Source organism: Scardinius erythrophthalmus (genome assembly GCF_964197995.2).
Source record: "Scardinius erythrophthalmus genome assembly, chromosome: 14".
In the NCBI taxonomy this organism is placed as follows: Eukaryota; Metazoa; Chordata; class Actinopteri; order Cypriniformes; family Leuciscidae; genus Scardinius; species Scardinius erythrophthalmus.
Window position 1 is genome coordinate 16,604,161 of NC_138234.1, and position 72,089 is coordinate 16,676,249.

At 37.8% G+C, this 72,089-nt stretch overlaps 2 protein-coding genes across 2 annotated transcripts; one reads left to right on the forward strand and one right to left on the reverse strand.

Moving 5' to 3' along the window:
• Window positions 1–1,120: 1,120 nt before the first annotated feature.
• LOC308701567 (protein NLRC3-like) lies at window positions 1,121–23,445 on the forward strand (the record flags this gene model as incomplete). The annotated part of the gene is made up of 5 exons (XM_081383923.1): window positions 1,121–1,169; window positions 17,261–19,040; window positions 20,274–20,621; window positions 21,341–21,496; window positions 23,336–23,445. 5 exons carry the CDS (start codon window positions 1,121–1,123, stop codon window positions 23,355–23,357), a joined length of 2,355 nt encoding a protein of 784 aa, XP_081240049.1. The 3' UTR covers window positions 23,358–23,445.
• Window positions 23,446–28,359: 4,914 nt separating this feature from the next.
• On the reverse strand, window positions 28,360–42,984 carry LOC308702539 (uncharacterized protein). Its single transcript, XM_081385465.1, has 5 exons — window positions 42,950–42,984; window positions 40,729–40,926; window positions 39,198–40,497; window positions 38,151–38,233; window positions 28,360–30,814 (listed from the first exon to the last, which is right to left on the reverse strand). The coding sequence occupies exons 2-5, from the start codon at window positions 40,832–40,834 to the stop codon at window positions 28,890–28,892; spliced, it is 3,414 nt and encodes a 1,137-aa protein (XP_081241591.1). The 5' UTR covers window positions 40,835–40,926; window positions 42,950–42,984; the 3' UTR covers window positions 28,360–28,889.
• Between the last annotated feature and the right edge of the window lie 29,105 nt (window positions 42,985–72,089).

Below are 72,089 nucleotides of genomic sequence, written 5' to 3' on the forward strand. Positions count from 1 at the left end.
CATGGGCAGGATTCCACCATACCTGGTACCCCTGAGTCTGGTCCAGACCGTGCTGGCTTCCGCCATTACCACACCTGCCGATCCTATACAAACCCATCTTGCCTACTCCTTAGGAAGTGCCATCCCCCTGTACGTGGACCCGGCGCAGCGAGAAGTGGGTTTCCTCCTAAACTTACCCATTATCGAGTCAAGCCGAATCTACCGACTTAAAGACGTGGTGAACATTGGATTTTGGCAGGGAAATACCCAATTTAAGGTACGGACCCCAGAGGTGGTAGCGTACCACGACAGCGACCCACAGCTGTACCTAGCCCCTAACTTGCACATGTGCACCCTCACAAAAGACATACACTACCTCTGCCCTAGCAAACCTTTCCTCCGGGATAACACCGATGGGATCTGCGGTCTCCAACAGCTGGCTAGCGACGCCCGTTGTCCGGCTGACGCGAAATCTCGCAACCAAGTCACCGAGACGCAAGCTGAAATTGTAGGGAACCGATGGCTCGTGAACACTCCAGTACGCTCAGCGACACTGACCTACGATCAACACGACACTGCTACACGTGTCAACCTGCTGAACCAAAGCATGTGGATTCAAGTCCCACGAGGAGCCATCCTCCACCTGGATGACCTCGCCTTGTACCATCTCCCAAGTGAAGAGTACCAAGCCGAACTAGAGATTCCATCTTTCTTTAGGGACCGCAACTTCACACTAGATCCAGAACTGGAAAGTTGGATCGCGAAAGAGGGGTCGCAACTCATCGACATAGCCCCACTGGACTCAGCCCTTCAGGCCTTGTCTCGACAACCTATTCTGAAAACTTCACCTGTGGTCCAAACATGGACAGCAGCCGACACCGCCCTATGCATTACCAGCATCCTCGGACATGCCCTAGCTCTGGGCTTGGCCTATATCCTGTACCGAAGGATCAACGCCATCCGAACCTCCACAGCCAAACTCACAGAAGCAGTCTCCGTCAGCTTCAGGAGAAACCCTCGGAAGGACAACGCCGCACCAGAGAATACTGAGGACCTCATCGGATTCAACCTGCAGTCTGAACAACCCCTCTTTACTGCCTCCTCCTAGCCATGCACCTGCCATCTGACCTTTGTTACCGTGATGACTCGACTAGACCCATACACGTCCGTCAACTCATCAAAGGGGGAATGTAACACAAAGGAGACAGCCCGCGCATGTAATTAAAAATTGCTCAAACTCCTCGTGACCAAACCCCATTTGTCGTTGTCTGACTTGATTAGATTAACGCAAATTCTAATACACAAAACACCTCTATTGTCTCACAATGCCGCCAGGCAGGACGTGCGGACCCAAATGGCGCATGCATCGATTGCCCTCCTTGGAATCACGAGTCTGCCATCTTTACACCCCCTGGAGATCGTTGAGACACTGATTAACAGCTCAGCACAACAGAGCATTATCTACCGGACTAATTCAATCAACACTAGTAATGCGCACACACATAGACTCTATCCCGTGCTCGAACCCTCAAGACTGTCCGCACACACACACAAGGAAACACACACAGATCCTACCATTGTATGGATCGAAATCATCCTGTGAAATGTTTAAAATGTATTCTCGTGATGTAGGCATGATCCTTTGTCCATTGAGGGCAAACACACATACATACATACATACATACTGGTCTTCCCCCTCAGGAAAGAAAGGAGGGGGGGGGGAGCAGACGCAGTTCACGCACCGGACACACAAGCTGTGAACTTTCAGTACCCCTTTACACACACAGAGAAGCTCGGATGTGCGGACATTATGATCAAAAATCACCCTTTTCCAAATGTATTCTTGAAATGTATTTGTTTTATGTGATGGTCCTTATAAATCGGACCGCTATAACCTAGTTTTATGATATACTCAAAGAATGAAATGCTTGTTATAGTGAAAAATCTTATATCTTTACGACTTTAAATCATGACATAGTCGTCCACGGTATTGTTCTCTTCCAAAAATCTCAACGGTAGTGAATCTTTAACTCAAAATCTCCGAAGACGCATTCTTTTATTAATTCCGGTGTTATTAATATTGGGACCAAATTTAACTTCTCCATAACTGTTAGAAGGGGGCGTGAGCCTCCGCAAAAACGTCAGGAGGTAGTCGCCATCGCCCTCCCAGGCGATTGGGTCATACACCTCAAGAGGCGTGAGCTCAGCTCCTTCAAAATGCCGCGTAACTCTGAAAACATTGCAGTCTGCCAGAGAGAGAAGAATACCACGCTTCCTTCCTTCCTTCAAGGAAACCTTCGCTCGCTTTTATTTTCATTTTCTTCCAAGTTTATTTTCCTAACTATTTTACTCCAGTAAATAGTCTGTTTCAACCAACAACGAAACCAACTTAAAGCTAAGATCAACTTGCTAAGTTTCGCTCGTTTCAAGTTGCCATAGCAACGACAACGCCGTGACCCACTGCTCCGGTGAACACGTGACCCAGGCGCTTTGGTCTGCACCTACGCGACACACACGCACCAGGAAGGCCGACAAAGAGTAACGTAGACTTTAAATTTGTAATCTGAAGTGCTGTTTCAAATGTCTAATATTACTGTGCCTATTGGGTTTTTGTGGTGAACGATTGAACTGTTTCTTCCTATCTCACAATTCTCTCACTCATACTGACTCACACTTCTTCGCATACACATAAATACATGCCCACGTGGTTCTGGACAAAACACCAGACCACGTGCTCCAACACACCCACACACACGAAGTCATTCTTAAAATCACTCTTACTCTCTTTTGCTCATCTCTCTCTCTCTCTCTCTCTCTTATATTCTTCTTTCTTCCCCTATATTAACCTTTGATTCCTACGTTTATTTTGTTGTTTTCCTTATTGCGATCGTATATTGTTTTGTTTATGCATATTTACTCCTGTGTGATTTTAAAGTAGTTAGTTCATTTAAATAAACTTGTTAAATCATTTGAATCAAGTTTGCTTTGTTTGTTTCAAATCTGAGTCCCTGGGTAGTGCAGATCTTACCTTAAGCTCTACGGTCAATTTTACTATTGAAAGAAATCTCAAATTGTCTAAACACGAGGATAATTATTTTCTTTGTGGCCACAGGAAAAGTGTTATCTTTTGGTGTTAAAGACGCTAGATTTCCGTTCAGAAATTGTACAATTCGTGTGCTGGACGCACATTTTGTACAATAAATGAACATTCTTCAACTTATACCTAAAATTTCCCCAAATTGAAACATAGTTCTATCTGCCTATATCATTAATTACAACGAGAAATCGTGTAATTGTTGATATACGTTGAAGTTGACCTACTCCCTAGTTGGGAATTATTTAATTCATGTAAGCAACATATGCATATTCTCATTAATGCTAATTTGAGCTAATTATTTCCCCAAAATAAGTCATTGTTGTTACAGTATCTTCATGTTTTATTCTGCAGGATTCTGGATCATTCATGTTCTCACTGTTCAACTCTGTCTTCATCACTCTTATGCTGATGAAAATATTCCAGCATTTATTGGTAATGTCCTGTAGGAGGAGCTTCACTGACGGTGAAGTGCTGTGTGACAGAAACAGATCTGTGAAAATAAAAATAAATATATAAATCAGTTACTGAATAGATTTTATCCTTAATTCACAGTTTATTCATTTTAAGCATTTATGAGTTGTTCAAATATCCATCTATTAAAAAGTAAAGCTACTGAATTTTTTTTTTTTCATTTTATATCATAATAAAAAATAAACTAATAAATAAAAGTACAAATTTTTAAGAAACAAATGACAATTCGATCAATAACAACTTCATTTAACTTACCATGTACTAGGGGTTTTGTTAACTGGTTTTAAATGAAAATGAAGAATCAGTGCAGACTATAAAAAAAATATTCTCTTAAGGTATGTGTATTTTATATAGATATCAAAAGTGTTGATCATGTAGTTTGCTTAAGTATGTTGACACCAGTAATTAAAAGTAATTAATTACTTCTTCAACGGTGTCATTGGATTACTGTATTAATTATTCTCTCTAAAAAGTACTGCATTGCTTATTACTAATTACTTCCTAAATCCTATATCAACAATAAACACGAAACTGCACTTTTAATTCTTCCAAATAAATAATATACAACCGCATTGTCAGGATCTGGGTTGCTTGCTTCTCTGTTCTCTCTCACTCTCACACTACCACACACACTCTTGCCACTGACACACTCATCTCACTCACACACCAGCGCGCACACACACACTTTCATGTTTGCACTCTGTCATCATTATTCTTAAACTGACCAAGTATTTTAAAAGAGCTTACATTAAAAACATACATTTTAACATTACACATTAAATTCTAATGCTAAATCCACTATTTTCTTTCTATAGAATTGTTCTATAGTCTCTACAGTATTTAATGCAATTACATTAGAAGTAACTAATTAAATTACAGAAAAATGTATTGCAATCTGTTTACTTTTTCAAATAAAAAGTAATTTAATTATTAGTCATTTTAATCACACCCAGCACTGGTTGACAACAATGAAATGAGCTTTAAGTGGCAATTTACAGGTCATCTAAACACATCAGTATAATGAATGAGGCGGGGGGTGGAAAAAAGGAATATTGGCATGAAGAATTGGCATAGAGACTTTCCTGCAGCTGTTAATAATGAGACTCATGAAACAAACTTTACAGGATCAACAGCAGAGATCTGACCTAGTGTTGCTAAAAGAGTATAAAACTGCCCTGTATTAGTATTATTACTCACAATATGCGAAGAATAAAATTTTCACAGCTCTCAGTCAGAAGAGTTTGGCGAGCGATGACACATCTTCTTCTTACTGGTGGGTCACATACCAGCTTTTTAGGTTCATACCACCACCTCCTGTGCTTGAGAGTGAAGTGATTTCAGTATAGGTGTACATGATGAGATCTATATCCACTATTCTTGATGAATTTTTAATGGCTTTATAATCTTGCCAGATCCTTGTTTCGTACTTAATATGTTGCTGATTGTAAATTATTTACATATGTTCTAGTTCTCTCTGTAGTTCAGTCCTTTCCTGTTCATACAAAGTAACAACAACATATCAACTGTTTCCTTCACTTGGCATAGTTCACATAATCCACTGTTTTCCTATTGTGTGAAGTGTAGTATTTTGGTTTTGTATTGCCTATCCTTGTTAAAATTATCTGATCGTTTCTACTTTTTGTATCATTTTACTTTGACTCGCGCTGTTTATATTATAAAAATGTCTACATGTATTTACTGAATGAACTGCAATAGGAGTGTTCAGTTTAATTGACACATTAGCAATTTTTATCAGATTTTTCATTGCATTGTAAATCAACATGTCCTGGTACCCCAAAATGTTTTATTATTTTTCCAGCTTGTCTTAATCTATACAAAATGTTCATTATTTCTATGAAGATATCGTATCTAACTGTTTGAAATGTTTGTTGGTAAGTGATGCCATTGAATCTGAACAAATCACAACCTTATTTGGCATCACTTCTTCTACCCAACAAAGTGCCATCTGAATTTCCACCTTTTCTGTAGTGTATACTGTAGTCCCATCTGTTAACCTCCCATATTTTCCTATTTTAAATTCGGGAACATAGAATGCTGATCTATATACGAGTCTGACCTATCTCTGGGTTTCTTAAGCCATCTGTGTACATTGGAAGAAATTAATAGTAAACTGTTCTAAGATATACAATTTTATAGCTCTTCATATTAATGTCATTATGCCCTGCTATCATGAATTTGTAAAATCATCTTCAGGTTGACTGAAAAACCAAGGAGGTATTGGGGAAATTGCACCCATTGATGAAAATGATATATTATTTAGTGACATTCCTGTAGCTCATTCATTTGCTTCCCATGCAAACCCTGTTCCTGTTCATTTTAATGTCTCCCAACTACTCTCTATTATTGGTTTTGTAGGATTATCTGATTTAAGCCAAAGTAAATTGGTCCAGTAAGCAATATTTGACGTCTTACTGAGAACTGCATTGGAAGTGTTTCAACAGATGGTAGAAGTGCACATGGAGATTTTTGATTGTTTATCGCTCCCCCATTATGGCCTAATATAAATCTCATTAGATTTAGTGCTTTTCTGCATTTTTTCTTCCATCAGTGCATAACTTAATACATACCTGGTTTGCTTTGTTTTATTTTGTTGATAAATTTCCATTCCAGCAGCACTTCTTATTGGAAAATGATCGCTTCCAAATGTTGAGTGATCTAGAACTTCCCACTGACATTCTAAAGCTATAGGAACTATTTTTAGATCTAGACAAGATGAAATTGATGAATCCCTTATATTGAATATGGGTCCCTTCCCATCATTTAAACATTCTAAAGCTTGTTCCTCCATAAACTCTTCAACAACCCTCCCATTATCTGTGCATCAACTTCACCAAAGTGAATTATGTGCATTAAAATCTCCACACCATATCAAATTATCTCCAGCCTTGGTTCTACATGTAATTATTCAATTAATCTAATGTTAAATGATTGCATGGATTGTTATTATTATTATTATTAGGTTTGCAGACAAAAAAAATCCAATTAGAGGCACTTCAGAAGAGTCCACACACTCCACCAAAGACAAGAGACGTCAAAAAGCGAGATCAAATAAAATGCTTTTACTGAAAAAAGTGGCAAACATTTCGGTCGCATGTGACCTTACTCAATGGCAAGCTTACAATGTGACCGAAACGTTTGCCACTTTTTATTTTATTTTATCTCGCTTTTTGACGTCTCTTGTCTTTGGTGGAATGTGCCTCTTGAAATGCTTCTAGTCTGAAGTGTCTGAAGTGATTACAGTTTGGATTTTCATTTTGCATAGCAATATTAAAATCTAGAAACATAAAAGAACTTGGCATGTTTTCATTTATTTTTCAAGAGTCCAGATTTAGTTAAGTTTTTTAATGATATTTTGCAGCATGCTTTGTTCAAATCTTATCTTAAAGTCCGCGTGAACCGGAAGTTGCAAACGACTTTTCTCCAGTGTTGTGACGTATTTCCCAGTGAAACGGAATATTGAACAGAGGGCAGGGTTTTACTCTATCGCTCCTCCTCTCCATCTCTGCTCATAACAGACTATGCTCATAACAGACTAACGGTTTGAGGGGAGTGGTTAAGCGTTTCACAACCCAAGTCCTCAAACCTACGTCATCAGGGAAGGTCCTCCAAAGCAGAGGGGAGGGGCATTTTCAGATTTTGATTAAAGATTATGAAGCCAAAAAATTTTTTGGTGTGGATTGACTTGCATGGATGAATTGTTCACCACAAAACGATCAATTTAGGCAAACAAAGTAAATATGGTCAATTTTGATTTCATGTGGACTTTAAAGGGTTACTTCAGGATTTAGCATTAAGCTTTGTATTAGTAGAAAACCTGTAGTATTTTCGAATTACCATGCTTTCCCCCCTCATATCCCCCTGAGAGGAGAGATTTGTGTATTTTTTGTCTGGAAAAAATCCTCCGATGACGTAAAAATTGTCATTTTGCGTCATCGGAGGATTTTCTGTCCAGAGGGTAAAGACTACAGCCAGTAGATGGCGTTGTTCCGCATGTTTACAACCCGCCCATACAGGGTGGGATCTCACTCACAGAATGTACACAGTATCAGCCGTCTTTCTTTGGAAGCTAAGCTAGCATGCTCTTGTTCTGTGGAGAAAGCTGAATAATAGGAGAAAGCTGAGTAAGTAGGGGTTACCATCTTCCTTTTCCCGGACTTGTCCGGCGGGCGAGACTGTTAAAAATGTCCAGGATTCGGCTTTTGCGTTCTGCGGTCGCCATTCATTGTTTACATGCACACCTCTCCTTTCAATCTAACTGAATTAATTCCGATCGGTGAATCTGACTGTAGTGTTTACATGAACGCTAAACAAGTGATCGGTTGATGTGCGTTTTACCCTTGCTAAGAAAATTTCCGCTCCTCCGTGAGAGATGCGAGACCCGGCGCGTCTCAGTAATGACGCCACCGGCCTCGCGCCGTTCTCCCGCGGCCGTCAGCCTCGCCCTGCTCGCCACAGTAAACATGATGAATGGCGACTGTAGAACGCAAAAGCCGAATCCCGGACATTTTGGGTCTCTAAATCCCTGGCAAACTCATCACTTACTTAGGCTAGCCTTGTTGTTTTCAACTGTGCTCTCTAACCGGTAGGCGTGGCCTCCTAAGGCAGCGAAGCAAGTGCATTCTGGGAGTTGTTGTCTTTCATCCACATAAGCCAAAAATACATTTTCTGGCTTTTCTCAGTCTAGAAAGCTCCAAATTCAAAAATTTCTCCACATTTCTTCTACTTAAATGACCTATTTTAAATACACATTCATCTTCCCAGAGGTGAAGTATCCCTTTAAGCTAAACAGATGGTTATTATAGGCCTACAGTTGGGTTCACTTCTAAAATGTTTCATTTTGCATACTTGCAGCAGAGATCATATCAACAATTGGGTTCACAACACAAGTTATAATTTATCAGAGTATATTGTAAGGTAACCTCATTTTGTAAGAATTTTTCGTTTTCAGATTTATTCAGCTTTGTACCCGGTTTCAGTCTCCGAAAACGCCGGATGATCCGTCTGGACGAAACGCCAATACGATACAACATTTGTACGGATACAGCTAAACGCGTCTCCGTATGGACAGGGCATGAGAAGAGCGTTACTGGCAGACTGCCAGGGAAGGGATGTGCTGCAACAATGTTTTTTTTTTTGTTTTTTTTTGTTTTTTGTTTTTTTTCTCAACCAAACACGTCTTTCGAATTGAAATAAATAAGTTATTTTGGTGTCTTGTTCATTATGTTTATTTCCATAGCCTATAAAAGCAACACCCGCGTGCATGAGTGTGAATCTCGCGACATCCACCTTTGATCTCGTAGCCAGATTGGGCGGTTTTGAATTTGATTGTGCGGGTAAAAAAGGGTTTGGGCGGGTGGACAAAATTTGGGCTGGTTTCAGTTCGGTGGTTTTCAAACATCTACATTTTAAAGTCAAATTGGTTAAAAAAAAAAAAACTAAAGTGTGCATGTAGTCCATAAATCAGTCATCATGGCGTTACTGTACACACACGCCCATGAAGACTCAACTGGCGTTGGTGTTGCATCACCGACGAGCACGCACTTTTAGCCAATCAGCAGGCAGATGCGATTGAACTTGATAAGTTGTATACTCAAGTGATCGCTAATGCCAAAGTGATATATAGCCTGCTATACAGTAAGTTGTATCTACAGTAAGTATAGAGTGAGATAGTGAGCAACTCTAAAAACGTACACGGGAGATATCGATGGTGACTATAACGAGAGGAGAGCACAGTTGAATGACTTTAATTGAAATCAAATATGGGACGACGCCTGTCCATGGTCATGTGCACATTAGCCTTACCAGACATCTGCAACTTTGACACCATCCAGACTGCACTCTACTCGATCCTGACTGACAGCTGCTGAAAAAGGTTTGAATCAACGATAAATCCGTTTTGACTGCTAAATTCTGCGTATGTTCTGCACTTCCGTGGGTTAAAGTCATCGGCTCATTGTTTGATTGCCGTTTTGTTCTGGCAACACTGCTCGTAGTAGGTGTCTGTCTGATCCACTGCCAGAAGAGAGAACTGTCCTGCTTGCCTGCACCTTTTTCACTCCTCCCCTCACTCCAACTTTCGACTACATTTCAGGCGAGGCGCTTTTACAGTTTAGGTTAAAAGCTAAGAAACAAACACAGAAACAAATGTTTAGTGATGGAGCACGTGAACATGAAAGATATGACTGAGAAGAACTGCCCTTTATTAGGCTACAGAATAAACCGACCGACCAAGCGGCAGATATAGGCTACTCCATATTTCCGGGCATAACAGGCATGAAATGTCATTATAAATATCATTATATCCATGCTTAATTAATTAGTGATATTAAAGTGTACTTTTTGTTACAATTTATATTTTATATTATATATATTTTTCTAAATATATATTTTTGGGTAGGACAGTATCTAGACAGGAAGGAGGTGTGAGCGAGAGAGAGAGAGAGAGAGAGAGAGAGAGAGAATACTATGCTATGTATTTTGAAAGTATTTCAATGCATTGTTACAATGATCATTTCCAGCACGCAGTTAAAATATACCTAAAATATATTTTTAATAAAGTGCAAATAAATACACTTTTAAAAAATAAACAGAATTTTCACTTCAAGTATATTTTTCTAAAATGTATTTTAAATTATTATATTATTTAATATATATTAAAATTATATTTTAAAGTGTGTTAAACGTTGTATTATGAATATAAAAGCATGTTGCTAATATACTTTTAATATATTTAAAGATAGTAAAAAAAAAAATTTGTATATTTGCAATGTACTATTGAAAAAGGGAATCTATTTAAAATACATTAAAGTATACTTTTTTTTCAATAGGGTGGGGTCTAATAAAATATGTTTTCATGCTGAAATCATGTAAAAAAAAATAAAAAAAAATAACACATAGTTGCAGCACATCCCTTCCCTGGCAGTCTGCCAGTAATGCTCTTCTCATGCCCTGTCCACACAGAGACGCGTTTAGCTGTATCCGTACAAATGTTTTATCGTATCGGCGTTTTCGGAGACTGAAACCGGGTCCCAAGGTGGATAAATCTGTTTTCGTGTGTACACTGAAAAAAATAATTCATTGGATTTACTCAATTGAATAGTGGACATTGGTTGCACACAAATTGTTTGCTTTGGTAGCCACTTACACAATTGTGTTCCAACAACACAGACTATTCACGTTCAAACAACACAGACGAACACAGAATATTCATGTTCAGTCAACAACTCAATGGCAAGCTTACAATGTGACCGAAACGTTTGCCACTTTTTATTTTATTTTATCTCGCTTTTTGACATCTCTTGTCTTTGGTGGAATGTGCCTCTTGAAATGCTTCTAGTCTGAAGTGATTACAGTTTGGATTTTCAGGATTTTCATTTTGCATAGCAATATTAAAATCTAGAAACATAAAAGAACTTGGCATGTTTTCATTTATTTTTCAAGAGTCCAGATTTAGTTAAGTTTTTTAATAATATTTTGCAGCATGCTTTGTTCAAATTTATATCTTATCTTAAGTTAAAAAGATGGTTATTATATTATAGGCCTACAATTGGGTTCACTTCTAAAATATTTAATTCTGCATAATTGCAGCAGAGATTATATCTATAACAATTGGGTTCACAACACAAGTTATATCACATAGGCTACATTGTAAAAAGTGGTAACCTCATTTTGTAAGAATTTTTTACTTGAGCTAACACTTACAATGACTTTTGTTGATGTAACTTAACTGATGTAACTTATCAGATAAGTTTATTAATATTAATTAATTTTGAGTTTAGTAAAGTAATAATTATAGCCTAAAAATAATAACAGTTCATGTAAATTATTACATGAAGCACTTCTCACTTTTTAGGTTATTGTGAAACTAAATTATGACTAGTAGCCTACAGACACAGGAATTAAATTCTAAAACAGCTTGCCATAGACCAGGCGTATCTCAAGAAAGGCTCGAGAGGCTCATTTGAGATGAGTAAAATCTGCGGTTCCCGCCCAGTTGGGCGGTTTTGAATTTGATTGTGCGGGTAAAAAAGGGTTTGGGCGGGTGGACAAAATTTGGGCTGGTTTGGGGTCAGTTCGGTGGTTTTCAAACATCTACATTTTAAAGTCTTATTGGTTAAAAAAACTAAAGTGTGCATGTAGTCCATAAAAACATTACTGTACACACACGCCCATGCAGACTCAACTGGCGCTGGTGTTGCATCACCGACGAGCACGCACTTTTAGCCAATCAGCGATCAGCAGGCAGATGCGATTGAAAGTGATAAGTTGTATACTCAAGTGATCGCTAATGCCAAGGTGGATAAATCTGTTTTCGTGCATACGGCCAATCCGTACATTTTGTGAAACGATGATGTCATCACACCAAGTGTCAACTAGTCAGACACCGCTAAGTCACAGCAACAATTGCTGACTACATGCTTGTGTTTGTGCTGCAGAAGCTACTGAGCCTCTTTTATTTCTTTAATTATTATTTACTTGAATGTATTTTTATTTCATTTATTTTCTTTTTTTTACTTCTTTATTTAGGCCTATTTATATTTTCTTTCTTATGCTATGATGCTTGTCTGTTGTCTGATTAAGACATTTCGTATTTTGTAGGGATGGGCGTTTCAAGCAAAAATAATTTTCGACGACCGCTGGGAATTATTTGATTATTATTCAAAAAACGCACCCCTGCCCCTCATGATCACCGGTAAAACGGCGTTCGCTCAAATTCCACTCTGACATTAAATTTCTCTGTACTGTAGGCCTACATGTTGTAGCCATTAAAGAAAATGTATTTAGTTTCATATTTATGTGTAAATAAAATGTTATTTTTTAATGTCATCTATGTTGATTATATGAAAAGTGAACAGCATGAGTAATCATAAGAAGCGCAATATATCGGGAGACATAATTTTGACCACATTAAGTTTTGTTCTGTATAAAGCCTTTCTTTAAAGTGAATTTAGTTTTGTATAAATTGTATCTTAATTTTAATCAATGTTTCATCAACCAATTGCCTGGATTTAGCAAATATAGCAGACAATTTAATCAGGACATGGAGGCACCGGCGATATAACTTACATTGCTCGTGAACTGGAGCTCGTCTCATAAATGAACCGAAACTCGGTTGTTTGTGTTACACACACACACACACACACACACAAATATCTATAGAAAGCTTGAAATGTCTTTTAAACAAAACAATTCAAAACGAAAAGAAACAGACAATTCTCTTATGTAGGCCTAATCCGTATGAAGTGTACTTTCACAATACTGCGAAGGTGGCGAGTCAGCATCGTCAACATCTTTAGCCGAGACTGACACAGAAAACACTAGTTTATTAATAAACAATTAAAATGTATATTTGACACATTCATAATGATTAGGCTACTTTTGCCGGTTCTTTGTTGCAAGCTGTATGCGTCCGCTAACTATGAATATCGTGACTCATATTTTGTACCAGGCAATTTATGGTTGTTCATATTGTTCAATAAAGTTCTTGGTAAAACAAAGATAATAAAAAACAGCTACTGTGCCTAAATATTATTGCATACATGCGCAAGGTTTATGCCATAGACTGTAAAAAATATGGACAAAGCGTCTGTGACGTCACCCATAGACGTAAGGTGTGTTCGACATCGGCTGCGGCTGGATGTAACCGATCGGCGAGAGTAGCCGCGTGCAGGCGGGGAGGAGCTGCAAACGGAGATGTGAAGTTGGACACTTTTTGGTTCCCGTAGTGACCGCTCACGTGGTGTTTGCATACTTTACCACAGCTGAAGTGAAATAAATGCAATATTTGCCAAATAATGTTTCAGAGACATTTTCATTCAATACTTTATGTACTGCTTCACACAGCGTCTGTTTGAACAAGAATAAAGTTCAACATAAGCTACTATCAATGAAGTGGAGTCTACGTTTTTTTATCAGTTTTATTTGATAAACATGACACTAAAAAATAACATCGCAACTACATGAAAAGAGTGTTTACTGTTATAAAAAACTGATTTGTGCGCTTTAGAGGAACTAAAGGTGTTTGAATAAACACGAAACACGTGATCGTTGTCATGCAATGGATCTGGCCAATCGTGGAGCAGCTGTGTCGTCATCAGAGCTCCTGCAGCCCAGTGCAGTAATAATATCAGGGTTTTACTGGGTTTTACACGATTCTTTTTGTAGTGTGATATTGGTGGTGGTGTACTAAAATAAACATTGTCACGTGTATAGCTTTCTTCTTCTCACCGCTGATTCCTGATGGTTTAGAGGACAATTACTCGAGTCGCCCCCTGTCGTTTCAAAGAATAGTACAACGGCAAGTAAAACCCGAGGGAGGGGTTCTAGCAGACCAATCACAGCGCTTGCGTCCATGTAGAACTGAAGGCTGATTAATACTTCTGCGTCTGACCTACGCCGGAGCCTCTACGCTGTAAAGGCTGATTTATACTTCTGCGTCTGACCTAGAATTGACGCGTTGTTACATTTTTGGAGAGGTGCACGTCAGGATACGCCAAAGGGTAAGCGCGCTACACACAGCCTATGGCGTAGCTACGGCGGGAGTTCGACGTAGAACAGGGATGGGCAACTTTGCTCCTGGAGGGCCACTGTCCTACAGAGTTTAGCTTCAACCCTAATCAAACACACCTGAACAAGCTAATCAAGGTCCTCAGGATTACTAGAAAATTTTACTAGTGAACATTTTATTCATGCTGAAACGCTGAGCGCTCAGCATTTTTTACAGGTCGCCGAGAGTTGAAGAATGTTCAACTTTGGGTAAACGCAGCGCTCATCACTGTCACTTTTTACCCAACCGTCCAATCACAGTGGAGGAGGGGCGGGACTAATACCACACCGACCAACCGCCACATTCTGCTTGTACAACGTCAACCGATTACAACAACAAGCATAATAATAACAGAACAAAATTATTTAAAACAAGAGCCAGAGAAAATACATTACATTGTAACGGCATTTTAATATAGAATCAACACAGAAACAAAATATGTGTGAAATGAGATACTAGTAACACTTTAGCCGATATTCCGTATCATAACAAGCAAAGCGTCTCAACTGAAAAAAATGCTGCTGCCAAAACACTCTGAAGTGCCCACAGCTAGGCGTTTTCAGCAGAGCGCCTAGTGTTTTCAGCTGGCCAAAAACGTTTTGGTGGACACACAGCCTTAGTTTTAATTCGCTTTAGGGCTGAGAATATCCGCTCGACAGAAGCAGTAAACCGCAAAACATGACGATGTGTACCGCTGACCCATGCTCTCACACATATTTTTGAACGAAATCAATGAGATCCGAGGGACTTTTGCCTTTAAAAAGTTGAAAAACTATTAAATCTACAGGAACATATTTTAGTTCATGCGGTTCCCTACAGATGCGGTTTGCTAGCTCTGACTACCAGTAATAGTACTCGCAATCAAAGGATGTGAAAATGCTGACGTTATTGTATGCCTGCTAGTTGGCCCCGGTGCAGTCAAATCAAAATCTAATTGGCTGATTAAATCTGACTGATTATCTGATTGGTTAAAGCAACAGTTTCATTGCCATCCATTTTAAGCTACAGGCACCCGCACTATTGATTCCGTAGGCCTCAAGGCAGATTTCTTTGACCCTGGCAACACATGATGGCAGAAATATAATTGGATAAAAGCTCTAACATAAACATACACTATTGGAAGCAATATATATGTAATTTATTTATTTTTAATCAATAGGCTACTGTTATAAAATGTTATTGTTTTGTATATACATATATCCTGAATAAAAATTGAAATGTGTTTGGTCTGATTTAAACAACAAAACTGTCAATAGCTTAAATCAAGTGAAATATGATCCAAGTAAACCACCGACTCCTCTTGACATGGCCTCATCGTCTAGTTTGTCATACTGTTAGTGTTTTAATGACAAAAAAATAGGCTACTTACTTGGTGATTCCACGAGATAGTGGTAGATGTCTGAATAGTCCATATTTGGCCACTGCGTGGGGTCATTAATCCAGTTTTCGACCATTTCAAAGGGACACCTCTGTAACCCCGTATCCAGTAGCTGTTGCTCAATTGACATTTCTTATTATTAAACTGTTAAAAACAGGCCTAATATTTTTGTGATGCACTACCATTAAAAAGTTTGGGGGAAATAGGATTTGGGGAAGTAAGAATGAATACTTTTATTCGGCAAGGACACATTCAATTGATATGTGACTGTAAAGATTTTTATGATGTTATAAACAATTTCTATTTCAAGTAAATGCTGTTCTTTTGAACTTTCCATGCATTAAAGAATCCTGAAAATGTTTCCATAAAAATATTTATATTGGTGTTTTTGATCAGATAAATGCAGCTTTGGTGAGCATATGAAACTTCTTTCAAAAACATTAATAAATCTTAAAGATTCTAAACTTTTGAATTGTGTATGTATTTGCTGTCAGATGTAAACATTAATCATAAACTGTTTATTTTACCACAGTGGAACAACAGAGATTTTGGAAGACCCTTTGCAGGAAAATGAATGTGGAAAGAAAAAAGCATTAAAAATGGAAAAGAGTTGTATCAAAAGTAGGAAAAGTTTTCTCAATTACTCTCTTATTAGAAAATTACGGAAGCCCTGAACAGCAACGTAAAAAAAAAAAAAAAAAAAAAAATCTGTAAAAAAAAAAAAAAAAAAAAAGATAAAGTCGAAATATTTCGGGATAAAATTCGAAACATTACAAGAATACAGTCTTCCGTGTGTGTGTCTGTCTGTGTGTGTGTGTGTGTGTGTGTGTGTGTTTGTGTGTGTGTGTGCGTTTGTAAAGTCGAACTGCCTCGGACATGGATCCAAACAAAATAATAGCTTTTTACTTATATCTGGGCTTTCAACAAAAGGAAATTCTACAGGTGCTAATCTACCAACATGGCATTAGCTACCATTTGTTTTAGGACGTTACAAAATATAAACTCGACCCAGATGGCATTGCCTATAGACGAGCACGAAGACAGTACCGTCATGTTGGTAGATTAGCACCTGTAGAATTTCCTTTTGTTGAAAGCCCAGATAAAAGTAAAAAGCTACTATTAAATTTAGATCCATGTCAGAAGCAGTTCGACTTTACAAGCGCATTTCTTTACAAAAAAAGAATTAGCCTACAACGGAAGAATGTATTCTCATAATTTTGACTTTGACTTTATTCTCAAAATATTATTTTACATATTACAAAATATTTTTTTTTTTTTTTTTTACGTTGCGGTTCAGGGCTTCCGTAGAAAATTATCAATCATCAATAATATCAATAATAATAATTATTATCATTATTATTTTACATCACTAAGACAACCATTGATTCAAAATTCAGATCAGTATTTTCAGGATCAGGACTTCAGAATTAACCAGAGGAATGGTGGCACAATAAATGCTCCAAAAATACTAGGATGCAACATAGGTGGTGGTGTTACCATCAACCTACAAATGGTGAGTGTCTGATCATTAATACACTATAATATTGTACATTTTGTACATTGTACAGAGTTGCTCATTTAAGATGTGTATATTATAAATACTGTATATTTATGTGTATATGTTTTTTTCAGCCACAAGAGTCTCACTCTACCTCAATAAACAAAAATGGTAAGGTCCAGAAAGACATTTCAAAACTGTTGCTGCATAAAACTGTTTATTCATAAGTGCAATGCTCCTGTTAATAATATGACTTTCCAACATTTTTAGACACTCTTCAGAGCATAAAGAATAAGATGAAATCAAGAATGATGAAGGATTCTGAGAGGATTTTGGAGGGAAGTGCACAGCAGTCAGTCACTCTAAATAAGATCTACACACAACTGTTTATCATCAATGACGCGTCGGACCCAATCAATAGAGAACATGAGATCTGGCAGATCGAGACGAATGATTCAAACACATCAGCGCAGACAGTCATAAACTACAATGACATTCTTAAACCACCCTCGGATGATAATAGACCCATGAAGATTGTTTTAACGAAAGGAATCGCCGGAATCGGAAAAACGGTCACTGTGCAGAAGTTTGTCCACGACTGGGCAAGCGGAGAAGCCAATCAGGATCTAGAACTTGTTTTTCTGCTCCCGTTCCGAGAGCTGAACTTGCATGAGGGAGAAAACCAGAGTCTTTTTGACCTGCTTTGTGACTTTTACCCAGAGTTTAAAGATGCAAGACAGATCTCTGACTGGATCTGTGATATAAAAGTTCTGTTCATCTTAGATGGTCTGGATGAATATAAAAATGATTTAAGCTTTCAAACCAGCATTTTGTCAGATGTTAAAAAAAAAACCACACTGGATGTCCTTCTAGTAAACCTTCTACGTGGAAAGCTGCTCCCATCCGCACACCTGTGGATCACCAGCCGGCCTGTGGCAGCTGGACAGCTTCCATCTGAGATCTTCAGACAGGGATGCATCACACAGATCAGAGGATTCACATATGAACAAAAGGAGGAGTACTTCACGAGGCAATTTGAGGATCCAGCTCTAACCCAAAAAGTCATCTGTCACCTGAAGTCTCATAAAAGCCTGTGGATATTGTGCCACATACCTCTCTTCTGTTGGATTTCGTCGGTTGTTCTCAAAAACATCATTAAAAGTCAAAATAAAGACAGGGACATGCCCTTAAATCAGACAGAAATGTATATACATTATCTGCACAATCAGACCAGGTTAAACCTCAACAAATATCAAGGGAAAGAACTGCCACAACAAAATGCTCTCATACAGCACAAAGAATTGATTAAGAAACTGGCAGAGCTGGCATACTGGAAGCTGAAGGAACAAAATGCAATCTTCAGTAAAGAAGACTTGAGGAAATTCTATATCACTCCTGAGGAAGCTCTCCGATATCCTGGCATCATTACCTGTGTCTCTGAGGACAAGTTTGGATATAGCAGAACTAAACTTTACAGCTTTGTTCATTTCAGTGTCCAGGAATTCTTTGCAGCCTTATTTGTTTTTCATGAATTTCTATCAGGAAATCAAGACTCCCTGGGATTGATTAAAGTTAAAAAGGGGCAGAAGTCTTATTTGTCTGATTTTCTAAAAGGCGTGATCGACGTGGCCGTGCAAAGCAAAAATGAACACCTGGATCTTTTTAACTGTTTTCTCTTCGGAATTTCTTGTGACTCCAGCAGAGAAATGCTTGAAGGATTCCTGCCTCCATTGCAAGGCAGTAGTTCAGAAGATCACAAAAAAGTGACAAAGTACATTAAGTCTTTGAGGAGGAAAGATCTGACCCCTGAGAGATGCTTCGGTCTTGTTCGTTGCCTTGTGGAGCTCAAAGACATTTCTTTTTTGGAGATGAAAAATCTCGAACGCTCACGGACCAAAAAGCCCCTCACACTGTTCCAGTGCACATTTCTGGCTTTCCGATTTGTGATGTCAGATGCAGACCAAGAAGAGTTTGTCCTCAGGAAATACAACATCACTTTAGAAGGATTTCAGAGATTCTCTCCAGCCATCAAGTGCTTCAGAAAGGCTCAGTAAGTATTATGATGCTGTGAACATCTTCATAATGTATCATTAAATATTCTCAGTCAAAGTTAGGCTGGAGACACACTTGATTTAAAGCCAGATTTTGAGCCGATTTGCATATTTGAGGCTTGTCTCAAATGACTTTTTGTCTGAAAAATCCTCAATTGTGTGATGTCATTGTGATTATTTCACTACTCCTGATCACGTTGGAGCCTGCACGATCCCAACTCGTGATACCCACGATAGCCAAATAATGTCATGATTCTGCCTTCTTGTCCTTGATTTTCTCTAGTCTTGAGGCAGGATCATGACAGACCCATGTTTTGTGTGCAAGCACATGGCCTTGTGTTTGGGCCATGTGCATGTGTTGGCTCGTTCTCTTGCCCCGCCCCCTTGTTATCCTCGTTTTGTCATTATTGCTTTACCTGTGTCACCTGTTATGTTATCATTTGTCTCCCTATTTAATCCCCTTGTGTTCGCTGTCTTGTGCCGGTTCATTGTTACACATTGTCAAATATTGAGAGACTTATTGTTTGTATCTCATTCGTGTGTTGTGTGATTACTAAAGTGAATAGTCATCTTGTTATACTGTTTGTTTATAGTCTAGTCAAAGTCTTGTTAAGTTATTCGTCTATTCTCTAGTCATTGTGTTGCCCCCTTGTGGGTTTTGTTTTCCCCATTATTGTCATCAATAAACCTTGTGTGTAGTGCATTCTGTCTGCGCTTGGGTTCATCTCCGCATCCTCATGACAATTAATGGAGCAAGCTTCTCCAACAGGATGTTGCGTGCTTCTATGGCTGAAACTTGGCAGCCACAAACATGCCACGATATTGTAGTATTGAGAAAGATCACCCATATTATTTTTTTTCTCCTTTTTTTTTTCTCCCCGTAAAACAAAAATCACGCAAGGAGAACTAGCTGACCACATTGTTCGTCTTCCATTTGTTTTTCTTCTCAAGTCAAGTTTGATCTTGTGAGTCTCCATGAGATCTCATCTCACTGTGAAAATGTCGACAGGTGTGTGGTCCGGACGAATCTTCTTGTGTGTGCATTCGTAAGGATTATGCTGCTATATTCGGTTGAAACTGCCCTTATGTATGTGGTCTTCCATAGTTTTAAAATCGGTTAAGATTTGAAAATCATCTAGTGTGTCCCAGCCCTAGTGTAACTGTTTAAATGCACAATTGTAACTGTAAATTGTAAATGTAATACTGTAACCGTTTAAATTCAATACTGACAGACTCGAAGGAAGCGGCTTTACGGAGAAACACTGTGATATCCTGGTGTCTTTCCTGACCTCTCCAAACTCTCACCTGACTCATCTTGATCTGAGCCACAATAGTCTGGAACAGTCTGCAGTGAAGCAGCTTTCTAAGGCCCTCTGTGATCCCAATTGCCAGATTCAGATGCTAAACCTCAGTCACAACAACCTCCATAGTCAGGACATGGAGCTGATCAAGGATGTGCTTTCAGGATCAAATGTGAATCTGAAAATCCTGGACCTCAGCGACAATCAAGTAGAAGATCTAGGAGTGGAGATTCTCTCAGCTGGGCTGCGGAAAGCCAAGTGTCATCTTGAGGTTCTGAAGTAAGTAAAACTAACTGCAAACATCAGGGTCGAGACAGATCGTAAGGGTGGCCAAGGACCGCCCAAGAGGAAATTTGACCAACATGTAGAGCAACTAATTTTAAGCGGCGTGAAAATGTAAAGTCGATGTCAGAAGATAACAGACCGGCATACATCTAATAAATTATTCATTCAAGAACATTGTGCAAGTTTATTGCAACAATGGAGCCGCTCAATGGCATTCTTCTTCCATGAGGGGATTTGGCATCACAAAGGCTTTGCTTCCAGGCGGACCGTTAAAGAACATGACACACACGTCTCCCGGAAATCCTGTAGAATTCATCCAATCAGATAACGATTTTGAAACTCCTGAAGTGTTTCCCATTTTGTGTGCCTTATGCATCAGACGTTTAGCCAATGATCCGTGGGCGTAAAATCTGAGGCTGAGACTAAGGTTCGGCTGACAAAAACGTTTGGGAATCCTTGATGTACTCTAACTGGTAGACATTAGCCATACCAAGGTCATAGGTTTGATTCTCAGGGATCACTCGCTGATCAAAAAAGAGTGAATAGAGTGTAGAGTGAATGCAAAATCATTTACTAAATGCCTAAATATAAAAATGTAAGGAAACCATCAGAACCAAAGCTGGTTGGTCCTTGAAATAGGCAAACAAATGAATATCATGAATGTCATTCCTTGACCAGTTGATCTAAACATAAAATCGTGTTTTGCTCTATAGACTATCAGGCTGTCAAATTAAACAAGGAGTTTCTAAGTTGCTGTCGTCTTTGAAAGCCAAATCCTATTTGAGAGAGCTGGACCTGCAGTATAATGACCTTGGAAACATCATGGAACAGAAAATTCATCTACTGAAGGCTAAGCTGCCCTCACTGAGGTACTGTAGCATCTATCTTGTATGTTCATGTGGAAGTTTGGTATGAACATCCACCGGATCCGTTGATTTGTCCTAGTCATTCAGTGAATTGTTCACTGTCATATTTAGGTATACTTCCTGTAGGCTGTTTTGTTACACAAGTACAGTAAGTGATGACCAGCGAGCGTCTCTGCACAAGTAGACACAAATCAGTTTAGGAACATCAGTGGGCTTGTTTCGTTTACTTAAAGGTGCATTGTGTAATATTTAGGAGGATTTGTTGACAGAAATGCAATATCACATACATAACTATGTTTTCAGTGGTGTATAAAGACCTTCAATATGAACCGTTATGTTTTTATTACCTTAGAATTAGCCATTTCTATCTACATACACCGTGGGTTCCCTTACATTGAAATAGTCATTTTTGCGCCGCCATGTTTCTACAGAAGCCCTAAACGGACAAACTACTACAGAGCGCGTTTTGTCACTATGTTGTAAAGTGCAAAGAAGCTAACTAAAGTGAGCGAATAAAACACTGACACAATGATGAACAAGTAACAATAATATTCACAATAACATAGCATTTTACTGAATAATTAAGTAAATATAATTTATTTATCTTTGTAAAGAAACCTCATTGCTTAACTAGCTACTCTCTGCTCTCGACATCTTTTCTTGTCATCAACCGTGACTTCTGTTGGTTGCAATTCGCAACCTCACCACTAGATGTCGCTAAAATTTACACACTGCATCTTTAAAAGATTTGTTCAAAAACACTTTTTAAAGAACTTTGCATGAGACCCAAAATTAATTTAGGAATCCTTATTATATGCTGTTAATTTGACAATTATTAAATGTAAAGGTAAAAATGTTTGTGTTGTGGAATGAGAAACTATCCATTTATGTTTAAAATGTGCTTCAATTAATGTGTAAGTCTTAACATATTAACCCTACTAACCCTAACTCTGACTATAACCAGAATTTCCTCTGGAGGAGTCTGCCAAGACCAATCAGGACTGTACAAATGTGAGTTTAAACATACACATGGATGTTCATCAACACAAAGATTGTAGGTTAAAATGTATATGAATATGTAAGTGAAAGCGTATTTGTAGATGCTGTAACTGCTTCACCATTTTTAACACCTTTTCCATTTTATTTTAAAAGGTCTTGCGGTCTGAGAGATGGATTTATACAAATACTTAAGGTAACGCTTTATGTTAAGGTGACGTAGTTACACATTACTACATGTACTTACTATAGTAATAACTGTAATATGCTTAATTATAATAAACTAACCCTAACTGTAACTATAGTAAGAACATGAAGTTAATTAATATTACTCAGTACTTATTTGAGTTAGTACAATGTAAGTACGTCGCCTTAAAATAAAGTGTAACCATAGTTAATCGCCTGGTTTAGTCCCAAGTCTAGTCCCAGACTAAAATGCATTGAGTTGTTTTAACTGAAAGCAACTTGCACTGAAATACTTTAAATTATGTCAGTGCAACTGTTTTGTAAACACACCAGTACATTTTTTTTTTTTTTTTTTTCTAACTGTCTACTTAAGTGTCATAATTTAACTATGGTCTTATCCTGGCTTAATCTAAGCCTTGTCTGTGAAACCAGACTACAGTGTTTCTTTAAATTAACCTGCCTGCATTAAAATTATGAAAGAATTACTGAAATGCTGTTTAAAATAGCTTTAGATGGAATATGGCATGTTTCTACCCAAAAGTATTTGACATCATCTACACACATAGATGTGTTGCTGGAGACAAAAAAGAGAACTTACTGCTAATGGTAACTGTGGATATTTAAGCTGACGTTTTCTGATAAATCTCACTTTGTTTTTAGATGCCGTCGCGCTCACCTTTGACCCTCAGACGGCTAATGAATACCTCTATCTGAGCGAGAACAACACAGTAGCTGTTCGTAAGATGGAGAAACAACAGCTTCCTGCTAATGAAGAAAGATTTGACAAGATCAATCAGGTCCTGTGCTGCCAGCCGCTCTCAGGACGCTGCTTCTTTACGGTGGAAGTGACCGGGACAGATGTGCAGATGGGCGTGGCCTGTAAGGGAATCAAGAGAAAGGGTGCGAGTGACGCAGTACGTCTGGGACGCAATAAGATGTCGTGGAGTTTATCTTGCTTAAAAAATGGATGTGTGGCTCATAACAAAAAAACTGAATCATTAACTAAACCACTTCAAACAGAGTCAACCAGAAACCTCGGTGTGTTCGTGGACCAGAATGCTGGTTCTGTTTTCTTCTATAGGCTGAGCCCAGAGCCTGAACTCTTGTTCATGTTTGATGCATATTTTCCTGCGGACCAGGAACTTTATGCTGCATTCAGTATTGAGAAACCAGACAGCTCAGTCAGTTTAAGGAATGGTGGGGGATAGAGACATGACAAATGGGGCATGACAAACAGGAGAAAATTGTGTAATTTTTGTGCCCATTTCTATTAATTCCTTTTTTTATTGGCCATACACTCAAAACAACGACACAATTAAATGTAAGCCTTACTAAACCTTTTCACACATAAGTTTAAAAGTTTTTCAAGGTGACCGTTATTTAGATCGTATCACTTTATGGTTTCCATGGTGATGCGTCATTGCTTGTCACACCACAATAGCACTGAATGACTGATGATCTGCTTTTATTTCCTTTTTTATTTTTTATTTAAAATTTCAAAAAATGTGTTAGTAATAAACATTATGTGGTTGAAAACACTGAATAGTTGTGATATAGCCTATGACAAGCGCTGAGCACATCCGTCTCTGGCTCAGAAAAGATGTGTACTACAAAACAGGCTCAAATTACAGACACTAAATTAGTTAATCACTTAGTTGTGAACTTTCAAAGTGCATCAGATTAATGAATTTATCTTTAAAATGTACAAAATTTTCTTCTGGGGGACCATGCCCCAGGACCCCGCTAGAGGTACCGAGGTCCACCCACAAAAATACTGTGGGAAACACAGTATATAAAAGTCTTGGAAAATTCAAATCAAATTATCTTATTAAAATACCTAAAATACGTACATTATTCGTAGCCAGCAAAAATCCTGAGATTATAATTATTTTTTTATTTTGTTTGTTCTTTTTCCATGCAGTTTGCGAAGTGACAAAATGAAGCAAAGCACAACTAGCCCACACTTGTATTTTCTCAGTTAATATGTATAATATGTTAATATGTCACTTGTATGTTATCAGAGGCAAAATGCAAACACAATTGCATTATTATTTTTATCTACTTTTGAACAAAGTCTTATTTCATGCATAGTGATAATATAACTGCACTTTAATTTTTTTCTGAATGAAAGTTTTTAATGCTGTTATTTGACGTTATGTTTTTAAAATGTGATGTTAATAAAACACATTTTAACAGTTACACTTAAAGCCTAGTTTATTAACATTTTGTTGGGGTCATTGGGGACAGGTGGGGCTCGAAACCCTTCCCTACCTCCAAAGAAAAATTTGAGAAACTGGTTTAAGGCAAGCATCAGTACAACAAAATGTATAGAATGTCAGTTATTGTTTGTGCTTCAGACGTGAATGATGCCTCAAATCAGAAGTGCGCTGTTAATCTACTGTTTAAGGGTGCAGTGTGTAGATTTTAGGTGCATCTAGCAGTTCGGTTGCGATTTTGCGATGTTGCATTGTGGCGGTGCAAGTTGCCTCTAAAAACACCAACAAAGAAGAAAAACAACAGAGTTACGAAGCGCACTCTGTAGAGAAGTTTGTCTATTTAGGGCTACTGTAGAAACATGGCGGCGCAAAATGGTGACTTAAAGCTGCAGTCGGCAAGTCTGGCAGATTGAGGGGACTTAGCCAAAAAAATGTATGTTTACAACTCTCATGCCCCTCCCCCACTATCACCAAGCACCCTCCCATCGAGTTTGTGCTCGTCAGTGCGTGTGCACCTGATTTTCTGTGAACGCACCCGTCTCTTCAGCATCGAAGCATCATTTTCTTTTCCTTGGTTGTTTTGGACCTCCTAGCTTTGGTTGTTAACCGAGGAATTGGAAGCTTGTTAGTAGATTTTCTTTCCGCCATCACGCTTCGTACAATCCAACACACCTGCTAACTTCAGGCGTGTGCATGTGATATTGTAACGTGCGCGGGGGAGGGGGGATCTGTGGTGTGTGCACGAACTGTGATTGACAGTCTGATCTCACACAGCCCTGCGCTGATTGGACCAGAAGAACCGGATGGATTTTTGCAAAACAAATAACAGGCTTCAGATGGAGGTAGAAGCGCGGGTTTTTTCTAAAACCGGCTGATTTATGTTGTTCTGTCAGTGCATAGTGTCGGTTTCAGTGAATATGATCAAAAAAATCTTGCCGACGGCAGCTTTAATGTGTAAGGGGACCCGCGGTGTATGTAGATAAAACTGGTTAATTCTAAGGTAATAAAAACATAACGGTTCATTTTGTAAGGTCTTTATACACCACTGAAAACATAGTTATGTATATAATAATGCATTTCTGACAATAGATCCTCATAAATTTTACACACTGCACCTTTAAGTGATCAGACTTATGATATTCACCACCTTTTTCAGTTAAAATGTATTTAGTTGTATATATCTCAGTCACTGGTTTCATTTCATCAAAAATAAAATTGGATTCATTGGATCTAATGCACTTTCTATGTATTAGACTGATTACTTAAATCTGTTTTAATATACTGTAATCAGTCTACTCTCACTTAAAGGGACATTTCACCCAAAGATGATACGTCTGCCATCATTCACTCACCCTTATGTAGTTCCAAACCTGTGTAAGGCTGGTTTTCCTGCAAAAAGCCCAAAGTATACTTCGACAGTATGCTTTCTGCAACGGTCCGCACACTTTCCGACATAATTTTCGAGGAGGTTCTATGAACGTCTGCAGCCAAATTTCTGTGTCCATGTGGACAATGCACTGTCAGTAACCTGAGCACGAGAAAACAAAGTCCACTGGCTAGAGCGAATGCGCCAAATGCCTCTTTCCGCGCTCACGGCCAAAGCAGAATACTTTGAAAGGCTTGCGCACACGACAATGAAGTATACCCGGGCCTTTTGACAGAAGACAAGATTAAACACCCAGCAATAAAACATAAATTTGGAGAGAAGATCTCAAAGAAAGAGCACACTGCCTTGCCAAAACATCTCTCCTCACTTATCTATGAGTCCCCCTCTTCCTACTCCCTTCCTTTTCCCTAACTCAAGTCAAGTTTCCCTAACTCAATTGAGCAATTGATGTCATGTAATTTCTGAATTGGCTTCTTGTTGTTTAATTGTGTAATTGGCATGATACATTTTTACCTGAAAGTGTTATATTTCATTTCCAGGATAGGTCACACTAAAGACCAATCAGCACGTCGCCTGTGAAAGAGAAAGTAAAAACGGAGAGTGGCAGAAACCAATACGAAGGAAAGAAAAACTACAAAGAACACCCAAGCCACAGATGTCACATAATGACGTAACAATCAAATATAAATGTCTTGCTCTTACAGAAGATAGGATCGCTCTTCCGAACTTTTACTATCATTGGCCATGTTTACATGCAACCAAATAATCCGTTAGTAATCGGATTGACAGCTCGATGGCACTGAAAAGCCTTCATGTGAACACCTTAATTGAGCTCAATCCGGATTAAATTTTGTTTGGATTGAAAGGGGTGGTTCATTCCTTTTCTAATACGATCGCGAGAACACGCAAACACTTTTCGGATTCTCGTCCACTGATGACTGGTTTTGGGTGCAGGGAGGTGCAGTTTTACTGCGTAATAAATATAAGCAGCACGGCACAACGGTTCATATGAGTATTTACTTCAAATTATGACCAGAAATTGATAAATATTAAGTCTGCTGTTTAAAACAAATAAAGAACCAATGTAAGAGAATAGTTAGTATGCACAAACAGCGGGAAACTCTGTATATTCGTGCAGTGTGCGCATGTCAAAATCTATTACGATTTAAAGCTTGTGACATATAAACGCGCACATCAACCCTATCACTTGTTTAGCATTCATGTAAACACTACATTCAGATTCATCAATCGGAATGAATTCAGTCCGAATGAAACAAAAGTTGTGCATGTAAACGTAGCTATTGTCAGTTGATTTGGAATATGGGGAGAAATATGAAGACACTAAAGACAAGAGAGGGCTGCTCATTTTCCCAGAAAAGCAATTGCATGATTTGAATGAACAGCATGGTGTCAATAAACCACTGATGTGTTATTTTGGCAATGGATCTAGCATTCTGCATGCTTTAAATCAGACACAGAGACGAAGGAGTTTGGAAAGATAACATTTATTTAAATGAATTAATGACAGAGACAGAGATCATGCGTCTGCATTATCTGCGTCTGTGCAGCATCCCTCTTAATTATTAGTTTAATTACATCAAAAACAGTTACATTACCACTTTGCTGTAGCTTTTTAGCTTTTCAGTATGCTAAAGCTACTGTATTTCTTAACAAATATTACATTGATTGCAGGGCTTAAAAATAAATAAAAATAATTAAATCGGTTCACGCCAGGCAGAATCAGTATTTTAACGTTTGTGTTCCTTCTGTAACATTATCGTTCTGAAAACGGTTTGATTAGAAAAAATACTGGTCGCTGTAAAAGGGGGTTTCCCGGGTTCGTTGATTGGCTGGCAGTCTCCTCGTGTCTGGATAGATGTCTAGCCTCCTGAGACCCGAGAGTTTGCCTGGTGTGCATTTTAAAAAATTTCTAACCCTCCCAAATCAAAAATTTCAAGTGACCGATAACATCTACATTTTTCAATTGGCCCAAGTGAAATTCTTGTTGCAATAGTCTGTTAACATTGGCTCAATGAGAAATAATGCGTCAGACTAATTGAAAAATTTAGATGTTATCGGTCACTTGAAATTTTTGACTTGGGGATGTAATTTTTTTTTACAGAGTGCTATTTGGGATAAGTAGGACCTAATAAGTATAATAACTAAAATTTGTTTTTGTACAGGAAGTAGTTTTTGCAGAAAAGGTTGTCCTCATGTGAGGACAGTGGGTCTATCATAACTTTATGAAATATTATTTGCTGTTGGGGCCAGAAGGTCCTAATTAGTCAACATTCTAAATTTCAGCTTAATACAATAAGTAGTTCTCTCAAAAATGAATGTCCTCTTACGAGTACAGTGGGTCTTACTGTATGACACAAATAGACTCCATTGGTAAAAAAGTTCATTTGACACATTTTCACAGTTTATTTGAAAATGTAAACATCAGAGTGTATAGCCTACATAAAATGTAAACAGCCTGAAACAAAAAAGCTAAAGTGCAAACTGTAACAGTAACAGTCCAAAAACAGTTGGATTCACCAGAGCAGCCTTTGAACTGTGGCTTTTTTTCTAACTAGCTCCCTCTATCTTTCCAGCCTGTCTGGAATAGCCCCTATTGGCCGGTGTGAAATGCTGCAAAGCAGTTCCGTTCACTTTGCAAGCACAGATGCACATTGCATGTCATGCATCGCACACGGGATTTCCCAGTGCAGCCTTGTGCTCTGCAACGCATGGGGTTTTTCAAGGCCACCATCTCCGGGAGATGAGCAGCACTGGAACGGACTGAGATATGGGGGACTGGAGCGACCTGAGATTTTTTGCCTGGTGGTGGAAGGTGTCCGTTCTCATTCTCTTCTTCTGCGACATGAGCACCTTCATGAAGAACATCACACTTGCTGAGGAATACCTGAGCCACTACCATGCGAAACTCAAGAAACTTCAAGACAGATTTCCTTAGGGTGCCATTTTCCTGGTTATCTCTGCGATACAGCAGCCAGCTGTTGACAAGGGCAAGATCTGTGAAGTGCATCAGCATGCGAATTGTCCACTTCTTCGTCCGCACAGACATTCGGTAGTAGCTCATCATCCTATCTGACATGTCAACACCTCCCATCTTTGAGTTGTACTCGCGCACGATGCTTGGTCGTGTCACCGTCACATACTTTTTTCCCTTCTTGGACCACCGCTGGCAAGTATCTTCTGGCTGCTTTGAGTGAACAGTGGAGAGCATTACAACTGGCTTGTTGTCGTACCACTTGACCACGCATAGTTTCCCATCTGCCCTGGTTACTGAGGAGACGGCACCTCTCCCTTGGTGTTTCAGGGTTTTGTCATCGGGTAACTTGTTCATTGCTTGTTTGACTCGGCCCTTCATCACTGTACCAGTAAGATAAATATCATCCTTCAGCATGTGATCAACTGCTTGTATGGTGGTAAAGAAGCGATCACAATACACTTGTGTGCCAGCAGTGAGGGTTTCAGAAAGACGTTTGATGACTAGTGTTCCTAGACCCAATCCATTTGAGTCCTGAACCTTCGAAGCCAGGGTTTTTGAACCTTGATAGACTTCAAAGTCTAGCACGAGTCCATCCACAGATGCCAGCACAAAGTTCTTCATTCCCACTGGATTTGGCTTTAGTGGCATGTATTGTCGGAATGGACAGGCCCCTGTAAACGGGATCATCTGCTCGTCTATTGAGACGCATTCTGGACGAGCCTGAAGGCGGCAGCCGGTAAGTATACGGTCCATAAAAGGCCTCACCTTCCAGAATTTGTCGGTTTCCCTCTTATCTTCTGAGACATCATAGTCAATAACTACTTTCAGATGGCTCCTAAGTTTGAAGAAGCGATCACGCGACATTGTGTTACTAATGGCGGGGATTTGTAGGGCATTGGACCAAAACATCCTTATCTGTGGATAAGGCACGCAAGACATCAAGATTGCTGTTCCAAAAAAGTGATACATCTCATCTACCGAAGTTTTGAGAGATCTCACACCGTTACCCAGTGACATGGCATTTGTGCAGTCAGCAATGAGTTTCATCAGGTCTGAGTCAATGTACTGCTCCACATAATCCAGTGGCTGCCAACCTGTTCGCTCATCTTTCAGTCCATCATCTCCATCCTGAAACTGGACCAAATTTGGTCTAAATGGAGCAGACCTCCAGCGTTCTCCACGTCCAGCATTCCTTGGTTCTGGTCTGGGCTCTCCATGTCTCTGATCTTCCTCATCCAGCTCATCATTCTCAACATGCTGTTGTTTACGTCCACGTCTGTGCACTTGTGGATGATTTGGCTGACTTTCATTCTCAGAGTCAGTATCTTCAGCTGCATCAGGTGGTGTGTATTCTTCACCGGAATCATCTCCTGATGAATCGGGTGGTGAAAAATCAGGTTGCTCATCCATGAGGTCAACATCTTGTGGAATGACTTCGTCCACAGCAGGATCATTATCTTCCCCATCTGAGAGGTCCTCCACCTCAGAGTTGTCTGCAATTGCCATGAGCAATCGTTCTGCTCTTGACAATGAAAGTTTCCCTGTAATGATAACGTGAAAAAATTAGAGATCCAGCTTTTTTGCTACCGATACCGATACTGGGGTTTGAGTTAGGGCTGGGTATTGGCAAGGGCCTCACGATACGATACATATCACGATACATGGGTCACGATACGATATATCACAATACGATACAATACAATACATATTGCGATATATTGCAATATTTTTTTTTTAAATCAAAAATGTAATAAAAAATAAAGAAATAGAGCTGAATATACAACTTTTTATGTACCACCTGGGGTATTCAGGTATGTGTATCACATTATATTGATAACTCAGCAGACAAAAACTTTAATTCCAATTTATTCGCAAAGGTATTTGCATTGTGTCGAGTGTGTCTGCGTGCGCGAGCGACAGTGCGCGAGAGTCGGAGTGTGTCTGCGCGCGAGAGAGACCGAGTGTGCCCCATCATTAGTAGCCTAATTGGTACATAATATTATATACTATAAGAGGCATGGAAGTTCGATTAATGGACAGCAATAATCAGTACTACAAACGTCTTGTTTTGAACTATTGTTTATAATAATTTAATTGTTGTTTTTATTTATATTGTTGTCCATTAATCGAACGTCCATGCCTCTTATATAATATTTATATATTATTACTACATACATTCAATCTTATTTAATCCTCCATATGGAAGTTTATGTGTTCGAATTATTTATATTTATTAAACAATAGTTCAAAACAAGACGTTTGCACTGATTATTGTTGTCCATTAATCGAACTTCCATGCGTCTTATATAGTAATTATATTACTATGTGTGTACCAGTCCAATACTAATGCTCGGACTCGGTCTCTCTCGCACGCAGACACCCTCGGTTTCTCTCGCGCGCGGATACACTCGGTCTCTCTCGATCTCTGTTGCTCGCTCGCGCAGTTCGCTTCGCTTTTGTCCAGTCCGGCGCCTGATACAACTGGACAGTTGAGTGACAGTTGACAACTGTCGTGAGTCAGCGACAACTACAGCAGCGGACCAGCGGTGGAGGAGGTCGTTTGACGCACACAGGGATTTGATGAAATTTATTTTATTTTTATTTTTTTGTATCGATACTAGAGGTTGAAATATCGATACACTATCGTGAAAAAAATATCGCAATAGTTTAATTAATAATTATAATTTAATTAAAAAAAGAATTTTTGCACATAATTAAAAATAATTTTTGCACAGCCCTAGTTTGAGTAGGCCTATCTGCCGATATCCGATATTTACCGATACCAAGAGACTTTCTTAAAAGTGGCTTTCTCTGAGTGAAATATTGAATTGACTCTTTTCACCATTTTAAGATCAATAAAGTCATATTTTATTGTCATTCTAGAATGATTTACCAGGATTCTAGCATAATTCAACTTGATAAACCATATTGTAGTATTATTTACTATGATTTACCATGTTTCAAGTGTGATTTACCATGATTTACCACAAGTGATAAACACTGATACTTACACACACACACACATACACAGACAAATGTTGTTGTTTTTTCAATGCTATTGCGATCCATCTAAATATTCCCAAGTTTAACTAACCACATGGTAGAATAAAATAAATAACGTTATATAGTCCCAATGTCCTCAAACAAGTGCTTCACATTTACTGATGTCCTAGAGTGCTACTATTACTAAAATATGTCAAATTTTAATCCTGTGGGAAAGCATATTTATTAAAATGTTTAATTTAGGTTTACATTGAATTTAGCATGTTAAGGTTAGGTATAAATTATGATTATCAGAGTTTTCTAGCAAACGACTCTGGTCAGTCCTGTTTTACTGAAACTCTTGGAGTTTGTGTTTTAGCAAGAAAGTCCAGCCAGTCCTCTACTCGGGTCTCAGTGTTTGAATAGATATGCTGAGTGGATTAGGGTGGGCAATGCTCTGTCTAAAACCGGTTCCTAAACCTGTCTTTTTCGGTTCCTGCCCCTAAATGTATATAAACTGTAAGAGAACATTTCATGTCAGACTTTGGTGACTGCAGCTAACGACAGCTCGTGTTCTCAATAAAGAATCCTGCTGAAGATACAAACCAAGTCTCCTGGTCTTTCGATTCTAAGTTCACAACAGATGGTGCCGTGACCCGGATGGAGAAAAAGGAAACTCAAAGAACTTCAAGCTCAAAGACCTGAATCCAGATTGAAACAGCAAGCTCAACAAAAGATCTGCTTTCCAGACTGCATCTTTTGAAATCCAGAGCGAAACTTCCAGCTAAACAAAGATTCAGCTTCCTCCAGATTGAAACTTCAAGCTCAAAGATCTCAAAGCCTGACTGAGTTCCACAATCTTCCTTCACAACCAAGGGTTAGTGAGTTTTCAAAGACCCTCCATTCAAAGAACCGCTACAGACCAGTATATGTGTTTATCCTCTGTACCTTTCAGAGAAGAGTTTAACAGACAGCTGCAGGGTTTTGTTAACTAAGTTATCCTCTAAAAAAAAAAAAAAAAGGTTTTTTTAGAGATGAAAGAGACCCTCTGCCCGTCAGAGAAGATTAACATTATAGGTTAATATTGTGTACCCTTTGCTTTAGGCAGAGAAGAATTAGCTTTACGTGCTAGTTATTTTGGTTTATACTTTGCTTTAGGCAGAGAAGAATTAGCTTTACGTGCTAGTTATTTTGGTTTATCCTTTGCTTTAGGCAGAGAAGAATTAGCTTTACGTGCTAGTTATTTTGGTTTATCCTTTGCTTTAGGCAGAGAAGAATTAGCTTTACGTGCTAGTTATTTTCAGTTGATCCTTTGCTTTAGGCAGAGAAGAATTTTAGCATATGTGCTAATATTTTGGTTTATCCTTTGCTTCAGGCAGAGAAGAATTAGCTTACGTGCTAGTTATTTTTTTGTTTATCCTCTGTTTTTTTTTTGTAGGCAGGGAGGTTAAGTGTGAAGTGTTGGTCATTTGGAGAGTTAACAATAGTTAAGCTGTGTTAACAAGTGTAACCTCTGTTGATCAGAATAGAGGATACATACAACCCTAATTTTTGTAGTCTTTACAATGAATACTGGTCTGTTGCAGTTGTTCTTTGTTTGTTTGTTTTTAATCATATGCACTGACCTACACACCTGCATATGAAGACCCAACCTCCAGAAAACAACTAAACCAACTGCACAGACTACAACCAACACAGAAGAAAAAAGAAAAAAAGATACACAACGCAGACTCGCCTACGGGAACTTCAGTCATCCCTCATCATGATCAAGATTGTCGTACAACTACTAACCATCATGGCCATCGCACAAAGTGTGGACCCCAGAAACAACATCTTCTTAGAGCTGATGAATATGTCAAGAAATGCCTTGTTTGCTGAAAAGAACGTTTGCATGCCACATGCACCTTCAGTAGGAGCCAGAATCCCATGGGTTGCACACCCTATCTCTGTCTACAGCATCCTACCCAGCCAATTCAACGGCAGGTGCACCCTGGTTTATGTTCTACCAGCTATCAGAGAAAATACACACTCCACCACAAGCTCTCCACAGCTACAAAATTCAGCTCCTTTTATCTACAAAGATGGCTGCATTCCCGGGCTCACTTGTGTTCAAACGTGGTGGTCAAGAACTCCTGGAGCATTAATCCCATCGTATGGTGTACCTGAGTGCTGCACCGGGTTAATGGATCCAACAGAGAACTTGAACTTGCTATGTGCCTGTAACTTACACAAGTTACAAGATTGAACTATGTGCCTGTAACTTACACAAGTTACAAGATTGAACTATGTGCCTGTAACTTACACAAGTTACAAGATTGAACTTGCTTTGTGCCTGTAACTTACACAAGTTACAAGATTTTACTTTGTGCCTGTAACTTACACAAGTTACAAGAATTAACTTTGTGCTTGTAACTTACACAAGTTACAAGAATTAACTTTTAAGTGCATAAATTTGTATTTTGTGAGAGTTTTTTTTAGACTCTCAAAGGGGCAAGTGTGGGAAAGCATATTTATTAAAATGTTTAATTTAGGTTTACATTGAATTTAGCATGTTAAGGTTAGGTATAAATTATGATTATCAGAGTTTTCTAGCAAACGACTCTGGTCAGTCCTGTTTTACTGAAACTCTTGGAGTTTGTGTTTTAGCAAGAAAGTCCAGCCAGTCCTGTACTCGGGTCTCAGTGTTTGAATAGATATGCTGAGTGGATTAGGGTGGGCAATGCTCTGTCTAAAACCGGTTCCTAAACCTGTCTTTTTCGGTTCCTGCCCCTAAATGTATATAAACTGTAAGAGAACATTTCATGTCAGACTTTGGTGACTGCAGCTAACGACAGCTCGTGTTCTCAATAAAGAATCCTGCTGAAGATACAAACCAAGTCTCCTGGTCTTTCGATTCTAAGTTCACAACAATCCCCATATGATGATAGAGACAGTATTGTACATAAGTACATTTGTTTCATTCATATAATTTGAATAGATTTTTTACCTGGGTCATTTTTCTTTCGGGAACTGGTGTAGAAGTGTTTTGCTGATATTCCAGCCATTTTCTTCTCACTGACATTGGTGTAATGTTGTGATATCACCACAAGATGGTGTGGGCAGTGTCCCTAAATGTGGCCAGCAGGACTAAGATTTACAAATTTGACTATCATTGTGTCAAGAGGCAAAAATGTAATGTCCTCATATGAGGTCGCAGGGTCTCAGGAGGCTAGGGCGGCCTATCACGTGGTGTGTTGGCGGATAGATGGAACATTTTTTAAGTTGGAAGCGGGCTTCGCAGTGAACTTAAAACTGAGAATCAACGGAAAAGAAAAGAAACTAAGAGAAAGAAAAGTGAGACGAGAGTAGTTAGATGGCTTGAAAGAAACTGTATAAACCATGTTCTTCTGATCTTGATCTGCAGTCTTTTTGTCTTCTTGTCTACATGGTTACTCTAAATCAGTCGTCTAATCCATCGTCATGGCTGCTCCAATGTTTTGTTCGTGTCCTAAGATTTTAAACTCAAATGTTTGTCCAGCCTCCTGAAGAACTGTACTCTCTGTTAGAGCCGAGACCACAGATACATGATTTACGATGAGGGGGAAGGGAAGAAAATGCCACCTCTCCAATAAAACCAGTGACTAATTGGTAAGAAGACACTGTTTTTATTTGGAGAGGTGGCATTTTCTTCCCCTCTCATCGTAAAACATGTGTTATCTGTGGTCTCAGCTCTAGCAGATAGTACAGTTTAGACTTGATTCCTATTATATGAATAAGATATATTTTACACAGATTTCAATCAAGCCATCTTCTGAATTATGAGCATATGATCATACTGATCACAGGAGACAAGAAACACTTTCAGTCAACCATCCAATAATAATAACAATTGCATGACTTATATGTGATCTAAGCATAATGGTCACATATATAGGTTGACATGATACAGAATTATGTAGTTGAACGATGTTTGATTGTCCGTCAAGAATTGGTTTGAGATGAATTCATGTATTTTGAAATGTAAAGTCTCAGTCTCTGTGGTTTTAAGCGATTTCAACCCTGGGCTCATTCTGAGGTCTTTAAGGTCTTTTTTAGTCTTTTGTCCTGGGATCAAACAACCTCTGCCATTATCTTTGTGGGGCTTGAGCTGTGCCATCTCTGAACCAATGCGTCTTTTCCAAACTACCTAACGTTGACAACGTTCTTTCTTTAGCCAGGCTTGCGTGGCCATAAAGTACTTAGCTGTTAAATTTCTAAAGTTATTTGTTTATTTCCAGTATCTGTTTCTGTAGCTTGGACCAGTTCGGAGAACAAGAAGTTCCTGTGCTCCTGAAGGTTAGTGTGTGTCTACATCAGTCTACACCAAGCCGACGGTCGGCCGTTGGGCAGTTTCTGTGCGTCGGCTGACTAAGTTTTCTCAATGTGTTCCACACCATTGCTGAAATTGGTCCTCACCGGCTTTTTTCTGGCCAATTTGACATGTTGAATTGGCGTCGGGCCTTCTGTGAAAGAGGGAACTCTGATTGGCTGTTCAGTCAGTGCACGAGAATAACAGCAAAACAGCGAGCTAAGAAGTCAAAACGGTACAGATAGAAGGCTGTTCTATGTTACGTCATCTTACCTGAGTGGCGAATATTTCAATATTAACACGAAAGGAGTGAAATAGTGTTTAGCAGGATTGATAGTCAAAACGGTAAACACGCACTGCTTTTTTACGGTTTGTGTATCTGCAGCCTGCAGCGTAGGTTTCCCTTTTTGAATGACGAATATAGATTAATATATCTGCAGAAATAGACAGTTGTCTCACTTACACTTACACTTACACGCAGACGCAATACACGCATTCTAGCTAACAGTCTGCAGTAGTTCTCTCGGTGTGTCAAGTGCAGCTTTTTACCCCGACGAGAGGCGACAACACAGTCGGCTTTCAACAGCGCTAGTTCATCGGCGTCGGCTTGGTGTGTTCCAGGCTAATGACAGCAACTCGATGATTTTTCACCAGTATTAACATGAATTTTCTCCTCCGCTTCACTCAGTTCTTCCCTTTCCATCAGGTCTAAAATGAAAGTAAAATGCTTTAATTTTCAGTAAATCGTGAAATAAATCTGAGAGAAATGTGAAGGGAAAGGTCATGATGTAATAATAGAAAGTAGACAACTGCTTAATACTGCTGAAAAAGCACACGGTTTTGTTCAATGCAAATCTTTACATTATAACCAACAAAGTGTAAACACAATGTGAATAAAACATTCATTGTACAATTAAGACAATTAACGGGAGTTTTCGCGGTAGTACAGAATTTAGTGAGCTTGCCCTTTAGAGATTGAAAGCCCTAGTCATTTTAAAGGGAGTCTCTTCTCTTTTTCTGTTTATTCCCCATTCACAATCTGAAAGTTTAGTAATGCGTGCTGCATACACTAAGTTTTTAGACTGAGCCAAGTTCAGTGTGCTAATGCTACCAAATGGTCTGAAATACACTATGCATTTGTAGCAGCTATAGACATGTGACACATGTTATATAGACATGTTATTGGCCAGCCCATTTCTCAGGGTTCCCACTCTTTCTGACCAAAGGTGCCAGACACTTAATACACTACCTTAAAAAAGAGGGAAAAGATTCCTCATTTTGTGTGAATGCATGTAGACATTACAACTGCCAGAATTTCTGTATTTTGGGCTTTTTCTTTTCTTTTTTTACGTATATAATCAATTAATTTGTGAATGAATTTCATAATTATTTTTTTCTATCTGTGCTATATGTGATAAATGTTTTAACATGAAAAGATTTGTAGTTTCATTTTGATCAAGGTTGCACAGCCAAACATGCCCCCCCCCCCCACTTTTATGAAGATCTTCAGCCACTAAATCTAGTGAGCCTTCAGCATTATTAATAAGAAATCAAGAATAAACACCAACCTCTTTGTTTTTCAGTATCATGAAGAACTTTCGACTCCTCAACTTCATCTTCTTCCAGTGTAACTGTGATCTCTGTCATTGTTCTGCCAAAAACAGTTAACAAAAAAATTATGCAAGATAAATATTTTACATTTCAGATTCTGCACTCTTTAGTGACTAATCACATTACATTGATCATGTGACTCAAGATTTTCTAGTCATGCTGGATAACATGGGATCATCAATTTTTGTCAAAGCCACAGCAACACATTTGCTTTCATAAATTGTCTTTGATGTTCATTTAAATTAGTCTAATCTAAATAATTTAGCTGTTTCACTTCGATATCCATTTTTGAGCTTATCTGAATCTCAAATCATGTCCCAGCCGTATGTGACATGACAAGATGTGATTCCAGTCACAATGCTGCACGATGTGGTACAATAACCGACCAAAGTATATCTGATGTTTAACATTGTTATGTGGAGAGGGATTTATGACCAATGAATTTTCCCGGTAGGCGGGGCTATCTATCATAACGAATCAAAAATATGTCCTGCCACACACTGCAGCAGTTAAGACATAAACTCAGAGTTATAGGCCCCGTTTACACGTATATGGTTATTTTGAAAAACGGAGACATTTCCCTTCGTTTGCGCCCTTCGTTTACACGCAAACGGAGGATTCGCCAATGAAACCGAATCTTTCTAAAAACTCCGGCCAGAGTGGAGATTTTGAAAATCTTCGTTTGCACGTTTGCATGTAAACAGAGAAAACCGGAGTTTTAGGTAGCGACGTCAGAGAATGTGACTATTTTCGGGATTCTGATTGGCTAAGGTGGGCTTGAGCTTCTCGTTACACTGCCACCTACAGGTTTGGCATGCTCTTGATAGCATATACACAGGTTCGTGTGCACGATGTTATTTTTGAAAACGAAGAGGGGTGAAATATCCGTTTATGAAAATAGCCACCTACGTGTAAACGTAGCCATAGTTATACAAATCGCATATTTGAAGAGGATGCAGTGTCACACCTGAAAGTGTAGATTCTGAAAGAAATCAAGCACTTACCTTGACTTTGGACAGCTGTTTTTTGTATGAGTGAGTAGAGTAGCTAATTGAGTGAAACTCTTCCGACATGCATGGCAGTGATACGGCTTCTCTCCGGTGTGAATCCTCTCGTGTGCTTTCAGATGTTGTGACTGATTGAATCTCATGTTACAGTGTGAACACTTGTAAGGTTTTTCTCCAGTGTGAATTCTCTGGTGACGTTTCAATTTGTTAGGTGTAGCAAATGTCCTCAAACACTCAACACATGCATGAGGTTTAAAACCGGTATGTATTTTCTGGTGAATTTTAAAAGCGCCCAGCCATTTAAAACTCTTTCCACATGAAGAACACACGTAAGGCTTCTCCTTTGCATGAACTCTCAGGTGCTTCTTCAGGGTATCTGCCCCAAAAAAGTTTTTACCACACTGATCACAGAAAAACTTTCTTTCTCCCGAATGAGAATACAGATGTGATTTAAAAGCGCTTATATGTCTGAAACTCATCCCACATTGATCACATATGTATGGCCTCTCTCCAGTGTGGATATTCATGTGATCATTAAGGGTTCCTTTTTGTGTGAAACTCTTCCCACACTGATCACACGTGTGTGGTTTCTCTCCAGTGTGGGTCTTCTCATGAGTTTTCATGTTTCCCAACTGACTGAATCTCTTGTCACAGTGTGAACACTTGTAAGGTTTTTCTCCCGTGTGAATTCTCTGGTGCTTTTTCAATTCAACATTTTTAAAAAAGGTCTTCCCACAATCAAAGCACATATAATCCTTGACACCACTGTGTCTTTTCAGGTGTAATTTTAAAGCAACCAGCTGACTGAAGTTTTTTCCACACAAAGGACACACATGGGGCTTCTCATTTGAATGAACGTTCAAGTGGACCTTCAGTGCATCTGCCCCACCAAAGTTTTTACCACACTGATCACATGTGTACGGCTTCTCTCCAGTGTGGATTTTCATGTGTTCTTTAAGGTTTCCTTTTCGTGAGAAACTCTTCCCACATTGATCACATGTGTGTGGCTTCTCTCCGGTGTGGATTGCTGTGTGTTTCTTAAGGTTTCCTTTCAGTGTGAAGCTCTTCCCACACTGATCACATGTGAAAGGCTTCTCTCCACTATGAATTCTTATGTGAAGTTTAAGACTTTTCTTGTATGTGAAACTCTTTCCACAAGGAGGGCAGGTGAAATATTTTTTGGCTTCTTTTTTCAGTTCAAAATTACTTTCGGTCTGTGAGCAACTTTCCTTAGTTTTGACAAATTTTTCTTCTGCTTCACTAATTTCTTCACTCTCCTTGTTCTCTTCCATCATGTCTAAAATGAAAGTAAAAAGCTTAATTTTTAAACATGAAAAACTCAAAAAGAGAAAATGACATTACTAGTACCTTGCTTATGGAAAGTGTTTTGGTATATTATTTGCAACTTCAATGTAATTTCACATGTTTTATGACTTATCTAACTAAAACCACTAAATCGGCTGACCTGCTAAGTTTTATAATCTTAATCTTCAGTATCATTAATAAAGAATCAAGAATAAACACCAACCTCTTTGTTCTCGAGTATCTTCATGTTTTATTCTGCAGATTTCAGGATCACCTCTTAGTTCATCAGTATCTTCATGTTTTATTCTGCAGATTTCTGGATCATTCATGTTCTCACTGTTCTTTCATAACCTCTCATAAAATCTTCACTTGATGGGAATATTCCAGCATTTATTGCTAAATTGTGATCCTAAGAGGAAATCTATAAAAAAAAAATGAAAAAGAAATCAGTTATTAAATCGACGGTTTCATTTATACACACATTTTAAACGTTTATAAATGTGAAATTGCTGAATGTTTTTGAAACAAATTCATTTGTATCCACTTTTTTACCTTTATCTGCAATATGGGCATACTGACAAAGAAATATAGAACAAATTATTTGAATATGTATATATATTAAAAAAACAGAAACAATACACTTCTGGCTTGGCAAGATGTAAAGAGTTTGTGTGGAAATTTCCAGGTATATACCAGTTTAAAATTTATTTTTGTAACTGTAATATTAATTATTACAGACCATATCTTTTTTTTTTAAACACAGTTTAAACTGGACTGTCCCTCTTATATGACCATATTTATTCTACTACATATTTCTAAACGTATCTATTGTTATTTTTTCCCCTATGTAAAAATATCAAAACTAATAAAGAGATATGAGAAAAAACTGAAGAAACTCTGGAATATATGTACAGATAAGCAAAAATAACAGACCAATGGAGATCAACTTCATTTTTTTGGTTTTGTTCATTGATTTTTATTGTTTTATTTTTGCATGAAAAATGGTTTCATCAGGTGGTTAAATGGAGTAAATGCTGTCAATAGATGTATATTTTGTATCAAAAGTGATAATCATGTAGGTTGACTCAATCTGTTGACACCAATACATTGAGTTTTAAGTAGCAGTTTACAGGTGATCTGAAGACATCAGCATAATGAATGAGCTGAAAATATTGACTTGCAAATAAGAGGTTAACATAGACAGTCCTACAACAAGCCTTACATAATCATCAGAAGAAATTGAATGACTTTATTCTTCATCTTGCAAATAATTATCTATTTTTGAGTGATATGGTATATCACTAGTAAACGTACAGTAGGACTGCAATGTTTGTGGAACGTGCTTTAATGAGTGGAAAAAAGGAGCGTGAATTGCTCTATTAGCTGAAAATTACTATCAATGCAGTGCGCATAAAACCACATTTAAGATTAGATTTTAATCTGTTCATTTTTTTTTTTTAATTATTGGGCATACATAGCAGTGATACTAGTCACTAAAAAGGTAACTGCAATTTAATTGTAGAAACATGGAAGCCATTGAATATCTTTTTTATTTATAAAAATATTTATATTTCTGGTAACCTTCATTCATTAAAATATCACTATTAGGCATATGTCAGTCATAAATTATTACAATTCAAGTCTAATTTATTTATAAAAAGTAGTAGCCATAGAGAGAACACATTTTATTTTCATTAAACAGCATACAATATATTATAATATTTATAATCAAATTATGCATTTTCACTTTATTCATTAAAATGCATTACATCAACATTATAGGCAAACATGGCAGTCATACTCATTACAATTCGAGTCGAAAGCCAAAGAAAGATCATTTATTTTATTCAGACAATATAACTCAATATTACACAACGCCTAATATTAAATACTGCTACATATTTGCTGGTGGTAATGCAATAAATGAGTCCTATTCTGCTCTAATAAAATTATATTTTCCTTATAGTAAAGTCTACATAGGCTATAGTTCCCAAAAAAGGACAACATGTCAGAGATTGGGACATGCAGTCGAATAATTAAATGACAAGCTATTTCCTTAGAAAAGTGGTTTATTCAGCATTTGTGAAACCTCTACTCATCATCCATTAAACAAAAACGGCCTCGTCCCCTTCCCAGTATGCATATCAGGTTAGCAGTTACTTTTTCTCGGCTAAGATTGCATGTTTGCCTTCAAGTGGCTTTGTTGCAGCACTGATGAATATCGACATTATAACGTCAAAACATCGAAACTATCATTCACACCTATACAAAAACACACAAAATCTCTGAGGTCCCAATTAACATTGCCGCTAAGCTAAATGTTTATTTCAGTCAACACACCCCAGAAAAGACACAGCAGCAATGAAAACAATACAGAAGTGATCCAGAATAAAATGTTAATTTCGTTAACGGATCAGTAAATATAGGAAACGCCGTTAACTCACCTCACTCAGATGAGACTGCTCGCTCGCTGTACAGTGAGGGCGCTAGACTGGCAGTGACGTCATCAGAGCGAGGCGAACATGTAAACAAAATGGCATTAAAAGTCACACAGAGGGAAAAACTGGCCATGGAAGGCTCAACACAACCATACCATACTGAATCCGAGACAAACGCATAAACAATGCATAAATTACATATTTTATAACTAACTCTTGAAAACACAACACGAACAGAGCTTGACCATTCATTGAAGTTAAAGTTACAGATCAGTGACACTAGAGGGAGCTAACTTACACACAATGTTTGAAACCTTGAGCTGAAGTTTTTTTTTTTTTTTTTTTTTCAAAATTACAGAATTTGATATCAAGTTCTTGACATTTCTTTTACACATTTTCACATATGATAAGTATAACTTGAAACAACAATAATTTGGGAAAAAAGAGAAAAAAGAAAAGAAACAAACAAAAGATAAAGGGCATCACAAACATATTAAATTCATTTAGCAGAGATACAGATCTTTGGGCTTTTCGATTTTTAAAAAACTTTACAGACTCAAAATACATTTTAAAGGCTGCTTTAAAATGAGCAAAGTTGGGTTTTGAGTTACATTTAGTTGGATGAATATGAAATTTTCCTAATAATAGAAACAAATCGATAACATACATTTTTCTTTTAGAAAAGTCCAATTCATTTGTATGAAGTAAGACAGATGACAAATTTAAGACTAGGTTGCAGTTCATTTTAACACCTAGAAATTACATCTCATACCAAATGATTGATGAACAGGGACATTCAAAAAATAAGTGCACAATAGACTCAATATCCATCAATATCCAGATAAAAAACGCTCTAATGTGTCTTTCACAGGATATATTCTGTGAGCAATTTTAAAAGACACTTCTTTGGTTGTATTTGATACACAATACCGACTAAGAACTCCCCAAAAAATGTCCCACTCAAATGAGGGAAACATATTAACCCAAACATATTTAGATGGAGGAGAAGAGATACTGACAAAAAGAGATCTAATCAATTGGTTACTGCATTTATCATTAATTAAATCAAGTTTATCTAAAAACAAATGTTTGGCGACTTTACTTGCAGTGTTACCCCTAGAGCCCTGATTTCTGAATAGAGATAAAATTTTGGCAGAAACAGAATTCATGACAATACAATATTCTTTAATAGAAATATGACACTTAAATTTCAGACATAGTTCAGTAATATTCAAAAACTGACCATCAGAATTCAACAACTGACTAACTAATAGTATATCAGACTCAAACCAATGTCTTAAAAATAATGTTTTTCTTCAGTGTGTAATATACGTATTATTCCAAATAAAAAAGAAATGAGGAGAGAAGTTATGTTTAAAAGCCAAACACCACGTCAAAAAGACTTGCTTGTGAAAATTAGATAAACAAAGAGGTATTTTGTTGATATCAAAACTGTATCTAAGGAAAAAATTGATCCCACCAAGTTAATTAATTAAATGGTTAGGGAAAATATTCCACATAGAGCAATTATTTTGAATAAAACATTTTAGCCAATTTATTTTAAAAGTGCTGTTCAAGGTTGTAAAATCCACAACATTCAAACCACCCTGATCATATGGATTGCATAATATATTTTTCTTTAAATAATAAGGGTTTCTTTTCCAAACAAAATCAAATAACACCTTGTCATACTCTTTGGTGAATGTCTTGAGTACAAATAGAGCTTGAGAGATACGCAGATCTTGACAAACCTTCAGATTTAGACAATTAGACACGACCATAAATGGATAAATCTCTGCAACCAAGAGTCAAACTTTCTTTTTGTACTGTTGATATTAAAGTTAAGAGAAGCACGATATGATTCATCTTTGCAAAGTTTTACACCAAGATATGTGACAACCTTCTTGACAGGGATTCCATCAATTTCTTCGAGGTTAACACCCCTAAGTGGAAAAATCTCACATTCGCTTGAGACCAGATACTTTAGAGAAATTATTTATGGTAAGAAATACATATTTACATAGCAAGAAAGAACCTGTGTGATGAGCTGAAAAAGAAACGGTGAGATTGGGCCGCCTTGTCTGATGCCCCTAGAAAGAAAAAATCTACCAGAAGTCCCATTAACCATTTTAACAGAGCTGTTACATTCGGTGTACAGGGTTGTAATTGCCTTTCTAAAGAAATTCCCAAATTTAAAGTATTCTAATGTTGCAAACATGAATTTGAGTTCTACTATCGAACGCTTTATTAAAATCGACAATCGATAATCAATAAAATCAAGAATAAATGGATATTATTACAGATATGCCTCCCTTTCATGAAGCCAGACAGAGACTGATCAATTAAGGAGTCCAATCCTAATTTCAGCCTGCTAGCAAAAATAAGAGAAAACAGTTAAACATCAGTGTTCAATAAAGTTATGGGTCTCCACCCATCTAGAGATAAGGTCTCCTTATTTTCCTTTGGTGTTAAGGTAATTACCCCCTGTCTGAGAGATGGAGGTAAGATTGCATTAGATTCATTAAACATAAAATAAACGGGGAGAAAGGGAGATTTGTTGTCCTTGAGTTTCTTAATATTGTCGATAATTTCTGTAATACTAAGCTCTTTCTCACAAATTCTGCCAAATTCATCATTAACAAAAGTACTAGTATTATCCAATTTTTCTAAAAAGGACTCCATTAAGGAGTACTGTATTTCAGAGCTATAAATACAAAGTTTTATAAAAACATTTGCTATATGTTTTGAAAATGTGGATAAATCATCTGTGACAGAATTATTTATGCGTAATTTATTAATTGATAATCTTTCACCATTTCTTTTTTCCAAAGAATAAAAATATCTTGTGTTTTTTTCACCATGCTCGAGCCACTTTCTGTCACAGTGTCTGGTGTGTGTTTCCCCGGGTGTCCACTAGAGGTCTCTTCCCCATCACCACTGCATTTCCCATAATCCTTTGTCTGTTCTCATCACTCTGATTGCACTCAGCTGTTAGTTTCTGTGTATATATACCCATAGATATCATATAAAGGCTAGATGTCTCGTCCGCGCTGCTGGCCAATGGAGCTCGACATCCGCACACGGCGGCCATCTTACGACAGGGTGCTCGCTCACTCATAACATGGTGCATGTACTTTTAAATAACCATAACTTGCTAAATTTTCTACCGATTTTCAAACGGTTTGGTTTGTTATAAACGTCAGAGATGTAGCTATTATACTGCATACATATGAATAATTATGTTCAAAATGTTTAAGCATTCAGAATTATAGCCACGCTAATAACGTTTGTAAGAAACCAAACCGTTTGTAAATCCGTCCAGATTTCAGCGAGATAAGAGGATTTGTGTGCGTGCTGCTCACTCACCTTAATTCACAGAGCCCTGTCCTAAGATGGCCGCCGGTGATGCCGGAAGTGACTCCGCCTTAAGACATCTAGCCTTTATATGATATCTATGTATACCCTGTCTGGTCAGTGTTTGTCACGTGTGTTGGTTAATGTCACTTACACTTCCGAAGTCTATTTTCTTGCCTGTTCTTTCTTTTGTTTCTTGTTTATTGGATTGCTAACATGGAATTTGAACCCTGTATGGATGACTACAAATTGGATTGCCCTGATAATAAATATGCTGCATTTGGATCTACCTCTTTTTACGTGTGTTCCTGTGACACTTTCTTCTTGAACGCATGAAAGCTTTTGCCTTTTCCTCATAATGTTTATTTAAATTCTCTTGTAATTTTATGAGATTTTGAGCTTGTTCCTCTGTTAAAGCCACACCGCGGAACTTTTGCGGGCGCTAGGGGCAGTAGACCTGGAACTTTCACGTCTAGCGCCCCTAGAGGCCACAAGCGCCGCAGCACTGTCGCAAAAGTCTAGAAGACAGTATATCAGAGCCTATGGTCACGTGACGGCCGTAAAGCGATACGTTCTCCAGGTCACATGACCTGTTCAACGACGGTCCGTCTCCTCCAAACTTACATAGGCGGTATTTCAAGAGGGCAGCCCCGCTCGGAGCATTAATAGTGTCAAACGCTGTATATTGGGCTGAGGAATCATTTAAAATAACTCGTATGCGTCAACTCTTTAGGTCACAAAGTCCACGGTGTGGCTTTAAATCTGTTTTATCACACAGGGCACCAAACTCTTGGATGATGGCTTGCATTTTGGCCTGTTTATTTTTGGCAATTGTTTTACTCATTTTAATGGCTAAACACCTCACTTTATATTTCATAATATCCCACTGCAGCCCATATTGTTTAGTAATTACACCCTGTTTATAGTATTTATCAATTATTTTTAAGACTTCACATTTAAATTCATCATTTAATAATAAATAATTGCTTAAAATCCAGTATTCACTTCTGCTCAAGTTCTTTCTATTGTCATTAGTGATGATAAAAATGTGAATAGATTTATGGTCAGTAAAAGCTGCAAAATCAATTGTCACGTTGTCTATCAATGATGTCAACTCCTCTGATATTAACCATAAATCTATTTGAGACTGCAAAGACAAATCATTATTTTGCCATGTATACATGAGTATACATGATATCAACAAGACCTAAGTTATTACATAACCCAGGGATAATCTTGCTGCTATCATCTTTTACACCTTTGGGAGGCCATCTATTATCTGTGACTACATTAAAATCACCCCCGAGAGCTGAAGTTGCTAAAGAAGTCAATGCTTTTTTTCGTTCAATTTGCACAGTACATGGGTTAAAACTCTTACGTTTAGCTCTCAAAGTGCACCAGAGATTGATGCATTTAACCATTCAACACTCGTAGTTGAAGTAAGGCAAAATGTAGTGTTTAAACGTGAATAGCTAAGTCTATGAAAGACATATAATTGTAGGCTACTGTGCTCAAAGAGAATTGCAATTCTGACAACAACAACAACAACAACAACAACAACAACAACAACAACAACAAAAAATAGTAACAACTTTTGGATTTGAAATAAAACAAAATGAAATATAGCTGCAAGCAGCCTGTTTCATTATAACACATGAGCGCGTTTGTGTTCAGGGATGGATTACTGACCGGGCCTATGGGGCCAGTGCCCAGGGGCCCTTGACTACCAGAAGCCTGGGGGGGCCCTGGGGTTTAAGGCCACGCGATCCAGTTTGGTTCAGAAAACCCATTAACAATGAGAACAAATGTTTGTTAATGCTGTAATATATGTGTCCCATAGCCTACTCAAGGCCTCTTAAACAAGGCTCTTGGACTATGAGGGCTCCCTGGAACTTACTGTTGGGCCCTATGTGAATATGAAGGCCCTGTGGAGTTACAAATGTAAGAATCTGTATAAGATCTGCTGATCTTATGTCCTTACATGACATAACATGAGAAACTAGCACATTGAATTTAGCATTTAAGGTTATGATGATGATGATATCAGCTGTTAATCAAAGTTTCCAAGAGATTCCTGCCAGTCCTGCTCTCTATATTGTAAGTTAAATGAGTCAGATTACTGAGACTCTCATCCTCTGTCTCTAATAGATCTTGTAGCCCCTGTCCCAGTATTTGAATAGTGATTGGATTAGGATTGGTAACACTCTATAGTCTAGGGCGGGTTCCTAAACCTGTATTTGCATGCTTTGTTTAAGGTTGTCATTTTGGTAATGTAATGTAAATTGGGGGTAATGTAAATTGTTTTTACATTACAGTGGGAATTGGGTCTCACGTTATTTCAATTTTATTTACACACAAAATATTAATGGTGAACATTTTTGACTTTATAAAATGATTCTCTCAAGTCTTGGCAATCAGTCTATTAAACATATTTTTGTTATACATAGTTTAGTAGCCTATTATTCATTTTGGCAGAATTTATCAATATAATCAACTTAGCCTAATTATTTCTTGGATTTTGCATCACCATAGTCCCTAAATGTATGTAAATGCAGGAAATGGGATTCACATCGAAAAAGTGTTCCCCGATTTTGTGCTCCCCCTTCTCAAACCAAATACACCCTTGTATGAGTCACGCGCAAACCGCCTATACGCACTACAAACGGAGAGTAGCCTAGGCTATGTGTGAGACAGGTGTTAAATGTCACTCATTCTACCTAACAGCTTTGATGCGAAATGCTCATTTTCCGACCACAACGAATTGTCTCAAGTGTAATTTTACCAGAAATGGTAGGGTATATGCACCGCTAGCTAGTGCTAAAAAATTTTTTTGAGGTGTTGTAGCGCTTTCGTTTGTATCTCGCATGCACACGCAATGTCCTCAGTCGGTTTTATTTTTCGTCTGTTTGTGTTACTAATAAAGTTTGGTGGTTAATCTTTTTTTATTATTATTATCAGTGTTTTCCAGAAAGCGTTGCGAAAACTGATCACTGGCATACAGGACATAATGTTTAAGTGCACTAAACTTACCAAGTCAAATATGAAATGTTAATATTTAACATGTATTCCCATTGTACACTGTTTTATTGCATGTGCAAAGTTGGTGTCTTTTGAATTGTGACACTCCAATGAACTGGTCAAAAACGCATAAGTTGGAGAAGAATAATTTTAATAGGATTACACAACTAAACAATAAAAAAAATAGAGAAACTACTGCTCAACACTTGAAAATAAATACATTTATTTAATACAAGCTGGACACAAAATTGGTAACTTCCATCACTGTTTTTGCGCTGTCACAGTGGTAACATTGAGGGCACACATCACAGCCAATCTTAACAATAGGGACAAAGTGAATATTAGTATGCACCACAATTATCTTTGAACATCTATTATGATAAAAAATATTGTGTACTTAAAAACTACTCTTAAAAAAAAAAAAAAAAAATATATATATATATATATATATATATATATATATATATATATATATATATATATATATAATGAGACACAAGGCCAAACCTCACAATTACTTTAAACAGGCTCCTGAATAGACTACTTTAAATAGACAGTCTGAATATTTGGATTTTTGGCGAGGTGATGGTATTCCACACTTGCCTGTGTTTTGTAGGAGGCAAGTAGCTACAGTATGTCCAATCTGATGGAATTCGCACTTGTCGTGCTTGTTGAAAACAGAACTGGCTTATTGTCCAGGATACATTCAGCAAACTAAAAATAAACAATTAATGGAGAACAATTTCATTGTAATAAAGATAAACAGCTGTTGGTACTATCAAAGATCACAGCCAATACACTGACACTGATAAAGATTGATAAACACTATGTAAATCTTACTGTGTGTGTAACTTTCAGTAAGTGGTGAATGTGGTCAGTATATTAAAGCTGGAGTTTGAGCTGATTTTTATGCTAATCATTAGGGACTATGAATACTGTCTTTTTAATCAGTACTCTTCTTAGCCAATTCCATAATTCTTACTTTTAGGACAAAGGCCCCACAGGAACTGCTGTCCTTTTGGTGTGGGTACGGCCACGTGGACACATGGATGCCTTTTTCATTCATGAATGACCTGTAATTAATAGAAAAAGCTCAGAACAGCAAAAAAATAAAATAATTCCATTCAACATTCATTGAACATTTGCCCCATCATAGGACTTTTTTAAAAGGTGCAATTACCTTGTTACTTCTTGCCATCTTTTAAGGTCATGTTGCCTTGATATAACTCTTATCAACTCAGCAGGACAGTGGCCCTCAGGAGCAGGATTGGACATCCCTGAGATAGTACATATAGGCGTTCATGACCTTACAAGAATCAATGGAGTCAGACTATCCGTTTCAGGTAAAATAGTATAACACACAGTAGTAATAGACAGTAAATAAATAGGCTAGTAGATTTTGATGATCTTTGGAACGGAAGTGAATCAATCTATCAAAACTAACTTTAGCTGGACAATAACTATATTCTGGAGCTGCTGTAAAGCCAAAACAATCGCTGTTACTGTAATTTCCTATTATCACTGTAAAGCTGCTTTGAAACAATGCATATTGTTAAAAGCACTATATAAATGAAGGTGACTTGACTAGATACATTTTACATTTAATGCTGTGGAACAATTGATGTGGATGCAATAAAGGCATTGCACTAAGTACAAATATGAATACCAGACCCATTCATTATAAAAAAAGCTAAGACTAACCTCACTTTCAATTTGTAGAGAGGGAGCAGTTTTATGAATGTCCCAAATTTGAGAGAAGGACATAAACATTCTTTCCTTTCCATGCTTCTCTCACACATGTAAATGAAAATTATATAGAAGTATGATCTTCCTCTGTACATTATATGATATTGAATGTGGAAGGCAACAGAAAAAAAAAACACTGGTGAAACAGTGTCATAACGACAAAAAACTAATTCTAAAAAAAATTAAGTTGGATCTTGTTTCACTATATACATACATTGGACTATGTCGATTGTGGAGTCTGACAATGCTGGGGCTGGTGTGGAGACTGGAGCAACAGGAGAGGGACTTGCCTGGAGAGGCCATTTGTTGTACAGTACAGGCATAATGACACATAATCCACAACACAAACATTATCCACATGCACAATATCATAAATTATGATACTTCACATTACTTCACATATATTCCTCCATTCAAACCCCCTCCCCACGTCTTATTTGATTGGGTTATTGCCATGGGAATGAATGAGTTTTTTGCTCGGTTTGTTCTGACCTTAGGGTATCTATACCTGCAACCAGAAGGGATAAAATGCAAGCATGTATTTTACACCCCTCCAAGTGTGTAGATCATTTAAAAGCACTACAATGGCACCGCCCGTCCCCCTCCCAAATCTGTAGGCCGTGGAGGGTCAAGGGCATGTCTACAGGAGTTCATGATGTGCGTTTTAATGATCCACTGAAGTGAATTAACTAAAAGAGAGGTGAGGGCCATGGGCCTATAATCCTTGGATGAGGATGGATGGGGGACTTTTGGGAAGGGGGGTCACAACTGGTGTTTTTGACAACCATTTCTGTTTCTGCAGGATTCAGTTGCGAGTGAATAAACAGTATATTTATTAGAAAATGTCCAACAAGAGTAGTAGCAGTGGGTCGGATGAAACAAGATGCACGGAAGTCCCTCCTTGGCAGCGCAGGGACGTAACTGGGCAACCAGCCTTCGAGGACACTGCCAGACGATCAGGAGGACAAACACTGGATCCATACAAGACGAAGGAACACTGAGACGACCAGGACACGAACACTGGAAACTTCAAAACGATCTGACAAACACAAGGTGGATGGCATGACATTAAATTGCATGACACACACACACACGGAGAGAGAATTTTAACACATGAGTGAGGTTTGTGTTATTACACCCGCTCATAATGAAACCAGCCTACACACGCAGTATTCAGGCTATGTGTGAAACAGCTCATTCTGCCCAACAGCCTTGATGTGAAATGCTCATTTTCAGAGCACAGCGATTTGTTCCACGTGGAGTTAGTTACAAGAAATGGTATATGCAGTGGCGGCTGCCACAAACAAACTGAATTATTAACTCAGGACTGAATGTAGGCTAATTGTTATAACATTTAACAGTAATAATAATGTATCATTACTGCTTAGCTAAAAATGGAAAATTCAGCATTTAAAGCCAATGTAGGGTTGAGCAAAAGCCGATGGCTAAAATCTGTATTTTGGGCTAAATGGGCGATGTATGATAATCTCAGTATTTACTTTTTTTTTTTTTTTTTTTATTAAAAAAGATCTGTATTTAATTTGAAAAAAATATATATTTCATATCCTGATCAATATTGTCCTATAACAATGTTCATATTGAAGGCTATGAAAATCAACATAGTGAACCTTGCAGTATCTAATTTGTGCAAAAAAGGGGTTAAATCACTTCTAACATTGTAATATTGCAATCTACAAAAAAAAATATGCCTTTTAGAGAAGGCACTAATTTCGCTAAACTAAAAATGAAAATAAATGAAAATAAAACTGCTATCATAAAAATACTCTAGTGGGTTTGAAATTGTATAGCACTTTTATGATCACCAACCACGACAAATATTTAACAACAAAATTTTAGCAAAATGTATTTATATTTTGGTGTTAATGTAGCCAGGCCTATATTTTAGTCAGAATTATTGCACACTGAGAGCAGCGCACACTAAAATAACAGAGATATGAATACTCCTGCCCTGAGAGCAGCGCATAATAGCCTAATAACAGTGATTTAAATCTATTGACTGCCTCATAGAACATGACTTGACGCTGATTGGACTATATCAGAAGCAGAACAACAGTGCGTCGATATCGCTCTAAAGAAGAAACCACCCCATAGAAATTTTAAAAGAACATGGGTCACAACACTTTTTCATTCATTTTGTGTTTACTTGAAACAAATGGTAGGCTAAGTAGTTTCTTTTTATCATTTGGGACAGTTTTCATTTTGTGTTTTAGTAAAGCAGGTTTTGCACTTGTTAATATTTTCTGGTGTTTATTTTCATTTAGCCTACAACTATCTGTTTTTGCTTTTCAGGCTTTCATCTAAAAGATATGCTGCAGTGGGCTAGTAACGATATTTAGATTTATTAGTGTTTCGTTATATTAATATATTTTATTACATTACCACCCTCGTTTTTCACATGATGCCACCAAATTCAGAAATTTAGTAGGCTATCTAAATTTAAGCACCTGATAGACGATTTTATAGAAATTACAAAGCATTCACGGTCAATGCAGTAGAAAATTTTAAAGGTATGCTACGGTTTTGTTGTGGCCTATCGTGAGGATTTATTTTCCATGGATAATGTATTTTTATTTTATGACTAGAGAATCTTTCAGTTGGCTATAGAGAGACTGGATTGTCATGTGCATAATGCAGTTACACGGTTATATTTTTTTTATTTTGTTTTATAATTTTATTTTTTTATGATTGCTATTATTGTTGAGCTTCTGAAATAATATAATTGCAAATGAATACACTAAATGCAACATTGTGAGTCCTATTGTTATTAACTGTTGACGGTTTAGTCAAGGAGCTCTAAAAGCTCCACCACTGACACTGGGTATCATATACATTTTTATTGAAACATTTAATCGTTCTGAAGTCGACATACACTGAAAAAAATGATTCATTGACTTAGTTGAATTTGCTAAAAAAAATTATGTTAATTGGTTCCACATAATTAATTTTAGCTACATTTAAACAAATGCATTACGTTGAACTAAGTTCAGCTTAATGCATTTGTTAAAATGTAGCTAAAATTAATTATGTTGAACCAATTAACATATTTTTTTTAGTAAATTCAACTAGTCAATGAATAATTTTTTTCAGTGATCATGGTAGACTGTAGCACATAAAGCCCATCACATATACTTCAATGAACACAATACATTTGCATTGCAATTATGAATGACTGTTTCTCTGTCTTAAAGGTATAGCGGAGGATCTTTCCGAATTTTAGATAAGTCCCGCCCTCTCCACTTTTTGAAAAGTTTGATTGATTCACCAGAATGATTGACAGTTAGGAGGACCAATCAGTGCCGGCCCGTGGGGTTGTGGGGCCCTAGGCAAGATCATGAAAATTGGCCCCACTGGAGTAAAAAACTCTCATAACAATTTTATGAAGGAAGAGATAGCACATGATACGACAATTTCAATATTTAAGTTTGTAAATGTGTATTAAGTGTAGCATTCAAAAATGAAAAAAATATTTACATGAAACTCAAATAAATGAAATAAAATGTATGAATTGTACATAAATTAATATATATATATATATATATATATATATATATATATATATATATATATATATATATATATATATTAAAAAAATTAGGCTATAGATGGCTCAATATATAAGTTTATAAAAGTGTAACATTCAACGTACATATGAAAAAACACTAAGAAACTAAGAGATTTTTAGCATAGCCCTAGCCTAGTACATAAAAGACAGACAGCACACATAAAAAATAAAGCATATAAAATAAAGCATAAATTAAAGGTATTTTTGTAAATGCAGTAGTAATTATGCATAATGACTAGAAATGCAGTAGGCTACTACATTTTAACTTTTTACTGATGATCGCAATAATAAAAATGTTTTGTATTATTTAGAAATGTTTAAATATTAATTTGGAAAGAGGGAGAAACCTGTTTTTAGCGGGAAGGGAGAATGGATGGGGTGGGTTAGGACTGCATGATAATAATGGAACTGATAATCACAATTATTTTGCTCAAAATTATAATAGTGATTATTAATGGCCATTATTCTCAGTTGAGAAATTGCAGAAAAAGAGACAGTTAATATAAATTAATTGCATAAATAGCCTATCAAAAGGGGTAAAACGGCCATTTTGAGGTCTGAGATGGTCCACCTTAATTTAAAAAAACTACGATAACTTCATCAGAGGATTAAAATCTATACAAAATGCATGGGTAGATAATTCTTAACACGCTGAATGTGGCCCAATTTTTCCATGTCTGTCTGTCTGCGACTGCGATCATGGGCATTGTTACATTTATTAGTAAAACTAATAATACAGCAATAAATAACGCACTATTTATAGAAGTCAGAAGAACACACCTTTACTTTGAGCTTGTCTTTATTCCTCAACCATTCTCCTCTTCCTTTTTTCAGCTCCAGAAAGATGGCGTTTGGATGCCATTTCTACCACAGTTTAACATATTATTATTTCAATTTACTAAAAATAGCATTGCTGTATGACTACGACTCTGACGAGACTTCGTGACGTTATGACAGACAAGAGGCAATCCAAATATGTGAAGTCGATATTACCATAGAGATTATAATATTTGGTATTTCATTTTTGACATCACATTTTCTGTCATGCAAAATGCCTCATATAGGCCTAAGAAATTAAGCATTACTAAAGGGTAAGAGCACCACAAAAAAAAAAAGTCTCTTGTTTCTAAAACGTGAGCATTTTGGAGAGAAGTGTGGTGGAATCCGTATGTGTGAATACTGTGATAATTACGGTACTCGAGGTCTCCCACTATATTTCGGGCGGTATTATGCAAATTAGCATGTGACGAGCTACTATGTATATTTCTTATGTTTTCGTATTTTATTCGTTCTATTGTTATGTATTTATTATCTTTTTCGGACATTTGTCATGTTTGAACTATACAGAGCTATCCTTTTTATGTATGTTGTAGGTCTGGGTAATTTATTAGATACTCACCGTCTCTGTGAACTGTATCATGATTAGTCAGGTCCATGCAATGTCGGGCAAATTTGATTGTTAAACGTGAGATGCACGCACCTGAGTGAATTCTCAAAGTAATGCTTAATTAACGATTAATAAAATATAATATTTGTTAGATACAGGGGCCCCCTAGGCAAGGCGGGGCCCTAGGCGACCGCCTATGTCGCCTAATGGACGGGCCGGCTCTGGGACCAATAGTATAGGTATCCACCCAGAAGTAAGAAAATCCTCCGCTATACCTTTAAGGTGTATTTGATGCTGTGACTGATGAAGTGAAGTCAGTGTCAGTGATGGAGGGAGATTCTGTCACTCTAAACACTGATGTTACTGAACTACAGAGAGAAGATCTGATAGTGTGGATGTTTAAAGTTAACAATTCAGACACTTGTATTGCTGAAATCCACAAACTCATCAGCCCGGTCTCACCCCAAAACGTCATGTACTGACGGGTCTTGACCATACGGCAACATACGACGAAAAGGGTACCCCTAAAACGTCCATATGAGACGAAGACATAAGCGCACCAGCAGCGCCTCCTAGCGGTACCCTAACGCATACCTAAACCTACCCATAACCCGAATCGTCACATATGGACTTTTTAGGGGTACCCTTTTCGTCATATGTTGCCGTATGGTCAAGACCCGTCAGTATGTGACGTTTTGGGGTGAGACTGTGTTAAACTCATCATTTCTATATTTGATAATGATGAGAGATTCAGAGACAGACTCCAAATGGACAATCAAACTGGATCTCTGACCATCAGAAACATCAGATCTGAACACTCTGGACTTTATAAAGTACAGGTCAGAGTCAGAGGAGGGGTAACATACAGGAGTTTCACTGTTAGTGTTCATGGTGAGTAAAAATGAGTAAATCATGCAATTTTACTCTCATCATTTTTACTCAGTCTGTGAATGAAAATCTTCACAGACTGAGATTTTTGTCCAAAATTTGTTGTTTAGCATTTTCTCTCTTTTTTGGGTCTCTTTTCTCAGGTCATTTAATGATTCCTATAATCAATAGTGATTGTTCTGAATGTCCTTCATCACCATGAGTCACGTACTCATGTGTTATAATGAAACAAACAGCTATGTCACACCTCACACATACGTGTGTGAAATACTGTGTTACAAGCTTTTAAATTTCACTCATTCCACTGAACAGCCTTGACAAGAAATGCACCTTTTCCGAGCACAACGAATTTTAAAGGGACATGGGTCACAACTCTTTTTCAATTATGTTGTGTTTACTACTTGTAACAAATGGTAAGTAATTTATTTATCATTTTGGACAGTTTTCATTTTGTTTTAGTAAAGCAGGTTTTGCATTTGTTAATATTTTCTGGTGTTTATTTTCATATAGCCTACAACTATCTTTTTTTTTTCTTTTTACTGTTTCACCTTAAAGGAACACTCCACCGTTTTTTGAAATAGGGCTTATTCACCTTCTTTCCTACATTTAGATAGGTGGGCAAATGCATTTTTGTCTCAGTGCATGCTTGTTTTAGTTTGACAGGGTCGGCGTTAGCTTAGCTTAGCATAATGAATGGAATCCTTTGTTGCCAGCTAGCATGTCCTGAGTAAAAGTGATGCAAAAAATTTAAAAAACTCACCTAATTACTTCTTGTGGCCTGCGTATTCACAACAAGTACAAATAGCGATGCAGATTAACACTAGGCGATTTCCTATGCAGATATTGACTTGGGACTATATTAGGGGGAAGCACAGGCGAAGCACTGCTACTTGGGCGCAGAGATATCACCAAGTAGCAGTGCTTCACCTGTGCTTCCCCCTAATATAGTCCTTAATATATAAGTCAATATCTGCCTAGGAAATCGCCTAGTGTTAATCTGCATCACTATTTGTACTTGTTGTGAATATGCAGGCCACAAGAAGTAATTAGGTGGGTTTTTTTATTTTTTCTATCACTTTTACTCAGGACATGCTAGCTGGCAACAAAGGATTCCATTCATTATGCTAAGCTAAGCTAGCACCGACCCTGTCAAACTAAAACAATGCATGCACTGAGACAAAAATGCATTTGCCCACCTATCTAAATGTAGGAAAGAAGGTGAATAAGCCCTATTTCAAAAAACTGTGGAGTGTTCCTTTAAAGATATGCTGCAGTAGGCTAGTAATGATAGCCAGGCCTCAGATTTATTAGGGTTTCGTTATATGGATATATTTTACATTGCCGCCCTCATTTTTCACATGATGCCACAAAAATGCATCAATTTAGTAGGCTACATCTATATTTATACACCTGATAGACGATTTTATACAAATTATAAAGCATTCAGGGTCAATGCAGTAGAAGATTTTGAAGGTAGGCCTATGCTACGATTTGGTTGTAGTCTATCATGAAGATTTATTTTCCATGGAGAATGTCTTTTTTTATGACTGGAGAATCTTTCAGTATAGGCTACTTATCAGAGACAGGATCATCATGTGCATAATGCAGTTGCGTGGTTATAATAGACAGGACGTTTTTAATGATTATTATTGAGCTCCTGAAAATAATATTATCGCTAATGGATCCACTGTTAGAATACAACATTGTGAGTCCTATATAGTTATCTGAAAATAATATTATCGCTAATGGATCCACTGTTAGAATACAACATTGTGAGTCCTATATAGTTAGTTATTAACTGTCGACGTTTTAGTCAAGGATCTCTAAAAGCTCCCCCAGAGCATGTAATCATTGAAACAATGTTGAGTCAGTGTTGATGCGTCAAGGTCATTTTCAATGTTTGAATGTTTACTTTACAACTCTTTACAACAGGGTCAAGTCAAGTCATACTCTTTGTCAAGTCAAGTCAAGTCGCAACTTAGTCATCAAGTCATACCAAGTCACACACAGGCTCGTTTTACACATTTTTTTTAACTCTGGGACTTTTATTACTTATTTAGACACAGAGGGCTGATGGGTTACAAAAATAAATAAACTAACTTGTGTGTAATAAATAAAATATCATTAAGAAGCACTTTAAATGCTCTAAAATAAAAATAAATTAAATGAACACAAGTAAACAAGAATTAATAAAACTTTTCCCATCTTGTGCTAGCCATAGGCCTATAGCCTAGTTATTTTGCTGTGATGTCAAATTTCCAGATACTTACATAATTGTGATGAATTTAATCCTTTTTAAGTTATTATTTTGCAGTGTAAGATTGCAGTTAACACCTTTAAATATTACATAAATGTATTATGCATTTTTATTAAACTTAATGTGTATAAATCAGCAGCAAAAAGTAATTCTTGAAAAAATCTGCACAGTAATTTTATAAAATCTAAACATATTAATAAAAACAAATTACTATTAGTACTCTTATAAAATTCAATCAGGCAGTCATACATTTCACAGTTTTATATTTATATATTAATGTCAAGAATTCAGAAGTGTATTTAGCCTACACTACACAGAAATAATATACAATTAAATTATGCTTATTTTAAATGTATTGAGCAGGCTAGGTATAAAAAAATATAAGCTTTTAATAATCTTTCAGTGCGCAAAACTATGATAATGAAACGCTTCAAAACAAAGCGCACAAAGCGCGTATGCGCATCGCGGGTGCAGAATGATGTGCTCAAAGCAACATGGAGTCACAGTGTGCAGCGCTGCGCTGAACAAGTGAGCATTTAAAAGTTCACGGCACAAAGCGAAGAAATGTCGAGCGCACAAATCCTAGTGTATATCTGTCCAACAGTTTATTGATCATTTGTTTCACAGTTTTAAATTCCAGTTATTGTGCGTTTGATGCCGATTCATAGTCCTTGTGATGTGCGTGAACAAGCACACGGTAGTGAGTCATTTAAAAACAGCAACAAACTCCAACAAAATAAAGTCATTTTATGCAAATCCACAGCCTTTTATCTACAGATCATGCATTATAATGTGAATATATCATATTGGAGAATGGAGAGAGTTTTACTGTGCATCCAACCGGAAGAGGCGCGCGCGCTGTTTGAATACTGAATGGAGAATGATTGACAGCCACAGAGGAGGGAAAACGAGTTTCCGTAAAAAAATAATAATAATTCACAATAATTGAAATAAATTATTTTCCACAAGTCTTTTCAAGTAAATAGGCACAAGTCCGAGTCAAGTCTAAAGTCACAAGGAGCAAGTCTAAAGTCGAGTCTTTTCAGATCTAGTCAAGTAAGTCTCAAGTCCAGAATGAGTGATTATGGGCTAGGTTGATGTGGGCCCTTAAGAGCAACATACCATAAAAATGTCTTCATCCTCGGTGCCACGGTTCAGGTAGTTATTTAGGAAAAACTGCATTTTTGGGGGTTTGGGGGGGCCCAGCGCGGAGGGGGGGGGTGGCCCCCGGGGACCAAACGAAATTTTTCCGTAGAAGTCTAGTGGGGCTACATGCCCACCAAATTTCATGTTCCCCGGTGTTTTGGTGTCCCTGGTATCGTTGACGAAAAATTTACGGGGGCCCCAGCGCAGGGGGGGGGGGAGTGGCCCCCGGGGACCAAAATAAATTTTTCCGTAAAAGTCTAGTAGACCAACATACCATAAAAATTTCTTCATCCTTGGATCCACGGTTCATGTAGTTATTTAGGAAAAACTGCATTTTTTGGGGTTTGGGGGGGCCCAGCGCGGGGGGGAGTGGCCCCCGGGGACCAAACGAAATTTTTCCGTTGAAGTCTAGTGGGGCTACATGCCCACCAAATTTCATGTTCCCCGGTGCTTCGGTGTCCCTGGTATCGTTGACGAAAAATTTACGGGGGCCCCAGCGCGGGGGGGGGGGAGTGGCCCCCGGGGACCAAACGAAATTTTTCCGTAAAAGTCTAGTAGACCAACATACCATAAAAATTTCTTCATCCTCGGTGCCACGGTTCAGGTAGTTATTTAGGAAAAACTGCATTTTTGGGGGTTTGGGGGGGCCCAGCGCGGGGGGGGAGTGGCCCCCGGGGACCAAACGAAATTTTTCCTTAGAAGTCTAGTGGGGCTACATGCCCACCAAATTTCATGTTCCCCGGTGCTTCGGTGTCCCTGGTATCGTTGACGAAAAATTTACGGGGGCCCCAGCGCGGGGGGGAAAGTGGCCCCCGGGGACCAAAAGAAATTTTTCCGTAAAAGTCTAGTAGACCAACATACCATAAAAATTTCTTCATCCTCGGTGCCACGGTTCAGGTAGATATCTAGGAAAAACTGCATTTTTTGGGGTTTTGGGGGGCCCAGCGCGGGGCGGGGGGGGGGGGGGAGTGGCCCCCGGGGACCAAACGAAATTTTTGTTAACGAAAAAACGAAAATGATATTTTGCTCACCCACTACAAATCACTGTTCAATGTCACTCTCTCCACCCATGTGTGCTGTTGGCTGTCATCAAAATTTCAATCCTGATCCAACACACTTTAAACACACTTTAAACATCAGTCTCAACCAAAATGATGGTTTGGATCAAAACTCAACATTGTATCAATGTTACCATGCTGTCTGGGCACTACTGACACTGTGTATCATACACGTTTTTATTGAAACATTTAATCGTTTTGAAGTCGACATATCAGACCGTAGCACATAATGTCCATCACAAACACTTCAATGAACACACTACATTTGTATTGCAATTATGAATGACTGTTTCTCTGTCTTAAGGAGTGTTTGGTGCTGTGGCTGATGAAGTGAAGTCAGTGTCAGTGATGGAGGGAGATTCTGTCTCTCTAAACTCTGATGTTACTGAACTACAAAGAGAAGATCTGATAGTGTGGATGTTTAAAGTTAACAATTCAGACACTTGTATTGCTGAAATCCACAAACTCATCAGCCCGGTCTCACCCCAAAACGTCATGTACTGACGGGTCTTGACCATACGGCAACATACGACGAAAAGGGTACCCCTAAAACGTCCATATGAGACGAAGACATAAGCGCACCAGCAGCGCCTCCTAGCGGTACCCTAACGCATACCTAAACCTACCCATAACCCGAATCGTCACATATGGACTTTTTAGGGGTACTCTTTTCGTCATATGTTGCCGTATGGTCAAGACCCGTCAGTATGTGACGTTTTGGGGTGAGACTGTGTTAAACTCATCATTTCTATATTTGATAATGATGAGAGATTCAGAGACAGACTCCAAATGGACAATCAAACTGGATCTCTGACCATCAGAAACATCAGATCTGAACACACTGGACTTTATAAAGTACAGGTCAGAGTCAGAGGAGGGGTAACATACAGGAGTTTCACTGTTAGTGTTCATGGTGAGTAAAAATGAGTAAATCATGCAATTTTACTCTCATCATTTTTACTCAGTCTGTGAATGAAAATCTTCACAGACTGAGATTTTTGTCCAAAATTTGTTGTTTAGCATTTTCTCTCTTTTTTGGGTCTCTTTTCTCAGGTCATTTAATGATTCCTATAATCAATAGTGATTGTTCTGAATGTCCTTCATCACCATGAGTCACGTACTCATGTGTTATAATGAAACAAACAGCTATGTCACACCTCACACATACGTGTGTGAAATACTGTGTTACAAGCTTTTAAATTTCACTCATTCCACTGAACAGCCTTGACAAGAAATGCACCTTTTCCGAGCACAACGAATTTTAAAGGGACATGGGTCACAACTCTTTTTCAATTATGTTGTGTTTACTACTTGTAACAAATGGTAAGTAATTTATTTATCATTTTGGACAGTTTTCATTTTGTTTTAGTAAAGCAGGTTTTGCATTTGTTAATATTTTCTGGTGTTTATTTTCATATAGCCTACAACTATCTTTTTTTTTTCTTTTTACTGTTTCACCTTAAAGGAACACTCCACCGTTTTTTGAAATAGGGCTTATTCACCTTCTTTCCTACATTTAGATAGGTGGGCAAATGCATTTTTGTCTCAGTGCATGCTTGTTTTAGTTTGACAGGGTCGGCGTTAGCTTAGCTTAGCATAATGAATGGAATCCTTTGTTGCCAGCTAGCATGTCCTGAGTAAAAGTGATGCAAAAAATTTAAAAAACTCACCTAATTACTTCTTGTGGCCTGCGTATTCACAACAAGTACAAATAGCGATGCAGATTAACACTAGGCGATTTCCTATGCAGATATTGACTTGGGACTATATTAGGGGGAAGCACAGGCGAAGCACTGCTACTTGGGCGCAGAGATATCACCAAGTAGCAGTGCTTCACCTGTGCTTCCCCCTAATATAGTCCTTAATATATAAGTCAATATCTGCCTAGGAAATCGCCTAGTGTTAATCTGCATCACTATTTGTACTTGTTGTGAATATGCAGGCCACAAGAAGTAATTAGGTGGGTTTTTTTATTTTTTCTATCACTTTTACTCAGGACATGCTAGCTGGCAACAAAGGATTCCATTCATTATGCTAAGCTAAGCTAGCACCGACCCTGTCAAACTAAAACAATGCATGCACTGAGACAAAAATGCATTTGCCCACCTATCTAAATGTAGGAAAGAAGGTGAATAAGCCCTATTTCAAAAAACTGTGGAGTGTTCCTTTAAAGATATGCTGCAGTAGGCTAGTAATGATAGCCAGGCCTCAGATTTATTAGGGTTTCGTTATATGGATATATTTTACATTGCCGCCCTCATTTTTCACATGATGCCACAAAAATGCATCAATTTAGTAGGCTACATCTATATTTATGCACCTGATAGACGATTTTATACAAATTATAAAGCATTCAGGGTCAATGCAGTAGAAGATTTTGAAGGTAGGCCTATGCTACGATTTGGTTGTAGTCTATCATGAAGATTTATTTTCCATGGAGAATGTCTTTTTTTATGACTGGAGAATCTTTCAGTATAGGCTACTTATCAGAGACAGGATCATCATGTGCATAATGCAGTTGCGTGGTTATAATAGACAGGACGTTTTTAATGATTATTATTGAGCTCCTGAAAATAATATTATCGCTAATGGATCCACTGTTAGAATACAACATTGTGAGTCCTATATAGTTATCTGAAAATAATATTATCGCTAATGGATCCACTGTTAGAATACAACATTGTGAGTCCTATATAGTTAGTTATTAACTGTCGACGTTTTAGTCAAGGATCTCTAAAAGCTCCCCCAGAGCATGTAATCATTGAAACAATGTTGAGTCAGTGTTGATGCGTCAAGGTCATTTTCAATGTTTGAATGTTTACTTTACAACTCTTTACAACAGGGTCAAGTCAAGTCATACTCTTTGTCAAGTCAAGTCAAGTCGCAACTTAGTCATCAAGTCATACCAAGTCACACACAGGCTCGTTTTACACATTTTTTTTAACTCTGGGACTTTTATTACTTATTTAGACACAGAGGGCTGATGGGTTACAAAAATAAATAAACTAACTTGTGTGTAATAAATAAAATATCATTAAGAAGCACTTTAAATGCTCTAAAATAAAAATAAATTAAATGAACACAAGTAAACAAGAATTAATAAAACTTTTCCCATCTTGTGCTAGCCATAGGCCTATAGCCTAGTTATTTTGCTGTGATGTCAAATTTCCAGATACTTACATAATTGTGATGAATTTAATCCTTTTTAAGTTATTATTTTGCAGTGTAAGATTGCAGTTAACACCTTTAAATATTACATAAATGTATTATGCATTTTTATTAAACTTAATGTGTATAAATCAGCAGCAAAAAGTAATTCTTGAAAAAATCTGCACAGTAATTTTATAAAATCTAAACATATTAATAAAAACAAATTACTATTAGTACTCTTATAAAATTCAATCAGGCAGTCATACATTTCACAGTTTTATATTTATATATTAATGTCAAGAATTCAGAAGTGTATTTATATAGCCTACACTACACAGAAATAATATACAATTAAATTATGCTTATTTTAAATGTATTGAGCAGGCTAGGTATAAAAAAATATAAGCTTTTAATAATCTTTCAGTGCGCAAAACTATGATAATGAAACGCTTCAAAACAAAGCGCACAAAGCGCGTATGCGCATCGCGGGTGCAGAATGATGTGCTCAAAGCAACATGGAGTCACAGTGTGCAGCGCTGCGCTGAACAAGTGAGCATTTAAAAGTTCACGGCACAAAGCGAAGAAATGTCGAGCGCACAAATCCTAGTGTATATCTGTCCAACAGTTTATTGATCATTTGTTTCACAGTTTTAAATTCCAGTTATTGTGCGTTTGATGCCGATTCATAGTCCTTGTGATGTGCGTGAACAAGCACACGGTAGTGAGTCATTTAAAAACAGCAACAAACTCCAACAAAATAAAGTCATTTTATGCAAATCCACAGCCTTTTATCTACAGATCATGCATTATAATGTGAATATATCATATTGGAGAATGGAGAGAGTTTTACCGTGCATCCAACCGGAAGAGGCGCGCGCGCTGTTTGAATACTGAATGGAGAATGATTGACAGCCACAGAGGAGGGAAAACGAGTTTCCGTAAAAAAATAATAATAATTCACAATAATTGAAATAAATTATTTTCCACAAGTCTTTTCAAGTAAATAGGCACAAGTCCGAGTCAAGTCTAAAGTCACAAGGAGCAAGTCTAAAGTCGAGTCTTTTCAGATCTAGTCAAGTAAGTCTCAAGTCCAGAATGAGTGATTATGGGCTAGGTTGATGTGGGCCCTTAAGAGCAACATACCATAAAAATGTCTTCATCCTCGGTGCCACGGTTCAGGTAGTTATTTAGGAAAAACTGCATTTTTGGGGGTTTGGGGGGGCCCAGCGCGGGGGGGGGGGTGGCCCCCGGGGACCAAACGAAATTTTTCCGTAGAAGTCTAGTGGGGCTACATGCCCACCAAATTTCATGTTCCCCGGTGTTTTGGTGTCCCTGGTATCGTTGACGAAAAATTTACGGGGGCCCCAGCGCAGGGGGGGGGGGGAGTGGCCCCCGGGGACCAAAATAAATTTTTCCGTAAAAGTCTAGTAGACCAACATACCATAAAAATTTCTTCATCCTTGGATCCACGGTTCATGTAGTTATTTAGGAAAAACTGCATTTTTTGGGGTTTGGGGGGGCCCAGCGCGGGGGGGGAGTGGCCCCCGGGGACCAAACGAAATTTTTCCGTTGAAGTCTAGTGGGGCTACATGCCCACCAAATTTCATGTTCCCCGGTGCTTCGGTGTCCCTGGTATCGTTGACGAAAAATTTACGGGGGCCCCAGCGCGGGGGGGGGGGAAGTGGCCCCCGGGGACCAAACGAAATTTTTCCGTAAAAGTCTAGTAGACCAACATACCATAAAAATTTCTTCATCCTCGGTGCCACGGTTCAGGTAGTTATTTAGGAAAAACTGCATTTTTGGGGGTTTGGGGGGGCCCAGCGCGGGGGGGGAGTGGCCCCCGGGGACCAAACGAAATTTTTCCTTAGAAGTCTAGTGGGGCTACATGCCCACCAAATTTCATGTTCCCCGGTGCTTCGGTGTCCCTGGTATCGTTGACGAAAAATTTACGGGGGCCCCAGCGCGGGGGGGAAAGTGGCCCCCGGGGACCAAAAGAAATTTTTCCGTAAAAGTCTAGTAGACCAACATACCATAAAAATTTCTTCATCCTCGGTGCCACGGTTCAGGTAGATATCTAGGAAAAACTGCATTTTTTGGGGTTTTGGGGGGCCCAGCGCGGGGCGGGGGGGGGGGGGGGGGAGTGGCCCCCGGGGACCAAACGAAATTTTTGTTAACGAAAAAACGAAAATGATATTTTGCTCACCCACTACAAATCACTGTTCAATGTCACTCTCTCCACCCATGTGTGCTGTTGGCTGTCATCAAAATTTCAATCCTGATCCAACACACTTTAAACACACTTTAAACATCAGTCTCAACCAAAATGATGGTTTGGATCAAAACTCAACATTGTATCAATGTTACCATGCTGTCTGGGCACTACTGACACTGTGTATCATACACGTTTTTATTGAAACATTTAATCGTTTTGAAGTCGACATATCAGACCGTAGCACATAATGTCCATCACAAACACTTCAATGAACACACTACATTTGTATTGCAATTATGAATGACTGTTTCTCTGTCTTAAGGAGTGTTTGGTGCTGTGGCTGATGAAGTGAAGTCAGTGTCAGTGATGGAGGGAGATTCTGTCTCTCTAAACTCTGATGTTACTGAACTACAAAGAGAAGATCTGATAGTGTGGATGTTTAAAGTTAACAATTCAGACACTTGTATTGCTGAAATCCACAAACTCATCATCTCTATATTTGATAATGATGAGAGATTCAGAGACAGACTCCAGATGGACAATCAAACTGGATCTCTGACCATCAGAAACATCAGATCTGAACACACTGGACTTTATAAAGTACAGGTCAGAGTCAGAGGAGGGGTAACATACAGGAGTTTCACTGTTAGTGTTCATGGTGAGTTAAAATGAGTAAATCATGCCATTTTACTCTCATCATTTTTACTCAGTCTGTGAATGAAAATCTTCACAGACTGAGAATTTTGCATTTTCTCTCTTTTTGGGGTCTCTTTTCTTAGCTCATCTACCGATTCCTATCATCAATAGTGATTTTTCTGAATGTCCTTCATCACCATCATCATCATCAGATTCCAATTGTTCACTGGTGTGTTCAGTGTTGAATGTGAGTGATGTGACTCTCTCCTGGTACAAAGGAATCAGTGTATTGTCCAGCATCAGTGTGTCTGATCTCAGCATCAGTCTCTCTCTACCTCTGGAGGTGGAATATCAGGATAACAACACTTACAGCTGTGTGATCAACAATCCCATCAGAAACCAGACCACACATCTGAACATCACGCAACTCTGTCACACACGTGAAGGTATGTGATATTAGAGTATATGCACTGATATGGACTGCATCTCCCAAAAGAATCATAAGCTTAATTAGATTGTTGCTAATGGAGGGCGCTCCCCACACTTTGAGAACCACTGATATAAAGAATAAGGTTAATGAGTAGTCTCACCTGTCAGATAACACATACAGGTCGCTTTTGAAATTCCCATCTCTCTGAATTCTTCAACAGTCAATTACAACCATGAATGTTTTCTGTCTTTTACAGAAACACATCATTCATATGTCATCATAATATCAGTGTTTGTAGCTGTGATTCTGGTTGGAGCTGTAGCTGTTGGTCTGAAATGCTGTTACAACAAGGCCATACAAGCTGGACATAAAGGCAAGTATCTAATATGAAAAACAACATTCAAGAACTTTTAATTGAGGTTTTACAGCTTTGAACAATAAAGAATTTTTTTTTAAGCAGTTCGGACTGATGAGGAAGATATTCATTATGAAGAAATAACATTTTGTGCACGAAGTGTTCACATGGTAAGACACCACTTCTGTGTACAGTAACAACAAAAATCTGCAGAAACCTTCAGCTGTTACCGCAGGAGTCTGTTCGCTTACACATGTGATCGAGCAGGAGATCTGTCACATGTTTTTTCCAGAAATCACACAATGTTGCAATAAAGGCACTGTATTTTTTAGTTTCTGTTTTATGTTTGGCCACAAACAACAGGAAATGGAATTAGAACTCGAAAAAGTTAAAGACTATTTTTTGGGGGGTTATATGAATTTCAGTCCATTTTAATTCCAAATTTTTACATTCGAATTTCAATTCTGTTCACTCTTTGCTACTTTGAGTCACATTCTATTCAAATTCAGGAATTTAACTCGAATTTAAAAAGCATCCTTAATAAAGTTATGCATGCAGCACATCTACTGTATATATCTATATTTAATATATGTTGCTGTTGTTATAGTATTCATCAAGATAGAGAGGTTTCTTTTATTATTTCCATTAAATATTTGGTTCCATTTCCTTTTTGAAGATTCCATTTTCTTTTCTCTGAACTCAACACTTTTTCTCTGATGCTTCATGTCTGTTTTCTTGCAGATACCTGATGGAGAAGATCGCACTATGTCCTCAAGAGGCGTTATTAGTTGATGTGTCCCCTACAGCTCAAATAATAATAATTACATTATTTAATTACATCAGTTTTGAAATAAATATTTTTTTTCCCTAAGTGTTGTCTAATGTAAATTTGGAGTTCGGGGTTTTCCTGGACTTTACTAAAACTAAATACTAACAATGCTCAGGTACCCACAGCAGTTAGTATTGTGTTCAGGTGCTTTAACACTGAACATATAATAGACTGCAATTTGATCCAGAATGATTTCACTGAATTTTTCCAAGATGCTTTTATCTGTAAATGCATTTCCCGTTGGGGAGCACATGTTTCCACAAGTGATTCAAGGTTGAAATCTCCCAGTCCATAGCATAATATAATCATGAACAGTGGCAATCTTTCCATTATAAAGAAAAATACTTTGCAGTGGAGGTCTTGTCAAAGTTTTTGCTCCAATTCTCTCTCACTGAAGCTGATTGCAGTTTGTCTCTACTATCGCAAACAACTTTTGTTCATATCTTTGAAACTTTTAGTATTTATTCAAACGGAATCTTTAACAGTCTAATTATTGTATAAATTACTCTTTTAAAAAGTATTGCATTACTTATTACTTTCTCAATCCCATATAAACAATTTGAACAATACAAGAATAGACATGAAACTGATTCTTTCAAATAAATAATATAAAATTGCATAAATTAATCTAACCAGAAACTCTGGAACTGATTTGAAACTTTTACATACTTTACACCCAGCAATGAAGGAATTGCCAGAAATTTCTGAGACTGCAGATAGAAAGTTCAAATGATTTTCACTGTTCAAAGGTTTCTCAAGCAAATTTCAGGAGAACTGAAATAATTAAATGTTAAATAATATTGGAGTGTCTCAAATAAAATGAAATATCATAAGCACAGCTAGCCAGCAATATTATTGTGTTTTGGTTAGGCTATAGCCTAATAAAGTTTTTTTTGTTTGTTTGTTTGTTTGTTTGTTTGTTTGTTTGTTTTTTATCTATAAGCTATTTTCTATTCCCTGTGTTAGTTTGCCTATTTTAGTTTTTAATAATATTATTAAAAACTAGTATAAGCCTATATTATAATTTCAATAAACAGACCGGTTTACTTTTCGTTAAAAAATAATAACACTGCTCATGTTTTTTTTTTTTTTTTTTTTTTTTTTTACGTTTTACTAATGCACTTAAAAGGTAAACATGAAGTAACACTCGACATGTGGTAGGCTATAGTTTCGTGACTGGGGTTATAATTTTGCGATTGCAGCAGATCCTACTGGCATAGACTAAAACTCCTTACAAAACACTTTTCACTTTCATTTTAATGCGATTAGATTTCTTTTTCTGACCGCGGCTGTACAATATAGGCTACGTGTTGAGCGAACTATAGCCTTAATTACATTTTTGAGAAAACAAGGTAGGTTATCACAAGGCTACATGAATCAGGCTAATATTATTTGTAATGAAAGCTGAAGCGTTTCATCGCATTTTGAAAATGTTCATTTTCATTTTCACATTTATTCGTTTAAGAGATTTGACTTTTTCTTATTTGCAAACATATAGCATGGAGCGCTCGATCCTTTTGATCTTTTTATGGCTTTTATGTGGTAAGTTTTTATTGTGTGTTGTTGTGTTAATTCATTAGTAAAATGGCCTATTTAACTGTTGTAGCAGATGTCTAAAATGTTCCCATCTCTTTCAGGTGCAGAGTCAGATGAAATGACAGGAGATATCTACACTAATGTACCTGTAAACGTTTTAACTAAATTTACATTAGTTGGCTTCTGTAAAAATGTCAAAGTGGTTTGGCTTTGATCAGTTTTTCTTTATTTTAGTTTTTATAGGCTTATTAATGTTTGTTCTTAATGGGTTTCTTGTGGTTTGCAGCTCCCAATTCCTAACATTACCAGAGATTATTACGAATGCCCTTCATCAGTGACCAAATGTAGGGTGGTGTGTTCTGTGTTGAATGTGAGTGATGTGACTCTCTCCTGGTACAAAGGAAACCGTTTACACTCCAAGGTCAGTGTGTCTGATCTCAGCAGCAGAATCTTTCTACATCTGGAGGTGGAATATCAGGATAAAAACACTTACAGCTGTGTGATCAACAATCTCATCAGCAACCAGACCACACATCTCAACATCAAGCAAATCTGTCGGACATGTGAAGGTACGTCAGCACATGAGTTGATAGGCATGGGGGGGGGGCGTTTTCCCCCACTCTACCCTATATTAAAAAATGACCTGGCTCTTCCAAGCTTTATAATGGTAGTGAATGGCTGTTTCTGTTTTGAAGTCCTTACAAGTGCATCCATCCATCATAAAAGTGCTCCACACGGCTCTAGGGGGTTAATAAAGGTCTTCTGAAGTGAAGCGATACATTTGTGTAGAAATAAATTCATATTTAACACGTTACAAAGTAAAATTCTAACTTCTGACCAAACAACCATATGCAGTACTTGTGCCTAAGGCGAAACTAACATAACTTGTGATGTTAGAAGTAGCGTAGTGCGTCATGGCAGCCCGTTCTCATACCCAAGACGTCACTTTTTGTCACTTTCAACCATGCTTCAATATCTGACGCTCAAAGCACCCTTTAGCGTCCATATGAGACGCATAACCCTACCACATACCTAAACCTACCCAACCGAAGCGTCTCATATTGACGCTAAAGTGGGCAGCACACCGGACGCGCAGCTCAGCGCCGCGCCACGCCACGTCTAGGACAACTGTCACCTGAAAATCCGTTAGCATCAGCAATTTTCTGATTTCTGTAAATAAATTTAAAACTAAATGTATATTGCAGCACGGGGTTAAGTCCGTATATAGGCCTACATTAACTACGATTTGAGACACATAAATATAAATTTAATATAAAACTATGTAAATGGCGCTGTGTGGCGCGGCAGGGTTTTGAACACCGTCCTGAGCCGTTGCTGGGCGCCGCGGACAGACGCCGTCGGTGTGTGTACTCTCATAGAGGATAATGTGTTCGAATTTAAAAGACGTGGCGCTGCGCTGCGCGGCGCTGAGCTGCGCGTCCGGTGTGCGACCGGCTTAAGGGTGCTTTGTGCGTCGGATATTGACACTTTCGAAAGCGTCAGTTACATGACGCCTAATAGTCCAGGCAAAGTAACTCATTTTGGAGCCAAAAATAGAACT

What these genes read in the sequence shown, in the direction of transcription:
- LOC308702539 (XM_081385465.1), bottom strand. Translation starts at nt 40,834, where the DNA reads ATGAATGATCCAGAAATCTGCAGAATAAAACATGAAGATACTGATGAA. An exon ending in AACAGCTGTCCAAAGTCAAG is followed by an intron (nt 38,234 to 39,197) that starts GTAAGTGCTTGA and finishes TGTTTTTGGCAG; the next exon opens with AACAATGACAGAGATCACAG. An exon ending in TGATACTGAAAAACAAAGAG is followed by an intron (nt 30,815 to 38,150) that starts GTTGGTGTTTAT and finishes TTATCATTACAG; the next exon opens with GGAAACTTTCATTGTCAAGA.